This window comes from Rhinoraja longicauda, unplaced genomic scaffold, assembly GCF_053455715.1.
Source record: "Rhinoraja longicauda isolate Sanriku21f unplaced genomic scaffold, sRhiLon1.1 Scf000858, whole genome shotgun sequence".
Taxonomy (NCBI): Eukaryota; Metazoa; Chordata; class Chondrichthyes; order Rajiformes; family Arhynchobatidae; genus Rhinoraja; species Rhinoraja longicauda.
The window spans coordinates 1-51,226 of record NW_027602074.1 but is presented as its reverse complement, the minus strand read 5'-3'; the positions used below and the strand labels follow the sequence as shown (position 1 = coordinate 51,226).

Sequence of the window (51,226 nt, the reverse complement as noted above, 5' to 3'; positions counted from 1 at the left end):
TAAAGGGCACGTGAGAAGGAAAAGGCAGCAGGAAATTGTATTGGGGGAAAAGGATTGATGGGTTATCAGATTCACTCTCTGCACTCGTCCTCCCCGCCCTCTCCCTCCCCCCTCCCGAAACCTCACGAAATTCCCCTCCCCGTCCCGGACGGGAGACATGATCTCCCCCGGTCCCGGGGCCGCGCTGCCCGAGTCTCCCCCCGACCCCCGGGGACTCTCTGATTCTCTGCTTCTCCCCCCAGTCTCCGTCACCCTGGATGTGGGAACAGCAGGTCCGGGGCTCGAGGTGTCTCAGGATCGGAAGAGGGTGAGATGGACCGAGACTCGGAGGAGTCTCCCTGACACCAGGAAGAGGTTTACAGGCAGTGCGTGTGTGCTGGGATCAGAGGGATTCACATCGGGGAGACATTACTGGGAGGTGGAGGTGGCGGGGAGTCGGGGCTGGAGTCTGGGAGTCGCGCAGAGTATGTGGAGAGGAAGAGACAGGTCGCACCGACCCCGGAGACTGGAGTCTGGAGTATCCAGCGGGGGCTGGGTAACGGGTCTGATGCACTCGCCTACCCTCCATCCCGTCTCCCCGCCCGTCCCATCCCCGGGAGGGTGGCAGTTTGTCTCAGTTACGAGTCACGGAGTCATAGAGTGACACAGTGTGGAAACTGGCCCTTCGGCCCAACTTGTCCACACCGGCCAACCTGTCCCAGCTACACTAGTCTCACCTGCCTGCGCTTGGTCCATATCCCTCGAAAACTGTCCTATCCATGTACCTGTCTAACTGTTTCTTAAACATTGGGATAGTCCCAGCCTCAACTACCACATCTGGCAGCTTGTTCCATACACCCGCCATCCTTTTGTGTGAAAAGGTTACGCCTCAGATTCCTATTAAATCTTTTCCCCTTCAACTTGAACCTATGCCCTCTGGTCCTCGATTCGCCTACTCTGGGCAAGAGACTGTGCATCTTCCCGATCTATTCCTCTCATGATTTTGTGCACCTCTATAAGATCACCCCTCTTCCTCCTGTGCTTCAAGGAATAGAGACCAAGCCGACTTAACCTCTCCCTTTTGCTCACACCCTCGAGTCCTGGCAACATCCTCGTAAATCTTCTCTGAATCCTTTCAAGCTTGACAATTTCTTTCCAATAACATGGTGCCCAGAACTGAACACAATATTCTAAATTCGGTCTCACCAACGTCTTATACAACTGCAACATGACCTCACAACTTCTATACTCTGATTGATGAAGGGCAATCTGCCAAAACCTACTTGAACTTATCTACCTGGGACTTGACCTTCAAGGAACTATGCACCTGCACTCCCAGTTCCCACTGCTCTACAACACTCTCCAGAAGCCTACCATTCAGTGTGCAGGTCCTGCCCTTGTTAGACGTTCCAAAATGCAATACCTCACACTTCTCTGTATTAAATACCATCAACCATTCCTCCGCCCACCTGGCCAATCGATCCAGATCCTGCCGCAATCTTTCACAACCATCTTAACAATCTCAAAACCACCCACTTTTGTATCATCAGCTAACTAGCTAATCGTGCCCTGTATGTTCTCATATGAATCATTGATGTAGATGACAAACAGTAATGGGCCCAGCACTGAACCCTGAGGCACACCATTGGTCACAGGCCTCCAGTCTGAGAAGCAACCTTCCACCATCACCCTCAGCTTCCTTCCATGGAGCCAATTTGCTGTCCATTCAGAGTCCGGGACAGTTTCATTTTACGACGCGGACACCAAGTCCCATCTCCACACCTTCACTGGGAATAAATTCACGGAGAAACGTTATCCTTTCTTCGGGCCTTTTGGGATGGAAACTGGCTGAGAATCTGCTCCGGTTCCGCTCCGGGTGTGTAAAAGGATCGGGTCCCGGGACCGTCGTCAGGAACGGGGCTCGGGCTGTGGGGCAGAAACCCGGTGGACAACAGGTCGGCGCTGAACGGCTCCCGTTTAATCACCAAATTCCACGTGGTAAAAAACCCCAGTGAGCGCGGAAATAAAACCAGGGGGAATGTAAATGTGGGAAGAGAGAAATAAACAGCAAGTGAAATCAGAGCTGTCGATCCGTTCATTTCAACGAGTTAACTGCGTCCGTCAACGGAACAGAAATACTTTTGTGAAAATATAAAGAGTGAAACAATCGCCCTTCCCTTTTATTTATTTTTTTATTATCAAAAAATATTTTATTCAAAAAATCAGTATATACAAAAGATGTTCCTTCCAAAACTCCATCCGACATTCTCAGAGGCTATACACACATTCAATGCAGATATTCAATACACCACTTACACAAAATTACCCCCTACCCTTGCCACTCATGTGGCTCAATGGCGTGGAATCCCTTCCCTTATTTGGAGGGGCGTCTCCACCACACCCTGCCCCCCTCCCCCCCCCCCCCCGTGTCCAGCAGCAGAAAGACCCTAGTCTGTGGCCCTCCCCCACAGAGCCTTGGTGTTGGCTGCACCAAGCTTCAATGCGTCCCTCAGCACGTACTCCTGCAGTCTGTAGTGGGCCAGTCGGCAACATTATCAGACGGACAGCTCGCTCCGCTGGGAGGTCAACAAAGCTCGGGCAGACCAAAGAGCGTCTTTCACCCAGTTGATGACCTTCCAACAGCACTCGATGTCAGTCTCTGAATGCGTCCCTGGGAACAGTCCGTAGATCACAGAGTCCTCTGTGACGGAGCTGATCGGAATAAATCGTGACAGGGACCCCTGCAAACCTCTCCAGACTTTCTTGGAAAATCCACACTCTGTGAAGAGGTGTGCGACCGTCTCCTCTCCGTAGCAGCCGTCCCGAGGGCAGTGTGCGCTGGTAGTGAGGTTCTGACCGTGCAGGAAGGATCTGAGTGGGAGGGCTCCCCTCACCGCCAGCCAAGCCAGATCTTGGTGCTTGTTGGTGAGTTCTGGTGATGAGACATTTTGCCAGACAAGCTGGGCAGTCTGCTCTAGGAACCACGCCACAGGATCCATGGAGTCATTTCCCTGCAGTGCCTGCAGGACGTTCCGTGCTGACCACTGTCCGATGGACTTGTGGTCAAACGTGTTGGTCTGGAAGAACCTTACCACGAATCACTTGTTGCGGCAATGGTCCAGCTGACTGTCACATTGCGTGGCATCTGCGCCAGGCCCATCCTTCGCAACACTGGGGACAGGTAGAACGTCAGCAGGCAGTGATACTTGGTGCCCACATGCCTTGGCTCTACGCTCCGCCTGATGCAGCCACACACGAAGGCGTCCATCAGGGTGAATGCGACGTTGGGCAAGCTTTTACCCCCATTGTCTGCCAACTTGTGCATTATGGCCCGTCGCACCCGGTCCATCCTCGACCCCCAGATGAAGCGGCGTATGAGTGGGGGAGGGGGGGTCACATAACATGTGACAATAGAGTATAATTGAATCATTGAGTTTAATTCAAGTTTGCACATGAGACTGTTAAATAAAATAACAGTGTTTGCTGTAGAAGTAATGTTATTGTGCAGCCTAATGTAATGAACAATTCACGATGAGAAACACTGATGTGTTGAGTTTAAGGGAATGAAATTTACCCGCAGCTGATTGCAAATGACATCCACTTTGTGATTGACGGGGCTGAGCTCCGCCTCCCCCCAGCCGTGCCCCGCCCCTTTCATTGGCCGCAGGTTCAGCAGCAGCAGCAGTCGCGGCGGCGGCTCCACAGCTCCGCCCCCCCGGGTCCTAAACCCGCCGCACGTTGTTGTCCAGCCTCACTTACCCCCTCTGGCAGCTTGTTCCAGACACCCACGACCTTCTGTGTGAAAATGTTCCTCAGTTTCCCATTAAATCTTGCACCTCTCACCACAAACCTGTGTCCTCTAGTTCTCGATTCCACTGCTCCGGGTAACAGACTGTGCACTCACCCTGTCTATTCACCTCTTGATCTTATGCACTTCAACCTCCTGCGCTCCAATTAATAAATCCTTCCCTGCCCAACCTCTCCCTTTCGCTCTGACCCTCAAATCCCGGCACCGTCTTCGTGAATCCACTCTGCAGTTGTTTCCAGCATTTTATTCTGCCTTACACTGTCCCAAGCGCTACTCTCCGCTTCCGTCTATGTTCAGGACAGTTTAATGTGTAACTGACCCCTCCCTGTGGTAGAGAGCGGGGGAACCCTCCATAGTTTCCGCGGCTGGATTTGTCTCCTTCCTTTAAAATGGTCGTAACGATGGTGACCCTCGGGTGCTCTGGCCGGCGCTCCTCTTCCCAGAGGAAGGCAGACATTGATGGTGAAACTTACCAGCGCCTTCAGTGCACCTGCACAACCTTTGGCCGTCTGAGGAGAAGACTGTTTGAAGATCAGGACACAATTCGCAAGTCCTCAATCATTTTGTCACACACCTTCTGTCTTTTCATCTCTGGCCTTTGTCCAACCGTCTGACTATCAACTCCCTCTCCCCCCTCAACTGTGTCAACCTATTGCCAGCCAGGCTTTGTCCTGCCTCCTTCCTCCCATCGTTATTCCATCTCCCACCCCCTACAATCAGTCTGAAGAAGGGTCCCGACCCGAAACATCAGCTGTCCATATTCTCCAGATGTGCTGCTTGACCCACTGACTTACTCCAGCACTTTGTACTTTTTTTTGTAAACCTGCATCTGCAGTTTCTTGTTTCTGCACCTTCACGTTGAACATTTGCGTCAGATTTACATTCATTCCTCTAGACGGCGGCGTACGCAGTGGACATGCGTTTTGAACCAGGAAGAGGCAGAGTTAAAAAATGGCTTCGAAAGACAGGTTCGAGACTTTAACCGAGGAGGCAGTTTGTCCCATCTGCCTGGATTTCTTCACCGATCCGGTGTCACTGGAGTGTGGGCACAACTTCTGCCGCTCCTGTATCACACAGAGTTGGGACATGGAGGGGAGAAACTCCTGCCCGGAATGTAGAGAGGTGTTTACAGACCGCATCCTCAGGGTGAATCGGGCCTTGGCGAGACTGGCTGAGAAAGCTCGAACACTGAGCCTGAATCGGACAGAGAAGGAAAGTAAACTTCACTGCGAGGAACATCAGGAAGAACTGAAGCTGTTTTGTGAAACTGACAAGAAGCTGATCTGTGTGGTTTGTGCAGGTGGGCGGGAACACAGAGATCACCGCTTCATTCTGATAGATGAAGCTGTTGAAAACTACAAGGTAAAAGCAAACCGATTTTGATCGCATCGTTGTTTAATTCCGTCTTTATACTCTAAAACTTTTATTCTCCGATTTTCAAAAACAATCGCAGGGTCAGGTTAAAGCTTCCATCCAGTCTCTCACAAAAGATAAATCAGGGATCCAGCAAATGATGCAGCAACAGAAAGAGAAGATTTCTGGAGTTCTGGTAAGGCTTTTAAGTTTCGATTTCCTGATCTTGTGCAGGTTTGATCCCTGTGACGCGTGTAATAACAGGGCAGCGCAGTGACACAAGTAGTGCTGCTGTCTCCCAGTTCTGGTTACCGGGTTCGATCCTGACCTCGGGTGCTGCATAGAAAATAGGTGCAGGAGTAGGCCATTCGGCCCTTCGAGCCAGCACCGTCATTCAATATGATCATGGCCTACCCTTTATTCTTTAACTATAACCCCAGGTTCTGGACTCCCCCAACATCGGGAACATTTTTCCTGCATCTAGCCTCTCCAATCCCTAAAGAATTTTACATGTTTCTATAAGATCCTATCTCATCTTTCTAAATTCCAGTGAATACGAGCCCAGTCGACCCATTCAGAATCAGTCTGAAGAGGGTCTCGACCCAAAACGTCACCCATTCCCTCTCTCCTAGATGCTGCCTGACCTGCTGAGTTACTCCAGCATTTGTGATACATTCTTTCATCATTTGTCAGTCCTGCCATCCCGGTAATTAACCTGATGAACCTACACTGCACTCCCACAATAGCAAGAATGTCCTTCCTTAAATTAGGAGATCAAAACAGCACACAATTTTCCAGGTGTGGTCTCAACAGGACCATGCACAACTGCAGTCGGACCTCCTTGCTCCTAAACTCCAATCCTCTCACAATGAAGGCCAACATGCCATTAGCTTTCTTCACGTGCATGTTTACTTTCATTGACTGATGTACAAGGACACCCAGGTCTCATTGCACCTCCACTTTTCCTAATCTGACGCCATTCAGATAATAATCTGCCTTCTTGTTCTTGAAACCAAAGTGGATAACGTCACATTTATTCACATTTTACTGCATCTGCCATGCATCTGCCCACTCACCCAACCTGTCCAACTCACCCTGCAGTCTCACAGCATCCTCCTCGCAGCTCACACTGCCGCCCAGCTTTGTGGCATCCGCAAACTTGGAGATGTTACATTTAATTCCCTCGTCTAAATCGTTAATATATATTGTAAATAACTGCGGTCCCAGCAATGAGCCTTGCGGCACCCCACTAGGGGGTGGTGGACGGATAAATGGGAATTAATGGGCACTTGAAAAGGAATAGGCAGCTGGGAATTGCATTAGGGGGAGAGGATTGATGGGTTATCAGATTACCATCACAACATTTCAGAAGCATTTAGACAAACATTGTGGTGTTTCTAAAGGTGAGGAGTTACACTACAGTCTGGCGAAGTGAAAGTACAGTCACAAAATGGAGGGGGATATTTCAGAAATAAATGCTGCATTTACCAGTAATTCAGAACTGGGTAAATGTTTCATCTGTTCCAGTTGTTGTTGTTCCCAAACTAATTGGCCTCCCACATAATCTATGGGATCTCAGGACTGCCTGGCCTAAATGTAGAGAGGTGTTTGTATTCTGTGGAGTTGAGAACTCCGACGGGTGATCCTATAACTGATCCCAAGGGCCACGAATGAGCAGAGGACTGTAAATCTCTGGGGTTCTCCAACCAAGAGACTCTGAGAGGTTTAACCTGTTAGACGTATTTATACCAAAGGAAGATACATTTTTGAAAATTCGGGGAACTGAAATGAAAGGGAATGGGACAAGGCGGAGGAGTTTGTTCCTGGGCTAGATCAGCCATGACCACATTGTGGGGATTAACATTGAAATCTAGAATGTGGCGCACACAGCAGATTGATCATCTATATCCGGTTCCCATCAGCAGTGGGCGGTCACCTTGGGGGAATTTGCTCTGTTTGTTTTACCCACCTTTGTTCACCATAGAATGACATCCCATTCTACATCATAGACCAGGCCATTCGGCACATCCTATCCAGTCAGGATTTTTGCTCCACTCAACATCCCTCCCATCTACTCACCACACCCGGTAACAATACCCCGAATTCCAGGAGCGCTCGCGTGTTTATCCCGCTTGCCCTTAAATGTATCTCTGCTGTTGTCTTCATTCCCTCCAATGCTAGTGAGGTCCATGTTCTCATGACTGCATTCCTTTCGGTATTTGTTGAAGACCACGTTACATTTCAGCTTTGATTTTTGCTCTCCCATCGATTAGAGATATTATTTCATCCTCACCCATTTAAATCCACCGATAAACTTAAATCCTATCTCATCATTCTTCAGATAAAACCCCACGACCTGCCCTGTCTTTGCATTGCGCTCCATCCTCTCAGTCATGGCATCATTATCATGAACATTCCTTGTGCTTTTCCCCATCGTTCTACGTCTCGACGGTAATGTCCACTTTCTATCTGCGTGGCAGCGGCTGTTAAATATTCGCAGGGTTCATGATGAAGCCAAACCACCGTCGGTGGTAGAGGAGGCCTTGCCGATTGAAAAGTTTCATTGCCCTGTTTCATTCAACACAACATTTAAAGAAACATCTGATGACTTCAAGCAAGGTAAAGCTTATAACTTTTCCATTGTTCTTGTTTCTGACATCTTGAAGTAAGATGTGTACGAAAGAACTGCAGTTGCAGGTTTAAATCGAAAGTAGACACAAAATGCTGGAGTGACTCAGCGGGACAGGCAGCATCTCAGTCGAGAAGGAATGGGTGATGTTTCGGGTCTGGACCCTTCTTCAGTCTGAAGAAGGGTCTTGACCTGAAACGTCACCCATTCCTTCTCTCCAGAGCTGCTCCCTGTCCCGCTGAGTTACTCCAGCATTTTGTGTCTACCTTTGATTGGACTATCTTTAAGTTATACAAAGATGCAAAGATTAATGTTATTTTGAACTGAAGGGAAATTGAAGATTTGATCTACCACCAAGCTCATCTGCTGGGAAGCATCACCGAGTCAGAGAGCTTTGTAGCACAGCAACACGCCCTTTGACTGGACTCGACCATGCCAACCACGTTGCCCAACCAAGCTAGCCCCATTTTCCTGAGTCTGGCTCATATCCTTCCAAGTCTTTCTTACCCACGTATCTACCCAATTCTCTGTGAACTGTTGTAATTGTACCTGCCTCGCCCACTTCCTCTGTCAGATCGTTCCACATCTACACTACCCACTGACTGAAAAACCTGCTCCTCAGGTCCTTTTTATTGTTTCCATTCTCACCTTAAACTGATGCGTTCGAGGTTTAGACTCTCCGACCTTGGGTAAAGTATTACGGCTAATCACCTTGTCTGTGCATCTTATACACATATATAATGTCTCTCTGACAGGCTCCCAAGAAAAAATGTCCCAGTCTAAATAGTCTGTTCCAGGAATGAGTAGATTAACCTATGATGAGCGTTTGTCGGCATTGGGCCTGTACTCGCTGTTGCTTAGAGGAATGAGGGGGGGATCTCATTGAAAAATACAGAATAGTGAAAGGTTTGGATAGAATGGACGTGGAGAGGACGTTTCCATTAGTGAGCGAGTCTAGGACTAGATATTTATTTACAAAAATGCTGGAGTAACTCAGCAGGTCAGGCAGCATCTCAGGAGAGAAGGAAAGGGTGACGTTTCGGGTAGGACAAAGGAAGGATGTAGGTGGAGACAGGAAGACAGAGGGGAACTGGGAAGGGGAGGGGAAGAGAGGGACAGAGGAACTATCTAAAGACAATAGACAATAGGTGCAGGAGGAGGCCATTCGGCCCTTCGAGCCAGCACCGCCATTCAATGTGATCATGGCTGATCATTCTCAATCAGTACCCCGTTCCTGCCTTCTCCCCATATCCCCTGACTCCGCTATCCTTAAGAGCTCTATCCAGCTCTCTCTTGAATGCATTCAGAGAATTGGCCTCCACTGCCTTCTGAGGCAGAGAATTCCACAGATTCACAACTCTCTGACTGAAAAAGTTTTTCATCATCTCAGTTCTAAATGGCTTATTCTTAAACTGTGTTCTGGACTCCCCCAACATTGGGAACATGTTTCCTGCCTCTAACGTGTCCAACCCCTTAATAATCTTATACGTTTCGATAAGATCTCCTCTCATCCTTCTAAATTCCAGTGTATACAAGCCTAGTCGCTCCAGTCTTTCAACATTTGAAAGTACAGCCATTCCGGGAATTAACCTAGTAAACCTACGCTGCACGCCCTCAATAGCAAGAATATCCTTCCTCAAATTTGGAGACCATAGCTGCACACAGTATTCCAGGTGCGGTCTCACTAGGGCCCTGTACAACTGCAGAAGGACCTCTTTGCTCCTATACTCAACTCCTCTTGTTATGAAGGCCAACATTCCATTGGCTTTCTTCACTGCCTGCTGTACCTGTATGCTTCCTTTCAGTGACTGATGCACTAGGACACCCAGATCTCGTTGTACGTCCCATGTTCCTAACTTGACACCATTCAGATAATACTCTGCCTTCCTATTCTTACAACCAAAGTGGATAACCTCACACTTATCCACATTAAACTGCATCTGCCATGCATCCGCCCACTCACACAACCTGTCCAAGTCACCCTGCAACCTCATAGCATCTTCCTCACAGTTCACACTACCACCCAGCTTTGTATCATCTGCAAATTTGCTAATGGTACTATTAATCCCTTCATCCAAGTCATTAATGTATATTGTAAATAGCTGCGGTCCCAGCACCGAGTCTTGCGGTACTCCACTAGTTACTGCCTGCCATTCTGAAAGGGACGCATTTATCCCCACTCTTTGCTTTCTGTCTGTCAACCAATTTTCTATCCATGTCAGTACCCTACCTCCAATACCATGTGCTCTAATTTTGCCCACTAATCTCCTATGTGGAACCTTGTCAAAGGCTTTCCGAAAGTCAAGGTACACCACATCCACCGGCTCTCCCCTGTCAATTTTCCTGGTTACATCCTCAAAGAATCCCAGAAGATAAGTCAAGCATGATTTCCCCTTTGTAAATCCATGCTGACTCGGAACAATCCTGTTACTACTATCCAAATGCTCCGCAATTTCGTCTTTTATAATTGACTCCAGCATCTTCCCCACCAGTGATGTCAGACTAACTGATCGCATTAGTTAACGGTCCGGGGGGGGGGGGGGGGGAGCGCATTAGTTAAAGGTCGGGGGGGGGAGCGCATTAGTTAAAGGTCCGGGGGGGGGGGAGCGTATTAGTTAAAGGTCCGGTGGGGGGGGGGAGCGTATTAGTTAAAGGTCCGGTGGGGGGGGGGGAGCGCATTAGTTAAAGGTCCGGTGGGGGGGGGGGGGGAGTGTATTAGTTAAAGGTCCGGTGGGGGGGGGGAGCGCATTAGTTAAAGGTCCGGGGGGGGCGTATTAGTTAAAGGTTCGGGGGGGGGAGCGCATTAGTTAAAGGTTCGGGGGGGGGGGGGGAGGGCGTATTAGTTAAAGGTTCGGCGGGGGGGCGCATTAGTTAAAGGTTCGGGGGCGGGGGGTCTTTGGCCCTTGGGTATTTTCACATTATCAAATCTGGCCCTCTTTGAAAAAAGTTTGGACACCACTGCCCTAGGATCTCTGCCCACTAGAACATCTGGGAGATTCCTTGTACCCTCCTTAGTGAAGACTGATCCAAAGTACCGGTTCAACTCGTCTGCCATTTCCTTGTTTCCCATAATAAATTCTCCCTCTTCTGTCTTCAAGGGACCCACATTTGCCTTGACTATTTTTTTCCTCTTTACATACCTAAAAAAGCTTTTACTATCCTCCTTTATATTATTAGCTAGTTTACCCTTGTACCTCATTTGCTCCACGTATTGCCTTCTTAGTCATCTTCTGTTGCTCTTTAAAAGAGTCCCAATCCTCTGGATTCCCACTCTTCTTTGCTTTGTTATACTTCTGCTCTTTTATTTTCATGCTGTCCTTGACTTCCCTTGTCAGCCACGGGTGTCTCTTACTCCCCTTGGAATCTTTCCTCCTCTTTGGGATAAATTGGATGGAGTTGAGGGGGGAGGTAAAGGGACAGGTGTTGCATCTCCTGCGGTTGCAGGGGAATGTGCCCGGGGATGGGGTGGTTTGGGCAGAAAGGGACGAAAGGTCAGAGCCTCAGAATTAAAGGATGTTCCATTAGGAAGGAGATGAGGGGAAATGCTTTTAATCAGAGGGTGGTGAATTTGTGGAATTCATTGCCACAGAAGGCTGTGGAGGCCAAGTCGGTGGATATTGTTAAGGCAGAGATAGCTGGATTCTTGATTAGTATGGATGTCAGAGGTTATGGGGAGAAGACAGGAGAATGGGGTTAGGAGGGAGAGATAGATCAGCCATGATTAAATGGTGGAGTAGAATTGAAGGGCCGAATGGCCAAATTCTAATACTTTCACTGATGACATTACGACCTGATGATGGTCCAACTTCACCTGATAACCCAGCCCTTCAGACCTGATGAAGTTGTTGTAAACACTTTTGCACCCACTCCAATTCACCGTGATCATAACGACCCCACCACACACCTCCAACTCCTCTTCAACATCCTCAAATTACCGCTAACCTCAATATCAACCTGCTCCGATCTGCCTCCATATCTGAATAACCCGCTTCATTCCTCCATCCCCACCGCAATCTCGCAATCCTCCTCACTCTCCACACTCGTCCTCCCCGTCCACCCCGTCCACCCTCCCCCACCTCACGAAATTCTCCTCTCCATCCCCGGATAAAATCTCCGGGAGAGATGTCTGTTGTCCACCCGATGTGGTCGGGGTGAAACCCCGGGCAGGGTTTCAGTTGTCCGCCCGCCTGTGCCTGAGGCCGAGCGGCCTCTCCCCCGGTCCCGGGGCCGCGCTGCCCGAGTCTTCCCCCCGACCCCCGGGGACTCTCTGATTCTCTGCTTCTCTCCCCAGTCTCCGTCACCCTGGATGTGGAAACAGCGCATCCGCAGCTCGAGGTGTTTGAGGATCGGAAGAGGGTGAGACTGACCCAGACCAGGAGGAGTCTCCCTGACACCGGGAAGAGGTTTACAGGCAGGGAGTGTGTGCTGGGATCGGAGGGATTCACATCGGGGAGACATTACTGGGAGGTGGAGGTGGCGGGGAGTCTGTGCTGGGGTCTGGGAGTCGCCGCAGAGTCTGTGGAGAGGAAGAGACAGGCCACACTGACACTGGAGACTGGCGTCTGGGGCATCAGGCGGGTGGGTGGCGGGTTTGATGCACTCACCTCCCCTCCATCCCGTCTCCCCGCCTGTCCCATCACCGGGAGGGTGGGAGTTTATCTCAGTTACGAGTCCGGGACAGTTTCATTTTACGACGCGGACACCAAGTCCCATCTCCACACCTTCACTGGGAATAAATTCACGGAGAAACTTTACCCTTTCTTCGGGGTTTATTGGGTTGGAAACTGGCTGAGGATCTGCTCCGGTTCCGCTCCGGGTGTGTAAAAGGGTCGGGTCCCAGGACCGGCGTGAGGAGCGGGGCTCAGGGGCTGTGGGGCAGAAACCCGGTGGACAACAGGTCGGCGCTGAACGGCTCCCATTTTCCCCAAATTCCGCGTCGTAAAAACCCCAGTGAGCACGGAAATAAAACCAGGGGGAATGTAAATGTGGGAAGAGAGAAATAAACAGCAAGTGGAATCACAGCTGTCGATCCGTTCATTTCAACGAGTTAACTGCGTCCGCCAACGGAACAGAAATACTTTTTTGTAATTCTGTGTCTTGTTGCTTTTATATTCGTATAGCTTTATGGTAATTCGCATATCACTGTAGCTTAATTGGCACACGTGACAAAAAAAAACCCTTTGAAACCTATATCTCTAAAACTTACTAAAGCTTGCTTGGAGAACTTAATGCTTTTAAACTAGCTCTTGTTCAGACCTTATCTTTGTTTCTGATTATCGTGTAATGAGGATCTGTGATGAATGAATGAATGAATGAATAAAACTTTACTTTCATTCAAAACTATACAGACGAGTGCATATTTGAAAGAAATTCCGTTGCAACTGGCTTCAATGTAACACAAAATAATAAAAATGTATTAAAGAAAAATAAATAAATAAGTGACTCGCATATAAAATAATGGCGGGGGACCATTGTGAATTCAAGAGTCTGATGGCTCGGGGGGAAGAAGCTATTGCAGAACCTGACTGTTCTGCTCCGGATGCTGCAGTACCTTTGACCAGAGGGCAGCAGGGTGAACAGTCCGTGATGGAGATGGGTGGGGTCTTTAATAATTTTGTTGCCCTTGGACAAGCAGCGTTTGTGTGCAATGTCCTGGATGGAAGGAAGTCAAGTCCCGATGATTTTCTCAGCCGTCCTCACCACTCTCTGCACGGACTTCTATGGTGCCCCTGTAGAAAGTGGTGAGGGTGTGATGGGGGAGGTGTGCTCTTGTCATCAGGCGCAGAAAGTGCAAATGCTGCTAGGCTCTCTTGACGAGAGCTGCAGTGTTTAGGGACCAGGTCAGACTGTCTGTGATCTGCACCCCCAGGAACTTAATGCTACTGACTACCACCACCGCAGTGTCACTGATGTGGAGTGGTGTGTGCCTGCAACGTTTTCTCCTGAAGTCAACGATGATCTCCTTTGGTTTTGCGACATTCAGGACCAGATTACTTGTGTTGCACCAGTCCGCCAGTTGCTAAGGCCCAGTGGACCCAATTTTCTAACCAAATGCTGAGGGATGATCGTGTTGAATGCTGAACTGAAGTCCAAGAACAGCATTCGCACATATGTGTTCTTGTCCTCCAGATGTGCCAGGCTCAGGTGGAGTGCAGAGGATATGGAGTCCTCTGTGGAGCGGTTTGGCCGGTAAGCAAACTGCAACGGGTCAAGTGTGTGGGGGGGGGTTAGTCTGGAGATGATATGGTCCTTGACCAGCCTCTCGAAGCACTTCATCATTATGGGAGTGAGTGCTACAGGGCGGTAATCGTTGAGACAAGTGATTGTGGATTTTGTTCGGCACTGGTATGATGGTAGCAGTCTTGAAGCACGATGGGACAATAGCGTGGTTCAGCGAGGTGTTGAAGATGTGAGTGAGGACATGTGCCAGCTGATCAGCACATTCCCTGAGCACCCGGCCTGGTATGTTATCAGGGCCTGCCGCCTTCCGTGCGCTGACTCTTCTTAGGGTCCTCCGGACATCTGCTGTGTTGAGACTGAGTGGCTTGTCATCATGGTGAGGAATAGCTTTCCTCGCAGGTGTGTTGTTGAGCGCCTCGAACCGTCCAAAATATTTATTCAGTTCATTGAGAAAGTTTGTGCTGTCTTCACAGGGCGGTGGAGCAGTCTTATAGCCTGTGATGGTTTGGATTCCCTGCCACATGGGCCTGGTGTTCATGGGGTCATGAAAGAGACTCTGGATTTCCTGACCATGGGCACGCTTTGCTCGCCTGATGACTCGGTTCAGGCTGGCTCTTGCTGATCTGAGTGCCACCATGTCGCCGGATTTAAATGCCGCATTTCGTGCTCTCAGCATTGCACGTGCCTCGCTGGTCATCCAGGGCTTCTGGTTGGCCCGTATAGTGATGATCTCGGTGACACAGACATCCTCTATGCACTTGTCCATGTACGCAGACACACATGCAGCGTACTCCTCCAGGCTGGTGTGTTGATTGTCAGTCGCAGCCTTCTTGAACATGTCCCAGTCAGTGCACTCAAAGCAGTCCTGTAATGCTGACATAGCTCCCTCTGGCCAGACCCTAACCTGCTTCACAGTGGGGTTTTCTCTGGTGAGCAGGGGCCTGTATGCAGGAATTAGCATCACAGAGAGATGGTCTGAGGAGCCAAGGTGGGGGCGGGGGACTGCGTTGAGTGCCTTCTTGATGTTTGTATAGGCTAGGCCCAGTGTGTTCACTCCCCTGGTTGCAAAGTCCACATGCTGGTAGTAATGTGGGAGAACTGTCTTCATGTTGGCCTGGTTAAAGTCCCCAGCAACAATGAAAACACCATCCGGATGTGCAGTTTGCAGGTCACTGATGGAGCGATAAAGGACATTCAGGGCCTCCTTAGTGTTTGCACTGGGGGGATGTACACGGCTGTGATGGTTATGATAGTAAATTCCCTGGGCAGATAGAAGGGTCTACATTTTATTGTCAAAAACTCAATGTCTGGAGAGCAATGACTTGAGACCACTGTGGCATTATTACACCAGCTGTTATTAGTGTAAATGCACACACCACCGCCCCGGGATTTACCACTGAGAGCGCAGCTCCTGTCCGACCGGAATGTTGTTCGCCCTCCACGCTGATAGCGACGTCGGGAACGGAGGAGTTTAACCATGTCTGTCAAGATCAGGGCGCAGCAGTCTCTCATCTCCCGTTTGGTTATTAAACCCAGCTTCAGATAGTCCAGTTTATTCTCCAAGGGGCGGACGTGAGCGAGCAGAATAGATGGAAGCGGCGTTCTGCAGGGGTTCGCCTTTAGCTTCGCTGTTAGCCCTCCCCGAGTGCCGCACTTCTGCCTCCTGTCGCACCGCCTCCGTCTCCTCCGACAGCGGCTGGGGCTGGGAGGAGGCTCCGCAGCTTTGTCGGCCGCCGGTACCATCCGACGTAGCAGTCCCAGGCTCCGTAGAGTGGCCAGAGTGGCCGGATCCACGGTTGCTGAACTGCTAGATGGACGGAATTCTAGCACAAACTGACAATCAAATACTAGTTGTACTTTGGTACTGAACATTTACTCCTGAAATCTCTGGTCTAAGTGAGTTATTTACTACTAAATCAGGATGCCGTCTGCCAGCCTGATTCATCACTGAAACCTCAATCATCCCCTCTAACATCTTCAGACTTTAAACTCAAAGCTTGTCACCGACTGATTGCTGAAGATAGACACAAAAGGCTGGAGGAACTCAGCGGGACAGGCAGCATCTCTGGAGAGAAGGAATGGGTGACGTTTCGAGCCGAGACCCTTCTTCAGACTCAATCTTTGGTTTAAACCAGCATCTGCAGTTACTTCCAACTAACGGGTCGATTCTGACCGTTTGAAGATGAGTCTTGACACGAAACGTCACCCATTCCTTCTCTCCAGAGATGCTGTTTGTCCCGCTGAGTTACTCCAGCACTTTGTTTCTGTCTTTGGTTTAAACCAGCATCTGCAGTTCCTTCCTACACATACCGACTGATTACTGTTCACTTCAGCTTTGATGGCAACCGGTATTATGGAAGCAAGACCCCATGGCGCTGATGGCGGCGGCAACCCGAGACCCGCTGTTGTTGCGGCTCCTCATCCCCCTCCTCCACCCTCTCCCCCTCATCCCCCTCCCTCTCCGCCGGGCCTGCAGCGGCGGCCCCGACCCCGCCCGGCAGCAGCTCCACAAGGAGCGGCGGCGGCTGCGGAGAGAGGCGGCCTTTGAGGCCCGGAGTGGAGGAGAGAGAAATGGAGGGGTGAGGGAGAGGAGGAGAGAGAAATGGAGGGGTGAGGGAGAGGAGGAGAGAAAAATGGAGGGGTGAGGAGGCGAGGAAGAGGGGAGAGGAGGGGGAGGAGGAGGAGGAGAGGAAGGGGGGGATGAGGGGGAGGTGCAGGGAGAGGGAGAGGATGAGAGAGAATGGTGGCAGGGAGAGGAGGGTGAAAGCGGAAAAAGGGTGAAAGGGAGAGGAGGAGAGAGGGAGGAAGAAAGGAGAGGAGGAGGGGTGAAGGAGAGGAAGTGGAGGGGTGATTCGGAGGTATCCTCTTTCTTCAGGAAACGGGGCTTGAACTCCACTCCACGTTGTTATCCAACCTCATTAACCCCCTCTGGCAGCTTGTTCCAGACACCCACGACCTTCTGTGTGAAAATGTTGTTCCTCAGGTTCCGATTAAATCTTGCACCTCTCACCACAAACCTGTGTCCTCTAGTTCTCGATTCCACTGCTCCGGGTAACAGACTGTGCATTCACCCTGTCTATTCACCTCTTGATCTTATGTACTTTAGCCTCCTGCGCTCCAATTAATAAATCCTTCCCTGCCCAACCTCTCCCTTTCGCTCTGACCCTCAAATCCTGGCACCATCTTCGTGAATCCACTCTGCAGTTGTTTCCAGCATTTTATCCTGCCTTACACTGTCCCAAGCGCTACTCTCCGCTTCCGTGTATATTCAGGACAGTTTAATGTGTAACTGACCCCTCCCTGTGGTAAAGAGCGGGTGAACCCTCCATAGTTCCCGCGGGTGGATTTGTCTCCTTCCTTTAAAATGGTCGTAACGATGGTGAACCTCGGGTGCTCTGGCCGGCGCTCCTCTTCCCAGAGGAAGGCAGACATTGATGGTGAGACTCACCAGCGCCTTCAGTGCACCTGCACAACCTTTGGCCGTCTGAGGAGAAGACTGTTTGAAGATCAGGACACAATTCGCAAGTCCTCAATCATTTTAGAAACAAAGAAAATAGGTGCAGGAGTAGGCCATTCGGCCCTTCGAGCCTGCACCGCCATTCAATATGATCATGGCTGATCATCCAGCTCAGTAACCTGTACCTGCCTTCTCTCCATACCCCCTGATCCCTTTAGCCACAAGGGCCACATCGAACTCCCTCTTAAATATAGCCAATGAACTGGCCTCAACTACCTTCTGTGGGAGGGAATTCCACAGACACCTCTCTCTGTGTGAAGAAATGTTTTGTCATCTCGGTCCTTAAAGACTTCCCCCTTATCCTTAAGCTGTGACCCCTGGTTCTGGACTTCCCCAACATCGGGAACAAACTTCCCGCATCTAGCCCCTCCAACCCCTTAAGAATTTTATATGTTTCAATAAGATCCCCCCTCAGTCTTCTAAATTTCAGTGAGTATAAGCCTAGTCTATCCAGTCTTTCTTCATATGAAAGTCCTGCCATCCCAGGGATCAATCTGGTGAACCTTCTCTGTACTCCCTCTAAGGCTAGAATGTCTTTCCTCAGATTAGGAGACCAAAACTGTACACAATACTCCAGGTGCGGTCTCACCAAGGCCCTGTACATCTGTAGCAGAACCTCCCTGCTCCTATCCTCAAATCCTCTTGCTATGAATGCTAACATACCATTCGCTTTCTTCACTGCCTGCTGCACCTGCACATTTGCTTTCAATGACTGGTGCACCATGACACCCAGGTCTCGTTGCATCTCCCCTTTTCCTAATCGGCCACCATTCAGATAATAGTCTGCTTCCCTGTTCTTGCCACCAAAGTGGATAACCTCACATTTATCCACATTATACTGCATCTGCCATGCATTTGCCCACTCACCTAACCTATTCAAGTCACCCTGCAGCCTCCTAGCATCCACCTCACAGCTAACACTGCCCCCCAGCTTCGTGTCATCCGCAAACTTGGAGATGTTGCATTCAATTCCCTCGTCCAAATTATTAATATATATTGTAAATAACTGGGGTCCCAGCACTGAGCCTTGCGGTACCCTACTAGTCACTGCCTGCCATTCCGAAAAGGACCCGCTTACTCTTTGCTTCCTGTCCGCCAACCAATTCTCTATCCACCTCAACACTGAACCCCCAATACCGTGTGCTTTAAGTTTGTACCCCAATCTCCTATGTGGGACCTTGTCGAAGGCCTTCTGAAAGTCCAGATATAACACATCCACTGGTTCTCCCTTATCCACTCTACTAGTTACATCCTCCAAAAATTCTATAAGATTCGTCAGGCATGATTTGCCTTTCATAAATCCATGCTGACTTTGTCCTATGATTTCACCACTTTCCAAATGTGATGCTATCACATCTTTAATAACTGACTCTAGCATTTCCCCCACTACTGATGTTAGGTTAACTGGTCTATAATTCCCCGTTTTCTCTCTCCCGCCCTTTTTAAAAAGTGGGGTTACATTAGCCACCCTCCAATCCTCAGGAACTACTCCAGAATCTAAAGAGTTTTGAAAAATTATCACTAATGCATCCACTATTTCTGAGGCTACATCGTTAAACACTCTGGGCCTGGGGATCTGGCCCTGGGGATTTATCGGCCTTTAATCCATTTAATTTACCTAACACCACTTCCCGACTAACCTGGATTACCCTCAGTTCCTCCATCTCGTTAGACCCCCGGTCCCCTGCTATTTCCAGCAGATTGTTTATGTCTTCCCTAGTGAAGACAGAACCAAAGTAGTTGTTTAATTGGTCTGCCATCTCCTTGTTCCCTATGATCAATTCACCTGTTTCCGACTGCCAGGGACCTACATTTGTCTTAACTAGTCTTTTTCTCTTCACATATCTATAAAAGCTTTTGCAGTCAGTTTTTATGCTCCCTGCCAGTTTTCTCTCATAATCAATTTTCCCTTTCCTAATTAAGCCCTTTGTCCTCCTCTGCTGGACTCTGAATTTCTCCCAGTCCTCTGGTATGCTACTTTCTCTGGCTAATTTATATGCTTCATCTTTTGTTTTAATACTATCCCTGATTTCCCTTGTTATCCACGGATGCACTATCTTTCCTGGTTTGTTCTTTTGCCAAACTGGGATGAACAATTGTTGTAGTTCATCCATGCAATGTTTAAATGCCTTCGATTGCATGTCCACCGTCAACCCTTTAAGTATAAATTGCCAGTCTATCTTGGACAATTCACGTCTCATACCCTCAAAGTTACCTTTCTCTAAGTTCAGAACACTTGTTTCTGAATTGACTTTGTCACTCTCCATCCTAATGAAGAACTCCACCATATTATGGTCACTTTTGCCCAAGGGGCCTCGCACAACAAGACTGCTAACTAACCCTTCCCCATTACTCAATACCCAGTCTGGAATGGCCTGCTCTCTCGTTGGTTCCTCGACATGTTGGTTTAGAAAACCATCTCACAAACATTCCAAGAAATCCTATTCCTCAGCACCCCTGCCAATTTGGTTCACCCAATCTATATGTAGATTGAAGTCACCCATTATAACTGCTGCACCTTTAGTGCACGCATTTCTAATTTCCTGTTTGATGCTATCCCCAACCTCACTTTAGACAATAGACAATAGGTGCAGGAGTAGGCCATTCGGCCCCTCGAGCCAGCACCGCCATTCAATGTGATCATGGCTGATCATTCTCAATCAGTACCCCGTTACTGCTTTCTCCCCATACCCCCTGACACCGCTATCCTTAAGAGCTCTATCTAGCTCTCTCTTGAATGTCACCACTACTGCTGTTAGGTGGCCTGTACACAACTCCCACTAGCGTTTTCTGCCCCTTAGTGTTTCGCAGCTCTACCCATATCAATTCCACATCCTCCGAGCTAATGTCCTTCCTTTCCACTTCGTTAATCTCCTCTCTAACCAGCAACGCTACCCCACCTCCTTTTCCTTTCTGTCTATCCCGCCTGAATATAGAATATCCCTGGATGTTGAGCTCCCAGCCTTGGTCACTCTGGAGCAATGTCTCCGTAATTCCAACTATATCATAATCATTAATAACTATCTCCACATTTAATTCATCCACCTTATTACGTATACTCCTTGCATTGAGACACAAAGCCTTCAAGCTTGTTTTTACAACACTCTTGCCCCTTATACAATTATGTTGAAAAGTAGCCCTTTTTGATTTTTGCCCTGGATTTGTCTGCCTGCCACTTTTACTTTTCACCTTGCTACCTATGGCTTCTACCCTCATTTTACACCCCTCTGTCCCTCTGCGCATGCTCCCATCCCCCTGCCACATTAGGTTAAATCCTCCCCGACAGCACTAGCAAACTCTCCTCCAAGGACATTGGTTCCATTCCAGCTCAGGTGCAGACCGTCCTGTTTGAACTGGTCCCACCTCTCCCAGAACTGGTTCCAATGTCCTAGAAATTTGAATCCCTCCCCCTTGCACCATTTTTCAAACCACGTATTCATCTAGCACGTGGCACTGGTAGTAATCCAGAGATTATTACCTTTGAGGTCCTACTTTTAAGTTTCTCTCCTAGCTCCCTAAATTCACCTTGTAGGACCTCATCCCGTTTTTTACCTATATCGTTGGTGCCAATGTGCACCACGTCAACTGGCTGTTCACCCTCCCCCTCCAGAAAGTTCTGCAGCCGCTCAGAGACATCCCTGACCCTTGCACCAGGGAGGCAACATACCATCCTGGAGTCTCGTTTGCGACCGCAGAAACGCCTATCTATTCCCCTTACAATTGAATCCCCTATTACTATAGCCTTTCCACTCTTTTTCCTCCCCTCTTTTGCCGCAGAGCCACCCACGGTGCCATGAACTTGGCTGCTGCTGCCTTCCCCTGATGAGCCATCTCCCCCAACAGTATCCAAAATGGCATATCTGTTTAGGAGGGAGATGACCGCAGGGGACTCCTGTACTACCTGCCTACTGCTACGCAGGTTAGTGGCGACCCGTTTCCTTTCTGTCCGCTTATCTTTTATCTGCGGTGTGGCCACGACCTTCTCAGCATCGTGGATGCTCCAATATGAGTCCAACCACAGCTCCAACCGTTCAATGCGGTCTGCCAGGAGCTGCAGCTGGACACACTTCCTGCACACGTACTCATCAGGGACACCGACAATATCCCTGATCTCCCACATGTTGCAGGATGAGCATTCCATGGGGCCGATCTCACCTGACATGTCTTACCCTCAAATTAAATCAAATCCCTCTTAATCCTTTAAACTGTACCTTTACTAAAAAGCACTAAACCCTTAACTCACTGAACCCTTAACTAAAAGTACGAATAAAATGCAGAAATACAACCCCGGGGTTACGCCCAATCAGCTGCTTCCTCTAGTCCGCTTCCACCAATCAGCGGCATCCTCCAGACCACTTCTTTTGAAGTGTGAAGGAACGTTTTTAAACCAACGCTGCACCAACCGCTCCTGGGCCCCGCCCACACGCTGCACCAACCGCTCCAACTGCTCCTGGGCCCCGCCCACACGCTGCTCCAACCGCTCCTGGGCCCCGCCCACACGCTGCACCAACCGCTCCTGGGCCCCGCCCACACGCTGCACTAACCGCTCCTGGGCCCCGCCCACACGCTGCTCCAACCGCTCCTGGGCCCCGCCCACACGCTGCACCAACCGCTCCTGGGCCCCGCCCACACGCTGCACCAACCGCTCTTGGGCCCCGCCCACACGCTGCTCCAACCGCTCCTGGGCCCCGCCCACACGCTGCTCCAACCGCTCCTGGGCCCCGCCCACGCGCTGCTCCAACCGCTCCTGGGCCCCGCCCACACGCTGCTCCAACCGCTCCTGGGCCACGCCCACACGCTGCTCCAACCGCTCCTGGGCCCCGCCCACACGCTGCACCAACCGCTCCTGGGCCCCGCCCACACGCTGCACCAACCGCTCTTGGGCCCCGCCCACACGCTGCTCCAACCGCTCCTGGGCCCCGCCCACACGCTGCTCCAACCGCTCCTGGGCCCCGCCCACACGCTGCTCCAACCGCTCCTGGGCCCCGCAGTGGAGGAGAGAGAAATGGAGGGGTGAGGGAGAGGAGGAGAGAGAAATGGAGGGGTGAGGGAGAGGAGGAGAGAGAAATGGAGGGGTGAGGGAGAGGAGGAGAGAGAAATGGAGGGGTGAGGGAGAGGAGGAGAGAGAAATGGAGGGGTGAGGGAGAGGAGGAGAGAGAAATGGAGGGGTGAGGGAGAGGAGGAAAGGGAAATGGAGGGGTGAGGCGGAGAGGGAGAGGAGGGGTGAGGGGAAGGAGAGGGATGAGGGAGAGGTGGAGAGGAAGAGGGGGAGGAGGAGGTGCAGGGAGAGGATGAGAGGGAGAGGAGGAGTGAGGGGGAGGTGGAGCAAGAGGAGGGGTGATTCGAAGGTATCCTCTTTGTTCAGGAAACGGGGCTTCAACTCCACTCCACGTTGTTGTCCAGCCTCACTTACCCCCTCTGGCAGCTTGTTCCAGACACCCACGACCTTCTGTGTGAAAATGTTGTTCTTCAGTTTCTGATTAAATCTTGCACCTCTCACCACAAACCTGTGTCCTCTAGTTCTCGATTCCACTGCTCCGGGTAACAGACTGTGCATTCACCCTGTCTATTCGCCGCTGATCTTATGCACTTCAGCCTCCTGCGCTCCAATTAATAAATCCTTCCCTGCCCAACCTCTCCCTTTCGCTCTGACCCTCAAATCATGGCACCATCTTCGTGAATCCACTCTGCAGTTGTTTCCAGCATTTTATCCTGCCTTACACTGTCCCAAGCGCTACTCTCCGCTTCCGTCTATATTCAGGACAGTTTAATGTGTAACTGAACCCTCCCTGTGGTAGAGAGCGGGGGAATCCTCCATAGTTTCCGCGGGTGGATTTGTCTCCTTCCTTTAAAATGGTCGTAACGATGGTGACCCTCGGGTGCTCTGGCCGGCGCTCCTCTTCCCAGAGGATGGCAGACATTGATGGTGAAACTCACCAGCGCCTTCAGTGCACCTGCACAACCTTTGGCCGTCTGAGGAGAAGACTGTTTGAAGATCCGGACACAATTCGCAAGTCCTCAATCATTTTGTCACACACCTGTCTTTTCATCTCTGGCCTTTGTCCAACCGTCTGACTATCAACTCCCTCTCCCCCCTCAGCTGTGTCAACCTATTGCCAGCCAGGCTTTGTCCTGCCCCCTTCCTCCCTTAGTTATTCCATCTCCCACCCCCTACAATCAGTCTGAAGAAGGGTCCCAACCCGAAACATAAGCTGTCCATGTTCTCCAGATGTGCTGCTTGACCCACAGACTTACTCCAGCACTTTGTACTTTTTTGGGGTAAACCTGCATCTGCAGTTCTTTGTTTTTGCATCTTCACGTTGAACATTTGCGTCAAATTTACATTCATTCCTCTAGACGGCGGCGTGCGCAGTGGACATGCGTTTTGAACCAGGAAGTGGCGGAGTTAAAAAATGGCTTCGAAAGAACAGGTCGAGAGTTTAACCGAGGAGGTAGTTTGTCCCATCTGCCTGGATTTCTTCACCGATCCGGTGTCACTGGAGTGTGGACACTACTTCTGCCGCTCCTGTATCACACAGAGTTGGGACAGGGAGGGGAGAAACTCCTGCCCGGAATGTAGAGAGGTGTTTACAGACCGCACCCTCAGGGTGAGTCGGGCCTTGGCGAGACTGGCTGAGAAAGCTCGAACACTGAGCCTGAATCGGACAGAGAAGGAAAGTAAACTTCACTGCGAGGAACATCAGGAAGAACTGAAACTGTTTCGTGAAACTGACAAGAAGCTGATCTGTGTGGTTTGTGCAGCTGGGCGGGAACACAGAGATCGCCGCTTCATGCCGGTTAAAGAAGCTGTTGAAAACTACAAGGTAAAAGCAAACCGATTTTAATCGCATCATTGTTTAATTCCATTTTTACTGTTCAACAATTTAATTTTCTGATTCCCAAACACAATTCCAGGATCAGGTGAAATCTTCTATCAAATCTCTCACGAAAAAGAAATCAGGGATCCAGCAAATGGAGCAGCAACAGAAAGAGAAGATTTCTGGAGTTCTGGTGAGGCTTTTAAGTTTCGATTTCCTGATCTTGTGCAGGTTTGATCCCTGTGACGCGTGTAATAACAGGGCAGCGCAGTGACACAAATAGTCACGAATAGTCTTCCAGTTCTGGTGAGCGGGTTCGATCCTGACCTCAGGTGCTGCAGTGAAAATAGGTGCAGGAGTAGGCCATTCGGCCATTCGAGCCAGCACCGTCATTCAATATGATCATGGCCTACCCTTTATTCATAAACTATAACCCCTGGTTCTGGACTCCCCCAACATCGGGAACAATTTTCCTGCACCTAGCCTCTCCAATCCCTAAAGAATTTTACATGTTTCTATAAGATCCTATCAAATCCTTCTAAATTCCAGTGAATACAAGCCCAGTCGACCCATTCAGAATCATGCTGAAGAAGGGTCTCGACCCGAAACGTCACCCATTCCCTCTCTCCTAGATGCTGCCTGACCTGCTGAGTTACTCCAGCATTTTGTGATACATTCTTTCATCATATGTCAGTCCCGCCATCCCAGTAATTAACCTGATATACCTACACTGCACTCCCTCAATAGCAAGAATGTCCTTCCTTAAATTAGGAGAACAAACAGCACACAATTTTCCAGGTGTGGCCTCAACAAGACCCTGCACAACTGCAGTAGGACCTCCTTGCTCCTAAACTCAAATCCTCTCACAATGAAGGACAACATGCCATTAGTTTTCTTCACTGCCTGCTGTTCCTGCATGCTTACTTTCATTGACTGATGGACAAGGACACTAAAGTTAACTAAAAAGGCAATACGGGGAGAAAAGATGAGGTACGAGGGTAAACTAGCCAATAATATAAAAGAGGATAGCAAAAGTTTTTTTAGGTACGTGAAGAGGAAAAAAATAGTCAAGGCAAATGTGGGTCCCTTGAAGACAGAAGCAGGGGAATTTATTATGGGGAACAAAGAAATGGCAGACGAGTTAAACCGTTACTTTGGATCTGTCTTCACTGAGGAAGATACACACAATCTCCCAAATGTTCTAGGGGCCGGAGAACCTAGGGTGATGGAGGAACTGAAGGAAATCCACATTAAGTAGGAAATGGTTTTGGGTAGACTGATGGGACTGAAGGTTGATAAATCCCCAGGGCCTGATGGTCTGCATCCCAGGGTACTTAAGGAGGTGGCTCTAGAAATAGTGGAAGCATTGGAGATCATTTTTCAATGTTCTATAGATTCAGGATCAGTTCCTGTGGATTGGAGGATAGCAAATGTTATCCCACTTTTTAAGAAAGGAGGGAGAGAGAAAACGGGTAATTATAGACCAGTTAGTCTGACATCAGTGGTGGGTAAGATGCTGGAGTCAATTATAAAAGACGAAATTGCTGAGCATTTGGATAGCAGTAACAGGATCATTCCGAGTCAGCATGGATTTACGAAGGGGAAATCATGCTTGACAAATCTACTGGAATTTTTTGAGGATGTAACTAGGAAAATTGACAGGGGAGTCGGTGGATGTGGTGTACCTCGACTTTCAGAAAGCCTTCGACAAGGTCCCACATAGGAGATTAGTGGGCAAAATTAGAGCACATGGTATTGGGGGTAGGGTACTGACATGGATAGAAAATTGGTTGACAGACAGAAAGCAAAGAGTGGGGATAAATGGGTCCCTTTCGGAATGGCAGGCAGTGACCAGTGGGGTACCGCAAGGTTCGGTGCTGGGACCCCAGTTATTTACGATATACATTAATGACTTAGATGAAGGGATTAAAAGTACCATTAGCAAATTTGCAGATGATACTAAGCTGGGGGGTAGTGTGAATTGTGAGGAAGATGCAATAAGACTGCAGGGTGACTTGGACAGGTTGTGTGAGTGGGAGGATACATGGCAGATGCAGTTTAATGTAGATAAGTGTGAAGTTATTCACTTTGGAAGTAAGAATAGAAAGGCAGATTATTATCTGAATGGTGTCAAGTTAGGAAGAGGGGATGTTCAACGAGATCTGGGTGTCCTAGTGCATCAGTCACTGAAAGGAAGCATGCAGGTACAGCAGGCAGTGAAGAAAGCCAATGGAATGTTGGCCTTCATAACAAGAGGAGTTGAGTATAGGAGCAAAGAGGTCCTTCTACAGTTGTACCGGGCCCTGGTGAGACCGCACCTGGAGTACGGTTTGCAGTTTTGGTCTCCAAATTTGAGGAAGGATATTCTTGCTATTGAGGGTGTGCAGCGTAGGTTAATTCCCGGAATGGCGGGACTGTCATATGTTGAAAGGCTGGAGCAATTAGGCTTGTATACACTGGAATTTAGAAGGATGAGGGGGGTCTTATTGAAACATATAAGATAATTAGGGGATTGAACACATTAAAGGCAGGAAACATGTTCCCAATGTTGGGGGAGTCCAGAACAAGGGGCCACAGTTTAAGAATAAGGGGTAGGCCATTTAGAACGGAGATGAGGAAGAACTTTTTCAGTCAGAGAGTGGTGAAGGTGTGGAATTCTCTGCCTCAGAAGGCAGTGGAGGCCAGTTCGTTGGATGCTTTTAAGAGAGAGCTGGATAGAGCTCTTAAGGATAGCGGAGTGAGGGGGTATGGGGAGAAGGCAGGAAGGGGGTACTGATTGAGAGTGATCAGCCATGATCGCATTGTATGGCGGTGCTGGCTCGAAGGGCTGAATGGCCTACTCCTGCACCTATTGTCTATTGTCTATTGACACCCGGGTCTCGTTGTACCTCCCCTTATCCTAATCTGACACCATTCAGATAATAATCTGCCTTCTTGTTCTTGCCACCAAAGTGGATAACGTCATATTTATTCACATTTTACTGCATCTGCCATGCATCTGCCCACTCACCCAACCTGTCCAACTCACCCTGCAGCCTCACAACATCCTCCTCGCAGCTCACACTGCCGCCCAGCTTTGTGGCATCCGCAAACTTGGAGATGTTACATTTAATTCCCTCAGAAGGCAGTAGTGAGTTTGGGGATGGCATCAAACAGGAAATTAGAAATGCGTGCACTAAAGGTGCAGCAGTTATAATGGGTGACTTCAATCTACATATAGATTAGGTGAACCAAATTGGCAGGGGTGCTGAGGAAGAGGATTTCTTGGAATGTTTGTGAGATGGTTTTCTAAACCAACATGTCGAGGAACCAATGAGAGAGCAGGCCATTCTAGACTGGGTATTGAGTAATGAGGAAGGGTTAGTTAGCAGTCTTGTTGTGCGAGGCCCCTTGGGCAAAAGTGACCATAATAATCTTTGGTGGTAATAATCTCTGGATTACTACCAGTGCCACGTGCTAGATGAATACGTGGTTTGAAAAATGGTGCAAGGGGGAGGGATTCAAATTTCTAGGACATTGGAACCAGTTCTGGGAGAGGTGGGACCAGTTCAAACAGGACGGTCTGCACCTGAGCTGGAATGGAACCAATGTCCTTGGAGGAGAGTTTGCTAGTGCTGTCGGGGAGGATTTAACCTAATGTGGCAGGGGGATGGGAGCATGCGCAGAGGGACAGAGGGGTGTAAAATGAGGGTAGAAGCCATAGGTAGCAAGGTGAAAAGTAAAAGTGGCAGGCAGACAAATCCAGGGCAAAAATCAAAAAGGGCTACTTTTCAACATAATTGTATAAGGGGCAAGAGTGTTGTAAAAACAAGCTTGAAGGCTTTGTGTCTCAATGCAAGGAGTATACGTAATAAGGTGGATGAATTAAATGTGGAGATAGTTATTAATGATTATGATATAGTTGGAATTACGGAGACATTGCTCCAGAGTGACCAAGGCTGGGAGCTCAACATCCAGGGATATTCTATATTCAGGCGGGATAGACAGAAAGGAAAAGGAGGTGGGGTAGCGTTGCTGGTTAGAGAGGAGATTAACGAAGTGGAAAGGAAGGACATTAGCTCGGAGGATGTGGAATTGATATGGGTAGAGCTGCGAAACACTAAGGGGCAGAAAACGCTAGTGGGAGTTGTGTACAGGCCACCTAACAGCAGTAGTGGTGACATTCAAGAGAGAGCTAGATAGAGCTCTTAAGGATAGCGGTGTCAGGGGGTATGGGGAGAAAGCAGTAACGGGGTACTGATTGAGAATGATCAGCCATGATCACATTGAATGGCGGTGCTGGCTCGAGGGGCCGAATGGCCTACTCCTGCACCTATTGTCTATTGTCTAAAGTGAGGTTGGGGATAGCATCAAACAGGAAATTAGAAATGCGTGCACTAAAGGTGCAGCAGTTATAATGGGTGACTTCAATCTACATATAGATTGGGTGAACCAAATTGGCAGGGGTGCTGAGGAATAGGATTTCTTGGAATGTTTGTGAGATGGTTTTCTAAACCAACATGTCGAGGAACCAACGAGAGAGCAGGCCATTCCAGACTGGGTATTGAGTAATGGGGAAGGGTTAGTTAGCAGTCTTGTTGTGCGAGGCCCCTTGGGCAAAAGTGACCATAATATGGTGGAGTTCTTCATTAGGATGGAGAGTGACAAAGTCAATACAGAAACAAGTGTTCTGAACTTAAAGAAAGGTAAGTTTGAGGGTATGAGACGTGAATTGTCCAAGATAGACTGGCAATTTATACTTAAAGGGTTGACGGTGGACATGCAATGGAAGGCATTTAAAGATTGCATGGATGAACTACAACAATTGTTCATCCCAGTTTGGCAAAAGAACAAACCAGGAAAGGTAGTGCATCCGTGGATAACAAGGGAAATCAGGGATAGTATTAAAACAAAAGATGAAGCATATAAATTAGCCAGAGAAAGTAGCATACCAGAGGACTGGGAGAAATTCAGAGTCCAGCAGAGGAGGACAAAGGGCTTAATTAGGAAAGGGAAAATAGATTATGAGAGAAAACTGGCAGGGAACATAAAAACTGACTGCAAAAGCTTTTATAGATATGTGAAGAGAAAAAGACTAGTTAAGACAAATGTAGGTCCCTGGCAGTCGGAAACAGGTGAATTGATCATAGGGAACAAGGAGATGGCAGACCAATTGAACAACTACTTTGGTTCTGTCTTCACTAGGGAAGACATAAACAATCTGCCGGAAATAGCAGGGGACCGGGGGTCTAACGAGATGGAGGAACTGAGGGTAATCCAGGTTAGTCGGGAAGTGGTGTTAAGTAAATTAAATGGATTAAAGACCGATAAATCCCCAGGGCCAGATAGGCTGCATCCCAGAGTGCTTAACGAAGTAGCCTCAGAAATGGTGGATGCATTAGTGATAATTTTTCAAAACTCTTTCGGTTCTGGAGTAGTTCCTGAGGATTGGAGGGTAGCTAATGTAACCCCACTTTTTAAAAAGGGAGGGAGAGAGAAAACGGGGAATTATAGACCAGTTAGCCTAACATCGGTAGTGGGGAAAATGCTAGTCAGTTATTAAAGATGTGATAGCATCACATTTGGAAAGTGGTAAAATCATCGGACAAAGTCAGCATAGATTTATGAAAGGCAAATCATGCCTGACGAATCTTATAGAATTTTTCGAGGATGTAACTAGTAGAGTGGATAAGGGAGAACCAGTCGATGTGTTATATCTGGACTTTCAGAAGGCCTTCGACAAGGTCTCACATAGGAGATTGGGGTACAAACTTAAAGCACACGGTATTGGGGATTCAGTGTTGAGGTGGATAGAGAATTGGTTGGCGGACAGGAAGCAAAGAGTAGGAAAAAACGGGACCTTTTCGGAATGGCAGGCAGTGACTAGTGGGGTACCGCAAGGCTCAGTGCTGGGACCCCAGTTATTTACAATATATATTAATGATTTGGACGAGGGAATTGAATGCAACATCTCTAAGTTTGCAGATGACACGAAGCTGGGTGGCAGTGTTAGCTGCGAGGAGGATGCTAGGAGGCTGCAGAGTGACTTGGATAGATTAGCAGAGTGGGCAAATGCATGGCAGATGCAATATAATGTGGATAAATGTGATGTTATCCACTTTGGCGGCAAGAACAGGAAAGCAGAGTATTACCTGAATGGTGGCCAATTAGGAAAAGGGGAGATGCAACGTGACCTGGGTGTCATGGTGCACCAGTCATTGAAAGCAAGCGTGCAGGTGCAGAAGGCAGTGAAGAAAGCGAATGGTATGTTAGTATTCATAGCAAGAGGATTTGAGTATAGGAGCAGGGAGGTTCTGCTGCTGTTATACAGGGCCTTGGTGAGACCGCACCTGGAGTATTGTGTACAGTTTTGGTCTCCTAATCTGAGGAAAGACATTCTAGCCTTAGAGGGAGTACAGAGAAGGTTCACCAGATTGATCCCTGGGATGGCAGGACTTTCATATGAAGAAAGACTGGATAGACTAGGCTTATACTCGCTGGGATTTAGGAGATTGAGGGGGGATCTTATTGAAACATATAAAATTCTTAAGGGGTTGGAGAGGCTAGATGCGGGAAGATTGTTCCCGATGTTGGGGAAGTCCAGAACCAGGGGTCACAGCTTAAGGATAAGGGGGAAGTCTTTTAGGACCGAGATGAGAAAACATTTCTTCACACAGAGAGTGGTGAGTCTGTGGAATTCTCTGCCACAGAAGGTAGTTGAGGCCAGTTCATTGGCTATATTTAAGAGGGAGTTAGATGTGGCCCTTATGGATAAAGGGATCAGGGGGTATGGAGAGAAGGCAGGTACAGGTTACTGAGCTGGATGATCAGCCATGATCATATTGAATGGCGGTGCAGGCTCGAAGGGCCGAATGGCCTACGCCTGCACCTATTTTCTATGTTTCTATGTTTCTTCTGAATCATTAATATATATTGTAAATAACTGCGGTCCCAGCAATGAGCCTTGCGGCACCCCACTAGGGGGTGGTGGACGGATAAATGGGAATTAATGGGCACTTGAAAAGGAATAGGCAGCTGGGAATTGCATTAGGGGTAGAGGATTGATGGGTTATCAGATTACCCTCACAAAAGTTCAGAAGCATTTAGACAAACTATTGAAATGCCAAAGCAAATAAAAAATGCACAGGACAAATGTCACCGTCAACGTCTGAGGGGAACACAATCAGTGACATCACATATTGATCTTCACCTTTCATTTCACAGGAACAGTCACACAACCTTCAGTCCAAGATCACAACCCAGTTTGCTGAACTGCACCAGATTCTCACTGAGAAAGAGCAGCGCGTACAGGCAGATATCCGGGAGGAAGAGAAGAGGATTCTGAATAGAATGAAGAAAAATCTTGGAGAGATCGAAGAGAATTTAAAATCTATTCAGGAGGAACTCTCTAAGTTGCAGCAGCAGATGGATCAAAAGGACAATGTGGTGTTTCTGAAGGTGAGGGGTTACACCACAGTCTGGCGAAGTGAAAGTGCAGTCACAAAATGGAGGGGGATATTTCAGAAATACATGCTGCATTTACCAGTAATTCAGAACTGGGTAAATGTTTCATCTGTTCCAGCTGTTGTTCCCAAACTAATTGGCCTCCTGCATAATCTATGGGATCTCAGGACTGCCTGGCCGGAATGTAGAGAGGTGTTTGTGTTCTGTGGAGTTGAGAACTACGACGGGTGATCCTATATCTGATCCCAAGCACCACGAATGGACAGAGGACAGTAAATCTCTGGGATTCTCCAACCAAGAGACTCTGAGAGGTTTAACCTGTTAGACGTATTTATACCAGAGGAAGATACATTTTTGAAAATTCAGTGAACTGAAATGAAAGGGAATGGGACAAAGCGGAGGAGTTCGTTCCTGGGCTAGATCAGCCATGACCACATTGTGGGGATTAACATTGAAATCTAGAACGTGGCGCACACAGCAGATTGATCATCTATATCCGGTTCCCATCAGCAGTGGGCGGTCACCTTGGGGGAATTTGCTCTGTTTGTTTTACCCACCTTTGTTCACCATAGAATGACATCCCATTCTACATCATAGACCAGGCCATTCGGCCCATCCTATCCAGTCAGGATTTCTGCTCCACTCAACATCCCTCCCATCTACTCACCACAATAGCCCGAATTCCAGGAGTGCTCACGTGTTTATCCCGCTCGCCCTTAAATGTATCTCTGCTGTTGTCTTCATTCCCTCCAATGCAAGTGAGGTCCATGTTCTCATAAATGTGAGGTTATCCACTTTGGCGGCAAGAACAGGAAAGCAGAGTATTACCTGAATGGTGGCCAATTAGGAAAAGGGGAGATGCAACATGACCTGGGTGTCATGGTGCACCAGTCATTGAAAGCAAGTGTGCAGGTGCAGCAGGCAGTGAAGAAAGCGAATGGTATGTTAGCATTCATAGCAAGAGGATTTGAGTATAGGAGCAGGGAGGTTCTGCTGCAGTTGTACAGGGCCTTGGTGAGACCGCACCTGGAGTATTGTGTACAGTTTTGGTCTCCTAATTCTTCAAGTCATTCTAGCATTAGAGGGGGTACAGAGAAGGTTCACCAGATTGATCCCTGGGATGGCAGGACTTTCATATGAAGAAAGACTGGATAGACTAGGCTTATACTCGCTGGAATTTAGAAGACTGAGGGGGGATCTTATTGAAACATATAAAATTCTTAAGGGGTTGGAGAGGCGAGATGCGGGAAGATTGTTCCCGATGTTGGGGAAGTCCAGAACCAGGGGTCACAGCTTAAGGATAAGGGGGAAGTCTTTTAGGACCGAGATGAGAAAACATTTCTTCACACAGAGAGTGGTGAGTCTGTGGAATTCTCTGCCACAGAAGGTAGTTGAGGCCAGTTCATTGGCTATATTTAAGAGGGAGTTAGATGTGGCCCTTGTGGCTAAAGGGATCAGGGGGTATGGAGAGAAGGCAGGTACAGGTTACTGAGCTGGATGATCAGCCATGATGATATTGAATGGCGGTGCAGGCTCGAAGGGCGAATGGCTTCTCCTGCACCTATTTTCTATGTTTCTATGACTGCATTCCTTTCGGTATTTGTTGAAGTCGACGTTACATTTCAGCTTTGATTTTTGCTCTCCCATCGATTAGAGCTATTATTTCATCCTCACCCATTTAAATGCACCGATAAACTTAAATCCTATCTCATCATTCTTCAGATAAAATCCCACGACCTGCCCAGTCTTTACATTGAGCTCCATCCTCTCAGTTATAGCATCATTCTCATGAACATTCCTTTTGCTTTTCCCCATCGTTCTATATCTCTATGGCAATATCAGCTTTCTATCTGCATGGCAGCGGCGATAAGAGTTGGGAAATGGGAATTATCAGAGGGTTGTAGAAATGTGGAGAAATCCCCACTGTCGGGATGAGGACGGTCCATCTCAGTCAATTGAGATTTGTGTTTTATTTCTTTCAGGGGGAAGCTGGTCGCAAGCGAAGGTAGGACATGCTCTTGACGGAAACATTGTAAGTTTTCGTGGAACAGTTCAAAACATTTCTAATGCTCAGTTGATAACCGGCTGTTAAATATTCGCAGGGTTCGTGATGAAGCCAAACCACTGTCGGTGGTAGAGGAGGCCTTGCCGATTGAAAAGTTTCATTGCCCTGTTTCATTCAACACAACATTTAAAGAAACATCTGATGACTTCAAGCAAGGTAAAGCTTATACCTTTTCCATTGTTCTTGTTCCTGACATCTTGAAGTAAGATGTGTACGAAAGAACTGCAGTTGCAGGTTTAAATGGAAAGTAGACACAAAATGCTGGAGTGACTCAGCGGGACAGGCAGCATCTCAGTCGAGAAGGAATGGGTGATGTTTCAGATCTGGACACTTCTTCAGTCTGAAGAAGGGTCTCGACCCGAAACGTCACCCATTCCTTCTCTCCAGAGCTGCTCCCTATCCCGCTGAGTTACTCCAGCATTTTGTGTCTACCTTTGATTGGTCTATCTTTAAGTTATACAAAGATGCAAAGATTAATGTTATTTTGAACTGAAGGGAAATTGAAGATTTGATCTCCCACCAAGCTCATCTGCTGGGAAGCATCACAGAGTCAGAGAGCTTTGTAGCACAGCAACAGGCCCTTTGACTCGACTCGACCATGCCAACCACGTTGCCCAACCAAGTTAGCCCCACTTGCCTGAGTCTGGCTCATATCCTTCCAAGTCTTTCTTATTCACGTATCTACACAATTCTCTGTGAACTGTTGTAATTGTACCTGCCTCGACCACTTCCTCTGTCAGATCGTTCCACATCTACACTACCCACTGACTGAAAAACCTGCTCATCAGGTCCTTTTTATTGTTTCCACTCTCACCTTAAACTGATGCACTCGAGGTTTAGACTCTCCGATCTTGGGTAAAGTATTGCGGCTAATCACCTTGTCTGTGCATCTTATACACATCTATAATGTCTCTCTGACAGGCTTCCAAGAAAAAATGTCCCAGTCTGAATAGTCTCTTTCAGGAATGAGTAGATTAACCTATGATGAGCGTTTGTCGGCATTGGGCCTGTACTCGCTGTTGCTCAGAGGAATGAGGGGGGATCTCATTGAAAAATACAGAATAGTGAAAGGTTTGGATAGAATGGATGAGGAGAGGATGTTTCCATTAGTGAGTGAGTCTAGGACTAGATATTTATTTACAAAAATGCTGGAGTAACTCAGTAGGTCAGGCAGCATCTCAGGAGAGAAGGAAAGGGTGATGTTTCGGGTGGGACAAAGGAAGGATGTAGGTGGAGACAGGAAGACAGAGGGAGAACTGGGAAGGGGGAGGGGAAGAGAGGGACAGAGGAACTATCTAAAGACAATAGACAATAGGTGCAGGAGGAGGCCATTCGGCCCTTCGAGCCAGCACCGCCATTCAATGTGATCATGGCTGATCATTCTCAATCAGTACCCCGTTCCTGCCTTCTCCCCATACCCCCTGACTCCGCTATCCTTAACAGCTCTATCCAGCTCTCTCTTGAATGCATTCAGAGAATTGGCCTCCACTGCCTTCTGAGGCAGAGAATTCCACAGATTCACAACTCTCTGACTGAAAAAGTTTTTCCTCATCTCAGTTCTAAATGGCTTATTCTTAAACTGTGTTCTGGACTCCCCCAACATTGGGAACATGTTTCCTGCCTCTAACGTGTCCAACCCCTTAATAATCTTATACGTTTCGATAAGATCTCCTCTCATCCTTCCAAATTCCAGTGTATACATGCCTAGTCGCTCCAGTCTTTCAACATATGAAAGTCCCGCCATTCCGGGAATTAACCTAGTAAACCTACAGTGCACGCCCTCAATAGCAAGAATATCCTTCCTCAAATTTGGAGACCAAAGCTGCACACAGTATTCCAGGTGCGGTCTCACCAGGGCCCTGTACAACTGCAGCAGGACCTCTTTGCTCCTATACTCAACTCCTCTTGTTATGAAGGCCAACATTCCATTGGCTTTCTTCACTGCCTGCTGTACCAGCATGCTTCCTTTCAGTGACTGATGCACTAGGACACCCAGATCTCGTTGTACGTCCCCTGTTCCTAACTTGACACCATTCAGATAATACTCTGCCTTCCTATTCTTACAACCAAAGTGGATAACCTCACACTTATCCACATTAAATTGCATCTGCCATTTCACACAACCTGTCCAAGTCACCCTGCAACCTCATAGCATCTTCCTCACAGTTCACACGACCACCCAGCTTTGTATCATCTGCAAATTTGCTAATGGTACTTTTAATCCCTTCATCCAAGTCATTAATGTATATTGTAAATAGGTGTGGTCCCAGCACCGAGCCTTGCGGTACTCCACAAGTTACCTCCTGCCATTCTGAAAGGGACGCATTTATCCCCACTCTTTGCTCTCTGTCTGTCAACCAATTTTCTATCCATGTCAGTACCCTACCTCCAATACCATGTGCTCTAATTTTGCCCACTAATCTCCTATGTGGAACCTTGTCAAAGGCTTTCTGAAAGTCAAGGTACACCACATCCACCAGCTCTCCCCTGTCAATTTTCCTGGTTACATCCTCAAAGAATTCCAGAAGATTAGTCAAGCATGATTTCCCCTTTGTAAATCCATGCTGACTCGGAACAATCATGTTACTACTATCCAAATGCTCCGCAATTTCGTCTTTTATAATTGACTCCAGCATCTTCCCCACCACTGATGTAAGACTAACTGGTCTATAATTTCCTTTTTTCTCTCTCCCTCCTTTCTTAAAAAGTGGGACAACATTAGCTACCCTCCAATCCACAGGAACTGATCCTGAATCTATAGAACATTGGAAAATTATCACCAATGCGTCCACAATTTCTAGCGCCACCTCCTTAAGTTGTCTGGGATGGAGACCATCAGGCCCTGGGGATTTATCAGCCTTCAGTCCCATCAGTCTACCCAACACCATTTCCTGCCTAATGTGGATTTCCTTCAGTTCCTCCATCACCCTGGGATCTCTGCCCACAAGAACATCTGGGAGATTGCTTGTACCTTCCTTAGTGAAGACAGATTCAACTTGTCTGCCATTTCCTTGTTTCCCATAATAAATTCTCCCGCTTCTGTCTTCAAGGGACCCACATTTGCCTTGAATATTTTTTTCCTCTTTACATACCTAAAAAAGCTTTTACTATCCTCCTTTATATTATTGGCTAGTTTACCCTTGTACCTCATCTTTTCTCCACGTATTGCCTTCTTAGTCATCTTCTGTTGCTCTTTAAAAGAGTCCCAATCCTCTGGCTTCCCACTCTTCTTTGCTTTGTTGTACTTCTGCTCTTTTATTTTTATGCTGTCCTTGACTTCCCTTGTCAGCCACGGTTGTCTCTTACTCCCCTTGGAATCTTTCCTCCTCTTTGGGATCAATTGGATGGAGTTGAGGGGGGGAGGTGAAGGGACAGGTGTTGCATCTCCTGCGGTTGCAGGGGAATGTGCCCGGGGATGGGGTGGTTTGGGCAGGAAGGGACGAAAGGTCAGAGCCTCAGAATTAAAGGATGTTCCGTTAGGAAGGAGATGACGGGAAATGCTTTTAATCAGAGGGTGATGAATTTGTGGAATTCATTGCCACAGAAGGCTGTGGAGGACAAGTCGGTGGATATTTTTAAGGCAGAGATAGCTGGATTCTTGATTAGTATGGATGTCAGAGGTTATGGGGAGAAGACAGGAGAATGGGGTTAGGAGGGAGAGATAGATCAGCCATGATTGAATGGTGGAGTAGAATTGAAGGGCCGAATGGCCAAATTCTAATACTTTCACTGATGACATTACGACCTGATGATGGTCCAACTTCACCTGATAACCCAGCCCTTCAGACCTGATGAAGTTGTTGTCAACCCTTTTGCACCCATTCCAATTGACTAACAAACCCACCCTTCCCTCTGTCTCACCCTCCACTCAAAAAACACAGGAGCAGGTCATCTGTCCCCACGTGTCTGCCCCCTTTCACTGTGATCATGACGACCCCACCACGCACCTCTACCTCCTCTTTAACAACCTCAAATTACCGCTAACCTCAATATCCACCTGCTCCGATCTGCCTCCATATCTGAATAACCCGCTTCATTCTTCCATCCCCACCGCAATCTCGCAATCCTCCTCACTCTCCACACTCGTCCTCCCCGTCCACCCTCCCCCACCTCACGAAATTCCCCTCTCCATCCCCGGATAAAAACCCCGGGAGAGATGTCTGTTGTCCACCCGCTGTGCCTGATGCCGAGCGGCCTCTCCCCCGGTCCCGGGGCCGCGCTGCCCGAGTCTCCCCCCGACCCCCGGGGACTCTCTGATTCTCTGCTTCTCCCCCCAGTCTCCGTCACCCTGGATGTGGAAACAGCGGGTCCGTGGCTCGAGGTGTCTGAGGATCGGAAGAGGGTGAGACGGACCAGGACCCGGATGAGTCTCCCTGACACCGGGAAGAGGTTTACAGGCAGTGCGTGTGTGCTGGGATCGGAGGGATTCACATCGGGGAGACATTACTGGGAGGTGGAGGTGGCGGGGAGTCGGGGCTGGAGACTGGGAGTCGCCGCAGAGTCTGTGGAGAGGAAGAGACCGGTCATACTGACCCCGGAGACTGGAGTCTGGAGCATCGGGCGGGGGTGGGGTGACGGGTTTGATGCACTCACCTCCCCTCCATCCCGTCTCCCCGCCCGTCCCATCCCCGGGAGGGTGGGAGTTTATCTCAGTTACGAGTCCGGGACAGTTTCATTTTACGACGCGGACACCAAGTCCCATCTCCACACCTTCACTGGGAATAAATTCACGGAGAAACTTTATCCTTTCTTCGGGCCTTGGGATGAAGACCACTGGCTGAGAATCTGCTCCGATTCCGCTCCGGGTGTGTAAAAGGGTCGGGTCCCGGGACCGGCGTCAGGAGCGGGGCTCAGGGGCTGTGGGGCAGAAACCCAGTGGACAACAGGTCGGCGCTGAACGGCTCCCATTTAATCCCCAAATTCCACGTCGTAAAACCCCAGTGAGCACGGAAATAAAACCAGGGGGAATGTAAATGTGGGAAGTCAAATAAACAGCAAGTGGAATCAGAGCTGTCGATCCGTTCATTTCAACGCGTTAACTGCGTCACTTCTTGGTCCCGCCACTAGATGGCAGCAACGCCACGCGGTGCGACCACAGACCAGCTGTAACTTTGAGAATTAACTTCGACAATTGCAGAAACAGCGGGAATCTGATTTAATAAGTGACTTTTGTCACCTGTTACCACATCTGCGGCCCAAACAACATACATGGCTTAAAATGTGGAATAAAAGCAGGAATTGCCCCAAATACTCAGTAGGTCAGGCAGCATCTGCAAGGTGAAACAGACTTTACATTTCAGGTCTAATACAAGTCAAGTCAAGTTTATTTGTCACATACACACACACGATGTGTAAGGAAATGAAAGTGGATTGTGCACAAAAAAGAATTACAGTTACAGCATATAAATAAAGTTAATAAGTTAATATAGAGAAGACAAAATGTAGCCCCTGGAGTTATAAAAGTTAACAGTCCCGATGGCCTGTGGGAAGAAACTCCGTCTCATCCTCACCTTTTCCACAGCGTGACAGCGGAGGCGTTTGCCTGACCGTAGCATCTGGAATAGTCCATTGCTGGGGTGGCAGGGGTGTTGTAGTCTGTGGCCTATTAGAAAAAACAGGCAGACAACCGAATTCGTTTAACCTCTTTATTCTACTCACCCAGTTGGGAGACGGTCTAGAAACCGAAGCGTTTAGAAACGCTTAGGAAGCCAGTGTAGTCGCTCTCCCCCAATGCTAACAATTACACATATTTATACCCGAAATACATGTGCCAGTAAATTTCCTGTTGCTACCTTATATGGCAAGTTTTACAATGTCCTATAAATCTTTATGTGTCTTTCGGGACCTCCGTGTCCGTTGTGTCCATCGTGACCTCTTCTTTCTTGGGAACAAAGGGCAGTCCATATGGCAAGTTGTTCTTCTTAACACTTCAAAGGATGGCTAACCATCAAAGCCTTAAAGCCAGTTGCCCATATCAAAGGATACCCTTAGCCATAAACAGGATGTCCTGGCAACATAATCGAGCTGGAGCTTTTACACCTTTTTTACACCCCTGCAATAAAACCCACATGGCTACGCTGAATTTGAGCCCTTACAGGGGTCCCTCATGATCTTGCTTGCTCTGGATCTGCACCTCCTGATGTATAGGTCCTGCAGGGGGACGAGTGTAGTTCCTGTGGTGCGTTCTGCCGAACGCACTACTCTCTGCAGGGCCATCCTGTCCTGGGCAGAGCTGTTCCCAAACCAGACTGTAATGTTGCCGGACAGGATGCTCTCTACAGCCCCAGAGTAGAAGCAATGAAGGATCCCCAGAGACACTCTGAATTTCCTCAGCTGTCTAACGTGGTAAAGGCGTTGCTTTGCCTTACCCACCAGTGCGGCAATGTACGTTGCCCACTTCAGATCCTCTGTAATGTGGACTCCCAAGTATTTAAAACTGCTCACCCTATCCACAGTAGACCCATTTATCTCCAGTGGCGTGTACGTCCTTGGATGTTTAGCCCTTCTAAAGTCCACAATCAGCTCCTTAGTTTTAGTGACATTCAAGAGGAGGCTATTGTCCTGACACCAGAGTGCCAGATCAGCCACCTCCTTCTCATCGTTGTTGGAGATCCGGCCCACCACCACAGTGTCATCAGTAAACTTGATGATGGAGTTTGAGCTGAACCTGGCCCCACAATCATGTATGTACAGAGAGTACAGTAGGGGGCTAAGGACACAACCATGGGGGGATCCTATGTTCAGACTGAGGGAGCTAGATGTGTGTTCCCCCATCCTGACCACTTGGGGCCTGGCGGTGAGAAAATCCAGGACCCAGGCACACAGAGGGGTGCTAATCCCCAGTTCCAGCAGCTTCTCAGCCAGTCTGCTGGGGACTATTGTGTTAAAAGCTGAACTAAAGTCAATGAACAGCATCATCACATAGCCCCCCTGGCTGTCCAGATGAGAGAGAGCGGTGTGCAGAACCTGGGAGACCGCATCATCCGTGGACCTGTTCGGACGGTATGCGAACTGTAGTGGGTCCATGTTGCGAGGACGATGAATGGTCTTTCCATTCGGATTTTCAGGATCTGTGTTTTTTTTTTTTACTTCATCCAGTTGATTGGGTGATTGGAATGTGAGACTGAGCATATACTGTCAACAAAAAAACAGAAAACGTCCGCATTCAGCAGCTTGGGCAGTATACTATGGGCACAGCGCTGTGGGATTTAAATATAGCACTATGTCCACAGTGCTATGGGTCACAGACTGCTCAGGAAATTTACGTTTACCAAAGGTGACCATCCCTGTGGGGTGCTGGGGGAATGAGATGCTGACGTTCAGGTGAATTGTTAAACTCCAGTGACATCCGCTCCATTGGATGGACTTAGTTTCGTATAGTTTAGTTCATTTTAGAGGTGCAGATCGGAAACAGGCCCTTCAGCCCACCGAGTCCATGCCGACCATCAACACTATGACCATTACCATCAACACTATCATACACAATGGGGACGTTTTAAAATTCTTAACGGAGCCAATTAACCTACCAACCTGCACGCCTTTGAAATGTGGATGGAAACCAGATCAATAGACAATAGACAATAGACAATAAGTGCAGGAGTAGGCCATTCAGCCCTTCGAGCCAGCACCGCCATTCAATGCGATCATGGCTGATCACTCTCAATCAGTACCCCGTTCCTGCCTTCTCCCCATACCCCCTCACTCCGCTATCCTTAAGAGCTCTATCCAGCCCTCTCTTGAAAGCATCCAACGAACTGGCCTCCACTGCCTTCTGAGGCAGAGAATTCCACACCTTCACCACTCTCTGACTGAAAAAGTTCTTCCTCATCTCCGTTCTAAATGGTCTACCCCTTATTCTTAAACTGTGGCCCCTTGTTCTGGACTCCCCCAACATTGGGAACATGTTTCCTGGCTCTAATGTGTCCAATCCCCTAATTATCTTATACGTTTCAATAAGATCCCCCCTCATCCTTCTAAATTCCAGTGTATACAAGCCCAATCGCTCCAGCCTTTCAACATACGACAGTCCCGCCATTCCGGGAATTAACCTAGTGAACCTACGCTGCACGCCCTCCATAGCAAGAATATCCTTCCTCAAATTTGGAGACCAAAACTGCACACAGTACTCCAGGTGCGGTCTCACCAGGGCCCGGTACAACTGTAGAAGGACCTCTTTGCTCCTATACTCAACTCCTCTTGTTACGAAGGCCAACATTCCATTGGCTTTCTTCACTGCCTGCTGTACCTGCATGCTTCCTTTCATTGACTGATGCACTAGGACACCCAGATCTCGTTGAACTCCCCCTCCTCCTAACTTGACACCATTCAGATAATAATCTGCCTTTCTATTCTTACTTCCAAAGTGAATAACCTCACACTTATCTACATTAAACTGCATCTGCCATGTATCCGCCCACTCACACAAGCTGTCCAAGTCACCCTGCAGCCTTATTGCATCTTCCTCACAATTCACACTACCCCCCAGCTTAGTATCATCTGGGGGAAACCCATGCGATCACACGGAGAACGTATAAACTCTGTGCAGACGGCACCCGTAGTCAGGATTGAACCCTGACTCTGTATATCTAATGTTTAATAGACACTTGGACAGGAACATGGATAGGAAAGGTTTAGAGGGTCGTGGGCCAAATTTGGGGCAGGTAGGACTAGTGTAGACAGGGCATGTTGGTTGAGTTGGGCTGTTGGGCCCGTTTCCACACTGTATGACTTCATTGGTGCATCAGGCTTGACTTGGTGTAATGAATATTTGAATAATTGAATAGGCAGCATCACCAGAGAACCTCAATAGGTGACATTTCGGATTGAGTCCGAAACGTCGCCTATCCATGTTCTCCAGAGATGCTGCCTGATGAGCGTCTGGGGTCTGGTGCCACGTGTCGGGGCGGATGAATAGCGATCTGGTGTCACGTGTCGGGGGCGGGGATGGGATCTGGTGTCGGGGGCGGGGATGGGGTCTGGTGTCGGTGCGTTTGAATAACGATCTGGTGTCACGTGTCGGGGGCGACGGGGCGGATTAGCGGCGCCGCTCAGTGACGTGTGGTTGGGCGCGCGGGCGGGCCGACGATGGAGCAGGAAGCGGGGAGAGGGGGTGAGTAACCATGGCGACCGGAGGAGGGGGGGGCAACGGCGGGGCCCGTCTCCATGGAGACGCGGCCTGGTCCCAACCTGGACAGGGAAGAGGGAGGAAAAAGGGGAAGGGCGGGTTATGGGGGGGGGGGGGTGTTTGGGGAGGAGAAGTGACGGGGAAAATGAGGAGGGGGGGTGAGGGGTGGGAGGGGAGGAGGGAGGAGGGGTGGGAAAGGAGGGCAGGCAGAAGAGGAGAGGTTGAGGGGAGGGGGACAAGGTGGGATACATTGATAAATAGACAATAGCTGCAGGAGGAGGCCATTCGGCCCTTCGAGCCAGGACCGCCATTCAATGTGGTCATGGCTGATCATCCACAATCAGTGCCCTGTTCCTGCCTTCTCCTCATATCCCTTGGTTCCGCTGGCCCCTAGAGCTCTATCTAACTCTCTCTTGAACATATCTGGTGAATCCACAGATTCACAACTCTCTGGGTGAAAAAGGTTTTTCCTGATCTCAGTTCTAAATGGCCGACCCCTTATTCTTAAACTGTGTGTGACCCCTGATTCTGGACTCCCACAACACCGGGAACATGTTTCCTGCATCCAGCGTGTCCAATCCCTTTTATGTGTTTCTATAAGGCACGGTAGCGCAGCGGTAGAGTTGCTGCTTTACAGCGAATGCAGCTCCGGAGACTCAGGTTCGATCCTGTCTATGGGTGCTGTACTGTAAGGAGTTTGTACGTTCTCCCCGTGACCTGCGTGGGTTTTCTCCGAGATCTTCGGTTTCCTCCCACACTCCAAAGATGTACGGGTATGTAGGTTAATTTGACTGGGTAAATGTAAAAAATTGTCCCTAGTGGCTGTAGGATAGTGTTAATGTGCGGGGATCGCTGGGCGGCGCGGACTTGGTGGGCCGAAAAGGCCTGTTTCCGTGCTGTATATATATGATATGATATGATATGAAGACCCCTGCTCATCTTTCTAAATCCCAGTGAATACCAGCCCTGCAGCTCCATTCTTTCATCATATGACAGTCCCGCCATCCCGGGAATTAACCTCGTGAACATGCGCTGCACTCCCTCAATAGGAAGACAGCTCATTCCATGTACCTACCACCCTTTGTATAAAAAAAAGTGACCCCTCACGTTCCTGTGAAATCTTTCCCCAGTCTCACCTTAAATCTATGTCCTCTGGTTCTTTATTCCCCGAATCTGAGTAAAGGACTCTGTGCCTCTACCCTAGCTATTCCCATCAGGATCGTATACATCATCATAAGGTGACACCTCATCCTCCTGCGCTCCATGGAATAAAGTCCGAGCCTGTTCAACCTCTCCCTATTGCTCAGGCCCTCAAGTCCTGGCAACATCTTTGTGAAACTTCTCTGTAATCGAACTTCCGGTTGAACGAGCCACGAGATGGCAGATTAGGGTAAGAGCTCCCGACATTTTGAGTTAATATTTACCCACTACAACTCGAATATTTCCAAAACTTTTGTTGCAGTTTCGTAAATATTGTGGGTCAGGATTATGCCTAGAAGTAAGAGTAAAAAGTCGACGCAGATGGAGCTTTTCGATGGTGAGGGGGAAGGGCCTAGCCGAGCCTCCTCAGCTAGCAGTTCAAGGGAGGACGATGATAAGCAAATGCACCCAGATAAGGAACGAGAGAGAGCGGACCTCAGCCTCATATTAAAAGAGTTGAGAGAGTTTAGAAAGGACAATAGTGAGCAGCTGAACGGAATTCGGGAAGAAATTACTAAGACGAACACCAGAATCGGGGAGGCGGAAGAGAGGATTGACGCGGCTGAAAACAGGCTACAGGTGGCAGAGGACGTGGTGACGGAGCTGCTGCAACTCCAAATATACCTAGATGCCCCATTGACGGATATAGAGAGCCGCTCCAGACGTGAAAATATCCAAATTCATGGAGTTAAAGAGGGAGCAGAGGAGAACTCCCCGTCAATGGTGGATTTTGTGGAAAGTTTGTTGCGGGAAGGACTGGGGCTCCCGGCCGCCTTTAAACTACGGGTAGAGAGAGCGCACCGAGCTCTGATGTCGAAGCCGCCCGGGGATGCCCGACCGAGGTCCATGGTGGCCAAGTTGTCAAGTTACAGGATGAAAGAGGAGCTGCTTAGACTGGCCTGGCAGAATAGAGGATTTCAATACCTCGAGAAGAGAGTTAACCTGGATCACGATTATGCGCCAGATGTGTTAAAAAAAACGGAGGGAATACGCTGAAGCGAAAAGAATCCTGAAGGAGAAGAAAATCAGATTTCAAACTCCATTTCCGGCCAAGTTAAGAGTTTTCTACCAGGAGGGAACAGTGGTATATGGATCGACGGAGGAGGCGACGGAGGATATGGCGAAGAGGGGACTCCCGGTGTCGGTCATCAAACACCCGGAGTCCCTTTTGGAGCGGATCCAGCATCTCACTTGGCGTAGTGCCGAGAGACCGGGGAACCGGGAGAGAACGGTCAGGAAAGTGGATTTCAAGGAAAAGTTACAGGCTTTTAGACGCCAGTACTCGGGATAATGACTGAACCGAAAGGTTTGAATGGCAGAGGTGACCAAAGGAAGCGGGTGAGTCGAGTTTTGATGTTGGGGAGTTTCAGGACCCGTCTCCCATCGGAGGACAGACTTTAAGGCCTTGTTTTTACTCGTCCCTTTACCGAACATGGTATAGGCTATGAACACGGATATTACGTATATGTCGGGTGGACTCTTCTAACCGGGTAGCCGGATAGATGGACAGCTTTGGAACGGAAGAGCCACCGTTAGAAGACGGCCCTCTCCCACCTGTCAGGGGGAGAGGCAACACCTCAAAGCCCTCTCACCATCAGGGCTTTAATAGGGTCAAAATCAGGACCCCACAGTTGGAAGTCCATTTATTTACTTTAGTGTTATTATTGTGTTTTTGTTTTGTAGTTGTTTTTTGGGGGCTGTTTCGTGCATGGATACTGGAGCTGGTATGGTTTATATACTTTTATTTCTTCTACTTATTGGACACTAAATGCAAGCAGTTAAAATAGTAACTTATAATGTGAATGGCCTTATCAATCCTATTAAGAGAAGCAAGATATTAACCAAAATAAAGAGAGATAGAGTCGAGGTGGCCTTTCTACAAGAAACACACCAGTCTGAAACAGAGCATGCTAAACTAAAACGACTGGGCTTTAAACATCAGTACTCCTCATCATATAGTGCTGGTCATAGGAGGGGGGTGGCAATATTAATGTAGGTTATGTAGGTTAATTGACTGGGTAAATGTATGTAGGTTAATTGACTGGGTAAATGTAAAAATTGTCCCTAGTGGGTGTAGGATAGTGTTAATGTGCGGGGATCGCTGGGCGGCGCGGACTTGGTGGGCCGAAAAGGCCTGTTTCCGCGCTGCATATATATGATATGATTAATCTCTAGCAATATAAGTTTTGATCCCACCTTTGAAAAGAGAGATCCAGAGGGGAGATATATCTTCATGAGAGGTCATTTAGGCGGCTCATTGGTTACTCTGTTTAATATTTACGCTCCTCCCAACTCGGATTGGAAATGTTTTAAACAAGTGTTTGATTTGATAATATCTGAAACCCAGGGAGTATTAATCTGTGGGGGGGATCTTAATGTTAGATTAAATCCTAAACTGGACTCTTCAAATGTTCATATAGCTCAGCCGAAATTGATAAATAAAAAAATTAATTTGGCAATGAAGGATATTGGATTAATTGATGTATGGAGAGAACTAAATTTGTCAAAACGAGACTACACATATTTTTCTAATCCACATTTGGCATATTCTCGGATTGATTATTTTCTTACCTTTGGAAAAGACCTTCATAGGGTTGTAAGCTGCGAGGTGGGGAGCATGGACCTTTCAGATCATAGTCCTGTGTATTTAAAACTACTTCTTGATCGGTATCAAAGAGACACTTTATGGAGATTAAATACATATGTACTGACTCATATGAAAGAACAGATTAAGAACGATATTACAGAGTATCTGGAACTAAATGACAATGACGAAGTTTCACCTCTGATACTGTGGGATGCATGTAAAGCGGTGCTTCGGGGCAAGATAATAGGATACAGTGCTCACATAAAGAAAGCTAGACATGAAAAGTTAGATCGGCTGCAAGTGGAACTGAAACAACTGGAACAAAACCATAAGGATACAAATGATCAAAAAATCCGAGAACTACTTGTGAAGAAGAAGAATGAAATAAATGATATTTATACAAAAGATATAGAAAAAAAGTTTATTTTTGTAAAACAGAAATATTATGATGGGGGAGGAAAAGCCAGTAAATTATTAGCCTATAAACTAAAAAAACAACAGGCAGAGAATACAATTCATAAAATAAAACACCCTGTAACTAATTTTACACACTATAAATTGAAGGAAATACAAAATTGTTTTGATATATATTTCAAAAGATTATATTTACAACCTCAAATCAGTGGGGAGAAAATGGAGGATTTCTTTAATGAGATTCATTTGCCAAAATTGACCAGTGAACAGAGTAAGTCCCTTGTAGCTGAAATAACAGAGAAAGAAGTTAGGTCTGCTATAGTACATCTTAAACCAAATAAGGCCCCGGGCCCAGACGGGTTCCCTTCAGAATTGTACCGGGTAATGGTGGACTCATTGGTCCCTACGTTACAACGCACTTTCAATTGGGTTCTCAAAGAGAACGTAATACCCCCCTCCTGGAAAGAGGCAGTAATCTCATTGATTCCGAAAGAGGGAAAAGATAAATCTGTATGCAGTAATTTTAGGCCAGTGAGCGTACTCAACCAGGATTACAAAATTTTTACTCACATACTAGCCAAACGATTAGAGTGTTTGCTACCACAAATTATTAGCCTGGATCAGACAGGGTTTGTTCGAGGGAGACAAACCCAAGACAACATTAGAAGGACATTGCACATAATTGACCACATAACAAAATTTAACTTAGAAGCAGTCCTAGTTGGGTTAGATGCTGAAAAAGCTTTTGATTGTGTAAATTGGTCTTTTTTGCTTAGAGCTTTAGATAGATTTGGATTTCACAATACTTTTATTAAAACAATACAGTCTCTTTATGATAGCCCAAGTGCAAGAATTAAAATTAACGGAGTAGTATATTTGGCAGGGACAAAGACCAAGAATCAGATACCAGGCGTTACAACTGACCAAAAATAAAGGTGGGGTTGCACTCCCGTGCTTGAAAGACTATTATGCAGCTGCTCAGCTGAGAACATTAATTTATTGGTGCAACCCCGACTATTGTGCTAGATGGAAGGAGATTGAGATTGCTATAACAGAGGAATTTCCGATTCAGGCTGCAATCGGAGATAAGGAGTTAACAAATAAGTTAATTAATTTGGGAAACTCATGGATTCGATTATCACTTAAGGTATGGAATAAGGTCGTTACCCAAAATCATCTGAGGGATGCTGTGAAGGTTTTGAGATGGTGCACGTTTGATCCAGATTTTGTACCAAAAAGACAGGACACTAGTTTTAAAAGATGGAGTTCTCAAGGTTTGACATCATATTGCACATTTTGAACAGCTTTGATAATATTCATTTATTGTCATTGCAACGCGTACAACGAAATTAAAAAATAGCCAATCCTCACGGTGCGTAAAAACATATATGCAATAAATGCACAAACAAATAAATACAATTATATTAAGTACAAAAGTTTTAACAGTGTTGCCTAGTGCAGAAAGTAGTGTTCAGTTCTCGTATGGCCCTGGGGTAAAAACTGTTCTTAAGTCTGTTTGTTCCGGATTAGATCGACCTGAAACGTCGACCAGAGGGCAGGTGAACAAACAGACGGTGGCCGGGGTGGGATGGATCTTTTATTATTTTGACTGCTCTACTGAGGCAGCGTAGGCTGAACAGGTGCTCCAGGGAGGGCAGTGAGCAGCCGATGATCTTCTGGGCCGTCGTGATGACCCTCTGAAGGGCCTTCCTGTCCTTTTCTGAGCAGCTGGCATACCATGTGGTTATACAGTATGCCAGCACACTCTCGATGGAGCAGCGATAGAAGGACATCATGAGCTTCTCCTGCAGGTTGGTCTTCCTGAGGATCCTCAGGAAGTGGAGTCTCTGCTGTGCCTTCTTCACTGTGGTGATGGTATTGGTAGACCAGGTAAGATCCTCTGCGATGTGCGTACCCAGGAACCTGAAAGCGGGTACCCTTTCCACGCAGACCACATTGATGTAGAGTGGGTCGTATTCTACACTGGTTTTCCTGAAGTCTATTATCATTTCCTTTGAGAATCTGAAGAGGCAATTTGGTTTGAATAATGATGATTTCTATAGATACCTTCAAATTCGCCATTATATAGATCAAATACAAAAGGAATGTGCAGAAGTAAAATGGGATAATATTTTGTTAAATGTATTTATTGATGCTTACCATGGAGGCTCAAAACAGAAAACCATCTCAAAATTTATACAAGGGTTTACGGCAGAGAAAAGGCAACTCACTGTATGTAAAACAGAAATGGGAAAGGGAAGGTAATCTGGTTCTAAAGGAAGAAACCTGGGAGAGCTTATGTGAGATACAATGGAAAACTTCAAGTTCAAATGTTTGGCGGGTGTTTTGCTGGAAAACCCTTATTAGGTTTTTTATTACACCAGTTCAAAAAAGGCATTACACAAATTCTTCTTCATGCTGGCGACAATGTGGGTGTCTTGAGGCAAACCATTTTCACATATTTTGGTCTTGTGTATCAGTGATCCCATTTTGGCAGGAGATTCATAAAGTTTTACAAAAAAAAATTTATATGGATATTCCATTTAAATTTGAGTTTTTATATTTTGGTGCTTTACCAGTACAAAATGCTTCTATTAAAGATAAGTATCTTTTCCAGATCTTAAGTGCTGCCAGCAGGAAGCTATTACTAGGAAGTGGTTGAAACCTGGAAAACCTAATGTGGATGACTGGATTAACATTGTATATGATATTTTTATAATGGAAAGGATAACTTTTGCTTTAAGATTACAACAGGGAATATTTTTGAAAAGGTGGGAAAAATGGATGTTGTACATTATGCCCGTACGGCCATCATTTGTTTAAAGCGGATCTTTGTATCCTTCTTCCGTGTCCTATCTCATTTTCCTTGATTTCATACCGCTCCAGAAGTAGTGATGAAATATTATAGAGGTATACCCCAAATGTTGGTTTTAGTTGTATTTGTTTTTGTTTTTGTGTGTAGTTAAGTTTTGGATATGATCAAATGTCCAGTAAGTCATTACCCATCCTTGTAGTGCTTCCAATACCTGTGGTATGATTTATTTTGGGATATGCAGTATTTGTTAACTACGGAGGGTTTAAGGTGAATGAGAATGTGTATCATTGTGGAATGTATGGAACTGGAAAATAAAAATAAAAATAGAATTATTTTAAAAAAAAAGAAACTTCTCTGTAATCTTGCCAGTTTAACGACATTTATACATGAATGACACACAACATTCTACAAGAAAGAAGACTGTGCGAAAAAGCGAGACTTTTATTCTGCAAATTCTGCAGGGGCATTGTAACTGTTCGTGCCAGCCCCAAACTGTGGTCCCAAATCGCCCCTTCCAGTTTTTAATCGTGTGATTTTTCTATTAACACAAGTTTGCTAGGAATGCAACTATTACATTACAGCAGGAATGTATATTTTAAATTAGTTTATTAATATAAACTGCAGATTCTGTTTCTAATATTGCAGCCATTTCATTGACAATCAAGATCAAGATAGCTTTATTTGTCATCCAATATTGGACGAAATTCGGTCACCCACAGTCCAACAATAAAAGCATTAAATAGGCATTAAAATTACCCAACCCCAAAAACACACAAAAAAAGAAACATCCATCAAAGAAACATCCATCACAGTGAGTCTCCTCCAGTCCTCTCCTCACTGTGATGGAAGGCCACAATGTCTTTCCCTTCTCCTGCTGTCCTCGCCCGCAGTCAGGTTGTTGTGGTTGTAGGCCGCACCGGACGGTCCACAGCGGGCCAAGCCCAAGGCGCGTCGCGTCGCAGCCGCTCCCGCAGCCTCCGAAAACGGCCGGCTCCGCCGATGATAAGTCCGATCCGGGGCGGGCGAACACGCTGCTGCTGCCGCTGTTGCTGCACGTCGGGGCGGTCGTGGCTCCCGACATTGAAGCCCCCGCCCAGCAGAGAAATATCCCGCGGCATATCTTAGGCCGCGCCGGACGGTGAAATGTCCGCGACCCAAGCCCCGTGATCCGGGGCGGGCGAACCCTCTGCCGCTGCCGGAGCTCCCGATGTCGGCATCCACGCGGCCCGAGCCTAAGGCGAGTCGCAGCTGCTCCCGCAGCCTCCGAAGACGGCCGGCTCCGGTGGTGGTAAGT

General features: G+C 47.8%; 2 protein-coding genes across 2 annotated transcripts; both read left to right on the top strand.

The window, feature by feature from the left end:
- Positions 1 to 4,825: 4,825 nt before the first annotated feature.
- LOC144591316 (zinc-binding protein A33-like) lies at positions 4,826 to 13,161 on the top strand. Its single transcript, XM_078395554.1, has 4 exons — positions 4,826 to 5,149; positions 5,241 to 5,336; positions 7,621 to 7,759; positions 12,061 to 13,161. Exons 1-4 carry the CDS (start codon positions 4,874 to 4,876, stop codon positions 12,591 to 12,593), a joined length of 1,044 nt encoding a protein of 347 aa, XP_078251680.1. The 5' UTR covers positions 4,826 to 4,873; the 3' UTR covers positions 12,594 to 13,161.
- A 7,252-nt stretch (positions 13,162 to 20,413) lies between these two features.
- LOC144591317 (zinc-binding protein A33-like) lies at positions 20,414 to 33,736 on the top strand. The gene is made up of 5 exons (XM_078395555.1): positions 20,414 to 20,455; positions 24,006 to 24,290; positions 24,382 to 24,477; positions 31,488 to 31,721; positions 33,710 to 33,736. Exons 1-5 carry the CDS (start codon positions 20,414 to 20,416, stop codon positions 33,734 to 33,736), a joined length of 684 nt encoding a protein of 227 aa, XP_078251681.1.
- The last annotated feature ends 17,490 nt before the right edge of the window (positions 33,737 to 51,226 follow it).

Bases quoted from the DNA above. Each gene is read 5' to 3' on its own strand.
- LOC144591316 (XM_078395554.1), top strand. From the start codon at position 4,874: ATGGAGGGGAGAAACTCCTGCCCGGAATGTAGAGAGGTGTTTACAGAC. The intron at 5,150-5,240 runs GTAAAAGCAAAC...AAACAATCGCAG, and splicing joins AAGCTGTTGAAAACTACAAG to GGTCAGGTTAAAGCTTCCAT. The intron at 7,760-12,060 runs GTAAAGCTTATA...TTCTCTCCCCAG, and splicing joins ATCTGATGACTTCAAGCAAG to TCTCCGTCACCCTGGATGTG.
- LOC144591317 (XM_078395555.1), top strand. From the start codon at position 20,414: ATGTTGAGCTCCCAGCCTTGGTCACTCTGGAGCAATGTCTCC. The intron at 24,291-24,381 runs GTAAAAGCAAAC...ACACAATTCCAG, and splicing joins AAGCTGTTGAAAACTACAAG to GATCAGGTGAAATCTTCTAT. The intron at 31,722-33,709 runs GTGAGGGGTTAC...TATTTCTTTCAG, and splicing joins ACAATGTGGTGTTTCTGAAG to GGGGAAGCTGGTCGCAAGCG.